Genomic DNA, 72,089 nt, shown 5'->3' on the forward strand with positions numbered 1-72,089 from the left:
ATGGAAGGGACGGGTAGCAGCACGCTTAGAGGTCGTTAATTAAACTCGCTTATAACCACTAAGGGGAGGGTAATGGGTAGTAAAAGGATATGATGACCTGCGCGTTAATGTCACGTGTAGCCCCTTTGAGGAGTGATTACCGGACATTGCATGGGTATGATCCTGTAGGCTAATCAACTTAGGACTTTCCTTTCCCAATTCCCTTATGTGTTTAAATTCTCTAAACTTCCTTTTCTTTACATATACATGTGTAAGCTGTCCAAACCGCTTTACCTTCATTATCTGAACTTCCTCGACCATATATGCATTTAGATGGGGAAAGCTACTTTGTGTGCAAATACTTGCTTACTTGTTAATTGACTAATTCATATAGTTTAAGTTCGGCCGGGACCCACCGTTGTGGACCGCGAGGGGTGCCTAACACCTTCCCCTCAATGTTATTTCGAGCCTTACCCTAATCTCTGGTAATGCAAACTAGTTACACGAGTTAATTAATCTAGGTGCCCTAACACACCATAATCAGTTAGGTGGAGACTCTTCAAATACGCAATTCCCAAAAGGAAACGAGTTGTTCCCCCCATGAATGTCGAAACCCGGACTTCCCCGCGAGGAGGAAAAAGGGGGCGCGACAGCATGGCGACTCCACTGGGGATATTCTAGGCTCTTACCATAACGAACTTATTTTTATGAATTAGTCCAAGCATGCTTTATCCCGTGTACCCTTTCCCCTTATTTGAATTTAACTGCTTTCAAGCATTTATGATTTCTCTATTTTCTGAAACTAACTTGTCTCTTTGTTTTCTTTTCCGTAACTGTCTTTCGATTATTTAAATACTGCATTTATTATTTTCTTACGTGCAAATACTTGACAACATGCTATTTATTGTTGCATAAATCACGCTCAACATCATATTCCACTTGTGCGTAATCAATCCCATAGCAACGCTTGATGAGTGTTTGCGCTCTTCCTATATATCACCCTTTAAATTCGAAAAGGCATATTTGCGGTAAAATTAGTCGATCAGCGGTGCGTTCGACGGTTCTGTGCCTTTCCCCCTCAAGTTGTCTGCTTGAGGGTCCCAGTCTAGACCTCTATAGCAGCCTTACTCTGATTAGTTGTACATGCATCATGGTCAAACCTAGGCAGGTTAATATGTTGTCCGCATAATAACCCTTTAAGACAAGCCTCGTCCAAAAGTCCATCGGGTTGTTCACAAATCCCAACGGACGTAATCACGATTGTGTGCATTAATTTGGAGAATAAGTGCCAATATGCTAATCATTACTGTATAAATAGACGAACCTGGAGGGGGAAAGGGCCTAACTCTCTCTTGTTTTGCAGAAAATGAGGTACGAAGTCCCCAGATTCGGTATGGTCGGTAGTATTCCTCCACTTTTGATAGATTGGTGGAGAGATCTTCCCTCAAGTGACCAAAATCATGTGAAGAGAGTCTTAGGGAATTTGCCATCACTATTGGATCTTCAACCAAACAAGATGCTAATCGAGGCTTTCACTCTGTTTTGGGATAAGGAAAGGGCTGTGTTCCGCTTTGGAGGCATAGAAATGACTCCCCTTCTAGAAGAAATAGGGGGATTTGCTGGATTGCCTTGGGATAGCCCTGGTCTACTGGCGCCTGAAAATCGCACCATCAGAGGGTTCCTTAAGATGATGGGGCTGAAGAAAAAATGATGATTTGGAGTGCCTGAAAAACTCCTACGTACTTTTTGGCTTCCTTTATGAAAGATACGGTCATAGCAGCTCTTACCGTATTTTTGATGATGAGTTCTCAATCACCTCATTGGGCTGGGTTCATCGTAGGGTCTTCGTGTTTATTGTGTGTTTCTTGGGCATGCTGGTATTCCCAATCCAAGGGGATAGAATCCATACTAGGCTGGCCATGGTGGCAAAAACTCTAAGGGACGGGATCGAGGGGCAGACATATACTATTGTCCCTATGATCGTTGCAGACATATACCGGGCCGTAGAACGCTGTCAAAAGGAGTTCAGATTCTTTGAGGGTTGCAACTTGCTGTTACAAGTCTGGCTGTTAGAACATCTCCAAAGGGGCCAATACCGCCAAGAGTTTCCACGAAGGCCGTGGAATGACCACATAGCCTTCCATCACCCTAAGAGAATGACTTACATTCCAGACATGTTCGACCAACCTAATGACATTGTAGGATGGGTGCAATTTTTCAACAAATTGACTGAGGACCAAGTTCAGTGGATGTTCGAGTGGTTCCCCACCGACGAGTTCATCATAAGATCCAGAGATGTCCCACATCTTGTGCTGATCAGGTTAAGAGGGATATACCCTTACGCTCCCCTTAGAGTTATGAGACAGGCATGCAGGAGACAAGTCATACCACGAGTTGCTAAGATGAGTCACTTCAGAGCCGATTTCCAGGGTGACGCCTTCCCATATAAGAATGAAGCACAACATATGTGGACTTTGAAGGTTATTGTGGAGAAGGATACTATCGAGCCGGACAGATACCATGCGGGCCACTCATTCTTTTACCCCTCATGGTTGGATGATAGTCTGTCAGGAGTATTTGAGCCAAGGGTTGGTCCAGGAAATAGGGTCATAGATGAGTTTGCCAAAGCAGAGGTGAAGTACAACAAGCTGCGCAAAAGAGTTCGTGAGTCTGAAGCCGAGCATATGGAGCAGCATAAGGCCGACATGGAAATGATGAATGAGTGGAAAGAGATGGCCGTCAAGTCAAGCGAAAGGCTGGAATATCTGGAGTACAGTTTGATGGAATTGGAGGGGAATATAAGAAAGAGGGTCACCGACTGCCGGAACGCTGAAGGAAATGAAGGAGGGCATCTGGCAAGGGCATTCCTACTGCTGAACCTGCGCGAGTTGGGAGAGTTGATCAACAACAGCATCCGGTCTGGAGAGGGTCCTTCTGGGACCAAGTAGATTAGATTTACTTGCATTCCTTTTTAATGTAATAAGGCCAAGTGCCATTAGCAATATTATCTTATTTAGTTTCGTTTTGGGGCGTTTATTTTTTACATTAGTGAAATGAGGCAATTATTGGCACCAAATTTCTCCAAATTTATTGTCGCTAGGCCTACCTCGGGCACGACGGGGCTCCCAAATTAGGACGCGAATTTACCTTTCCGCAATACGTGTTTAAATACTGCAAACATTTCAGAACCATTACTGACTTGGCTACCTTTTATTTTTCTTTCTTCCTTTTTTGATTATTCCCATTCCCCAAAAAGGTTGGTTCGTGCATACTGGCCTCATCAGCTTATCACACAAGATCCAGGGGGCCTCCACATTCTCCTCCTCCTAGTCCACCGAAAGGCAAGGAAAAAGCAAAAATGGAAGATTTGAACGGCACTAGAAAGGAAAACAACGCACAGGTTGAACACGCAGAAACTTCTGATGGTCGGGGTACTCAGGCCCCAAATTGATGCAGTTTCTCGGCTCGAACAGAAAATACTGGAACTCCAGGGTGAGCTTGAGCATGTCCGGAATGTGGCAAACCTATCCTTCTCACTCAGCATCCCAGACATCAGTCATCCAAACACTCAGAACCCCGCACCACCTCAAAACGCACCCAACAAGCGCCCACAAAATCCACCTGTACCTCACCATTATACAACTCCACCACAAAATCAAACTATCCCACCACAATACCCGCCAAACACCTACCACACTCCACAAAATGCTTCATCGGTCATTCGTGAACCCCAGAATTCTACCAATGATCACCACCTATACTCAGATTCCAGGTCACCAAAACAACCCTATATATATGAAAACCCTACCTCACTCCACTCAACCCATTTCCTATGCACCAGAATCTGTTGAGAAGGACATGCTCATTAAGAACCTGGCCGAGGAGCTCAAGAAGTTGACCAGCCGAGTTCAAGGTGTCGAAGGTGGAAAAGGAATAGAAGGTTTGAACTATGAAGACCTATGCATATAGCCAGATGTAGAACTGCCAGAGGGGTACAAACCTCCCAAGTTCGAGATGTTTGACAGTACAGATGATACCAGGGTTCATCTAAGGACTTATTCTGACAAACTGGTCGAGGTCGGAAAGGATGAAAAAATCCGGATAAATATTTTCATGAGGAGTCTTACAGGAGACGCTTTGTCCTGGTACGTCAGCCAGGATCCTAAGAAATGGTCCAACTGGGTGAGCATGGCATCAGATTTCATGGACCGATTCAGATTCAACACAGAAAATGCACCAGATGTTTTCTATATCCAGAACCTCAAGAAGAAACCCACCGAAACTTTCCACGAGTATGCTACTCGGTGGAGGTCAGAAGCGGCCAAGGTTAGGCCATCTTTGGACGAAGAACAGATGAACAAGTTCTTCGTCAGAGCACAGGATCCACAATATTATGAAAGGTTGATGGTTATTGAAAACCATAAATTCTCTGATATCATCAAGCTTAGGGAAAGAATCGAGGAAGGCATCAAAAGCGGGATGGAAACAAACTTTGAGGCACAGGCCACAAACAAGGCATTACAATCAGGTAGCATATTAAAGAAGAAAGACGTTGGGGCAGTAATGGTGGCTCAGGGCCCGAAATCTCCACTTACATATCAAACACCTCCACTTACATATCAAACACCTCCACCCACATACCAAACACCACCACCTACATATCAACCCTCATCCCCCAGATATTCCCAACCAGCCATTGTCTATCATACCTATAATTCCCAACCATCTCATTTCCAGTCACCTCCAACTCGCCAAAGTTATCGAAGACCACGACCCAATTTTGACCTCAAGACATCCAGACAATACACCGCTATTGCTGAACCCATCGACCAGCTATATGAAAGGTTGAAAGTCGCTGGTTACGTCACCCGTCTTCCCGCTGTGGCATTAGAGAATCCATCCCAATGGGTCAATCCAAACAAAACCTGTGGATACTATTCCGGTATGAAAGGTCACACCATTGACGAGTGCTGAACATTGAAAGACAAGATCCGGATGCTGATTGACAACAAGGTCATACAGGCGAAAGAAGCCACACCTAATGTTCGCAACAACCCTCTCCCATATCATAGGGGTGGTGGGATACATGTGATAGAGATAGACGAAGAATGGGATCCTGAGGGGTCGATTGGGCTTATTCGAGAAGGCGATGACTTTAAACCCTCAGTCACACTTACTCCTATTGTAGTACAGACTCAGTCACCAATCGAGGTTGAGGTAGCTACATCAGTTCCATTTGAGGTAGAGGTAACTCCACCTACAGCCACCCCTGTTCCATTTGAAGTGGAAGTGGCCACACCTTTCACGGTGACAGTGACAACCACACCTCCTTTCAATTCAAAAGCAATACCCTGGGATTACGTTGCCAAAGCTAGGAGAAAAGGAAAGGCAAAGATAGAGGAATCTGATGCTACACAAGGAATGACTAGGACCGAAAGAATCTATACACCCGAACACTTGGGAGGACCAAGTAAGGATGCCACTACCAAGCTGCCTGTCATTGAAACGGGGCCAGATGACCTTTGGAGGAAAGTACAAGCAAGGGAATATTTCGTCATTGATCACTTGAACAAAACCCCAGCTCAGATATCCATCCTATCGCTGTTACAAAATTCAGAGGCGCACAAGAATGCTTTGATGAAGGTGTTGAATGAAGCTTATGTACCCAACAATATCACTGGCGGAGAGATGGCCAACATGGTAGGGCGGGTGCTGGAAAGTCATAAAATAATCTTCCATGGGGATGAGCTACCGCCTGAAGGGTTGAATCACAATCGAGCATTACATATCACGGTGCAATTTGAAGACAAATTCATCGCCAGGGTCTTGATTGATGGGGGTTCAAGCCTCAACATATGTCCGTCGGATACTCTGAAAAGATTGGACAAGGGTTTTCATGAAACACGGGCAGGAAGCATGAACGTAAAAGCTTTCGATGGGTCTCAAAGGGCCATGATGGGGAAATAAATCTTTGCCTGCAGATGGGGTCAACTTGGTTCGACGTCGAGTTTCAGGTGCTCGACATACCAGCTTCGTACAATCTTCTGTTGGGCCGACCATGGATACACCACTGGGGCCATGGCTTCTACACTACATCAAGCCGTGAAATTCGAATGGAACCATCAGGAGGTGACCATTCACGAAGATAGGAGTAACCCCATCTACACTAGTCAAACTATCCCGGTTATCGGAAATAGAAAAAGGCTGGGAGGGGAAACCTATCATCACATCGAAGGTGTCAATGCCGTTGAGAAAGTCAAATGGTGGAGTAGCAAAATAGAAAGCATACTGGAATGGTCTGGGTATGAACCCGGCAAAGGGCTTGGGGAAGAATCTCCAGGGTATCACCAAACCGATACAGCTGAAGGGTCATGGTACTACCTTCGGGCTCGGATATCATTACACCTGGAAAGAGTACAATGATTGGTCGCCTCCATGGCGCGGACTGTATTACCCTCTCGAGCAGCCAGTGCCATATCTGGATCAAGCTTTTCACCAAGTTGATATAATATGGAGAACTGCATAAGAAGAAGCATTAGCTGGGCTGAGGAATCTGTTCTTGGAGGATGAAGACATAGACTGCAGTGCAATAATTGAGGAGGAGGAGGAAGAAGGCCCCACTATTCAAACTATGGAGAAGGGAGCTATTCTCGGGAATTGGACCACCACACCGTCCCGGGCCCGCCGAGTCCCTAGGTAGTTTGGCGGATTTTATTTCTATAGCCATTCTAGGAATTTAAGATTTTTAGTAATTTTGTTTCAAAATAAATGCTCGATTCATCGAGCCGTACTTGTCTGGATGTTTTTAGTTTTAATCAAATGCATTGCTCTTATTATTTCATTATTATTTTCTACACTTTTTCTTCTACAACGTTATTATTACATAACCTGATGAACCGGTGACTGTGACATGTAATGAGGCAACACAATATGAGGGTAGTGATTTGGATGAAGAAGATGAAATACCTGAGGAAGTTGTTAGGGAGGTTGAAAACTTTGAGAATAAGCCTAAGTCCAACCTGGACGAAACCGAAGCAGTAAATTTGGGGGACGTCGAGACCGTCAAAGAGACTCGCATCAGCATTCACTTGTCACCAACAGAGAAGGAAGAGTATATACGTTTCTTAAAGGAGTATGAGGACATTTTCGCATGGTCATATGATGACATGACCATAGTGGCTCACAAGTTACCTACCAATCCAATGTGTCCGCCAGTGAAGCAGAAACTCAGAAAATTCAAACCAGATATGAGCCTGAAAATCAAAGAGGAAATTACTAAGCAGATCAAAGCCAAAGTTCTCAGGGTGGTTGAGTACCCAACCTGGTTAGCCAACATTGTGCCAGTTCCGAAGAAAGATGGGAAAGTCAGAGTATGTGTTGACTATCGAGATTTAAACAGAGCAAGTCCCAAGGACGACTTTCCACTTCCAAACATACATATCCTGATCAACAATTGCGCCAAGCATGAACTCCAATCCTTTGTAGGTTGCTTCGCAGGTTATCACCAGATCTGGATGGATGAAGAAGACGCAGAGAAAATAGCTTTTATTACACCATGGGGGGTATACTGCTATAAGATGATGCCATTTGGTCTAAAGAATGCTGGGGCTACCTACATGAGAGTCATGACAACTATCATCCATAATATGATACACAATGAAATAGAGGTGTATGTGGACGATGTCATTATCAAATCTAAGAGGGTCGCGGATCACATAGCAGACTTGAGAAAGTTCTTTGATAGGTTAAGGAGGTACAATTTAAAATTGAACCCCACAAAGTGTGCATTCGGGGTTCCCGGAGGAAAGTTACTGGGATTCATTGTCAGTCGTCGAGGGATCGAGCTGGACCCGTCTAAAGTTAAGGCTATTCAGGAGTTACCTTGGATGACAATGGAGACAGATTGCGTCCAGTACGTACGCAAATGCTACCAACGTCACGTGCATGCCGATATGATAAAAGTGCCGCCAAATGAGCTCAATGCCACAAGCTCACCTTGGCCATTCGCTGCCTAGGGAATGGATGTCATCGGTCCTATCGAGCCCACCGCTTCAAACGGGCACAGGTTTATTCTGGTAGCCATCGACTACTTCACGAAATGGGTAGAGGCTGCATCCTACAAAGCTGTAACCAAGAAAGTCATCGTAGATTTTTTCAAAGATCGTATTTTTTGCCGATTTGGAGTTCCCGAGTCCATTATCACTAATAATGCCGCCAATCTCGACAGTGATTTGATGAAAGCCATGTGTGAAACTTTCAAAATCAAGCACAAGAACTCCACAGCATACAAACCGCAAATGAATGGAGATGTAGAAGCCGCCAGCAAAAATATCAATAAGATACTAAGGAAGATGGTAGAAAACCACAAACAATGGCACGAGAAGCTACCCTTTGCTTTGTTGGGATACCGCACTACAGTTCGCACATCAACCGGGGCAACCCCCTACAGGCTGGTTTATGGTACCGAAGTTGTCATCCCAGCAGAGGTAGAGATCCCTTCTTTATGGATCATACAGGAAGCCGAACTCAGCGATTCAGAATGGATAAGGAGCCTCTATAAGCAATTAGCCCTTATAGATGGAAAAAGGATGAACGCAGTATGTCACGGTTAACTTTACCAGAACAGAATGTCCAAAGCTTTCAACAAAAGGGTCAAGCCAAGACAGTTTGCACCAGGAGAGTTGGTGCTGAAGAAAATCTTCCCACATCAAGATGAAGCCAAAGGGAAATTCTCTCCCAACTGGTAAGGTCCTTATATGGTTCATAGGGTGCTAACAGGAGGAGCGCTCATACTTGCAGAAATGGACGGAGAAATTTGGCCAAAACCAATCAATTCAGACGCAATGAAAAGATATTATGCTTAGATGTTTCACATTTACATGATGTAATTGAACTATGCTTGACCTGATTCCCGTTTAAGAGGGGATACGTAGGCAGCCCTGTGGGTTCGGTCATATCATAATAAAATTTTCGTTTCCCCCAAGATCAGAAACTAGGGAAGAATTTTGAGGAGGACCCTCAAAATTCCGGAGCAAGTCCAGCCGACACCAACATATGTCACACGCTCAAAAGTCGTTTAAGAAACTGGGGCAGAATTTTGAGAAGGGTTCTCAAAATTCCGAAGAAGGTTCAACAAGGCTCGTTACCCGCAAACGGCCGAAGGATCTACCAAACTGGGGCAGAATATTGAGGAGGACCCTCAACATTCTAACATAAGAAAGTTGCGGTGTCCCTGAAATGTGTTGCAGTCACTAGTTCATCTAAAATTACTTGATATTTCAATATGTTTCTAAATAACTCTATTTTTATCAATAATTGCATATTTTCGAAAACTCTATTTTCCTAACAGTCAGGTGTAACCCAGGGAACTCAAACGAGGCCTCCAAACGGAGCATAGCAAGGCCAGCAAACAAAGGCACGAACCAACCTCCCTTTACGGAACTTACAATTTTTTCTTTGAGCGTAGGCACATCTGACATAGCGATAGCATTCACAAACATATATACACGAAAGTAAACAGGCGGTAGCATATCGACAAATGTCATTATTGTTACGCCGACCACCAGGTCGTAAGGCTTTCCCAGGGGATGTTTTCTATTTGCATTCAAAGTCACTATCGAACGGGCCACCGGACACTGAACGTATCCCCAGCTAAGAAACATTCTACCCTTATTTGCTATTTGTTCTTTGAATGGGACTAAGCCCTATCCCGCATCCTGCATGAGGCTAATCCCCGCCTCCATATTTGCATGAGGCTAAACCCTGCCTCCATATACGCATGAGGCTAATCCCTGCCTCCATATTTGCATGAGGCTAACCCCTGCCTCCATATTTGCATGAGGATAATCCCTGCCTCCACATTTGCATAAGGATAATCCCTGCCTCCATATTTGCATGAGGCTAATCATTGCCTCCACATTTGCATGAGGCTAATCCCTGCCTCCACATTTGCATGAGGCTAATCCCTGCCTCCATATTTGCGTGAGGCTAATCCCTGCCTCCATATTTGCTTGAGGCTAATACCTTCCTCCATATTTGCATGATACTAACCCCTACCTCCATGTTTGCATAAGGCTAATCCGTGCATCCATATTTGCATGGGGCTAATCCCTGCCTCCATATTTGCATGAGGCTAATCTCTGCCTCCGTATTTGCATAAGGATAATCTCTACCTTCATTTGTATGAGACTAAGCTCTGTCTCCATACCTACATGAGGCTAAACTCTGCCTTCAATTTACATTCTTTCACCGAGACTAAGCGATGTCTCTCGGGCACTATCTATTTGCTCCTCTTTCGGGCTAAGCTCTGCCCCCAACCTCGCAAGACTAAACCTTGTCTTGTTAAACATTATTATTGTATCTCATGTCTATCCAAAGGCGTCATAGTCTAAAGGCATCATTCTCACAGCCGGAAGACACCATGTCATGGCCTGAGGATCTCTTAAATTTGCATATCATTATTCAAAGGCGTCATGGTTCGGAGGCACCATCTTTATGGCTCGAGAACATCATTTCCTGGCTTGCGAATCCCTCACTAAACAATTCATGGCCCAGGACATCATGGTCTGAGGACGTCATCCTTAACCGTCAGAAGACAACTTTCATGGTCCAAAAGGAATCCGCGTCATGTTTAAATTTTCGCACAAATACATGTTTGTAGCATCTCTTTATCTGCAGGTGACCAGTAAGCAACCGCTATCCCAGCAGGAGCGACCTCGCTCCAGTTCCTTCAACTATCTCATTCACCATAGCTATTCTTTCACCTATTCCAAAATCTCGTGTCTATTCTTGCAATGACTTCATCGGTATATCCCGTCAATGAATCGGAACTACACACGGTCTGATTCCTGTAAAACCAGGGATATGTAGGCAGCTCAAAGACCAGAGTCCGGCCTCTATCTTTCAGAACATCCCATTCGGTCAAAATTGGCCATCATTTCTTTACCCGAAAACTCTTTCATCCTTCCCGGGTAAAGAGGGGCAGCTGTTGATACCCAATTTTTTCCTATAATATTTTTGAAATGCATATATACCTTTAAAACTACGCATTAGCATCAATTGGTATTTTTCCATAATTTTTACATTTTTTTAAATTAATTTATCTCAGTATTCTATTCATATAAATAACTTCAAAATTGCATCACAAATGTATTAAAACATTTCTTGATTTAATTTATGGTCCTATTAAGTTTAAATTATTTCATAAATGGCAAAATTTACATCTTTTGGTTACACTTGCAATAATCTTGCAATTATAGCCCATGCATACATCACTACATTATTTTACCAGAAATTAGCCCGATATATTTTTAAAATATTTAATAATTATATTAAAGTACCCCCGTGCATGAAAATTATTTTTTCTCATTGCTAATTTTTTTATAAAATAATTTTTATTCAAGTACCTGGGTATTTAACAAATAGCCCATTTTATTTCAAGCTTAACCCTTTTAATACCTAAAATCTACCAACCCAAATACCCTTATCAGGAAACCCAAAGACCCTAGGCCCAAACCCCTTATCTACCCGACCCAACTCTTGTTAAATCCTGGACGTTGATTATTTTTTATCAACGGCCCAGAACCTTCCTACCATAATTAAACCCTAATGACCCCCCTCCCCCCCCCCCCCAAAACCTCTCATTTCATCTCCTCCCACCGCCGTCACCCACCTCTCCTCCTCTCAAATGCTCTCCAATCCTAACCTAGTTCACCCTCATCGTCACTCATCTACTACTGTTCATGGTGGTTTATCACCACCATTAGGCCTCTAATGGCCTCTCCTATGCTGGTACCGCCATCTTTAAGGTCCTCGAGGGACCAGGGTCAGTCCGCTTACACCTGTGGCCCTTTCTTGCCTGTTTCAGGCTGTTCCGGTTTGATTTCGAGTAAGATCTTCCTATTTCACCTTAAACCTATGGATTTCTAAGCTTACTTCTTCATCTCTATGTTGTTTTTTGCTCGAAACCCTAATTTCGTCCTTTGAACTTCTCAGATTTGTACAAGATCTGAGATGGATTGAACTTATTTTACATGAGTTTTACAAAAATCTTCTGATTTTCGAGTCGCTTCCCATTTTCCTAAACTAGTGTTTCCTGAAAATCTCTTTCTTCAAAACGTTTTGCTGATTTTAAGTACTTAATCTTCTATTTTTATATGTTTTGACTGATTTCGAAGAGTTTGCTTTAACCCTAACTAATTTATGCTAAAGCCCTAATTTTCTTATGTTTTTGCTTCGATCCTGAGTCTTTCCGTGCTACTTGTTACATTGTTTGTTCTGTGATTTGACTTTCATGATTTCCCCCTTAGTCTAATTCAATGTCTTGTGATTTTTTACCCTAGTTCACCTCTATTAGGGTTTCTGATTCGATTTTCTCGGCTAATTTCTGTATGTTTATGAAATTCTATTTTAGCCTATTTGTCTATTTGGGGAAAACCTATATTTTTACCCTTAAATCAGTACTGTTTGAATTTTTGATTCACTGATTGGCTCAGTTAAAAACTATGTGTTGATTCTTGATTATTTCCTTCATTTACGACCTTGATTAGTTTTCTTACCTTATTGAATTAACTGCGATATTTACTGATTCACTAATTATTTCCTCACTTAAACCTCTATCTATTTACCCCTAATTGCTCACTTGATTTTTCTTTCCTTGAATGTATTCTGCCTTTACCGTTGGGCAATTACCCTTAATTAAGGGAAAATTACACTAATTTTCGTGTAATTGATTCTGTGGCTTCCTTAATTGCTGAAGGATTGATCTCTTTTACCTTATTCTCCATGCTCTTAACTACTATATATACTCTCATTTATTCTTGCTTCGAGACACGGGCATTAGTTCACCACTACTCTCACACTCTAAAGAGCTCTTTGTTCTTCCTGCTACTGGTGATCTTCATTAGTCTTGTCGGCTGTAGGCCAAGGCCAGAAATTGCACAACACCTGTCTTGCATCTTGTGTTCTCTTTCCCTAACTGTTATGCCTCTGATTAAATTTTAGAATCGAAGCCCTATGTGTTTCATTACTGCCTTAGTTCATCAGTCATGATTTTATTCCTGCTCCTGTTTACTGTCTATCCATCATGCCTAATATTGCCTTGTTTAATATGTGATTAGCATGCCTTAACTTTACTTGCATGTCTACTGTTTATCTAGCATGCCTAATACTGCCTTGTTCAATATGTGATTAGCATGTCTCAACTTTACTCGCCTGTCTATTGTTTGTCTAGCATGTCTAAATCTTGTTTTGCTCAGTGTCTGGTTGGCATGTCTACATTATGAATGCTTGGTGGTGTTTTGCCTAGTCTGTTCATTTAAGTCCTTTCCTACTCTGCTTTGCTAAGTCATCTAGTCTCTCAAGGCAACTCTAGTTGTGTGTTTGAGGTTTATGTGTTATCAACATCTTTGCTCCATGTCTCAATCACCTATCCTTGTGACTAACTTAGTAACTCTGTACATCTGTTTGCTTCTGTGCTCCACTATACACTAAGGTGTATTCTATGTATCCCCAACCCTTCTCTCCTTGTGTGGAACCTGCTTGCCAAGTGTTTCTGAATATGGTTGTTCTGTGATTTGTGTTTTGATTTCAAAGTATTTTCATACTTTTCTCAAGCTGTTTTACCACCAAATTAGTACAGGTTTCAGAAAATCTATTCACCTCCAAGAGTTCTCTCTATACTGTTTACCAAAACCTTTTCAAATTATGCACTCTCACTTGCTCTTAGATTACTAAGTCATGCCCCTCTGGTATGTATACTGCTTAGAGATCCTTGAATTCTCTCTGAACTCTGGCATATCAGGTTTGGCTCTTCTACCCTGCACATAATTAATCTTTGTTTGAGAAAAGGTTGGGTGAGAGCACTGCCCGGGATCCGTGAGGTCCTTAGAGAACTCTGACACACCTGGACATGAATTGGGCTATGAAATCCTTGGCATTTGAGACTACTCAAGTCCTGGTACACTAGGATTTGCTTTGGGCCTACATCAGGCTCCGTATAGATTAATTTATATTCTATTTATGTAATTTATTCAATTCTTGATCTGTAATAATTGATAACAGATATTGGGGTGACTAGTGAAAAGAGAGGGTAGTTGTAGGGTACTGTGGGTAAACTGGGTAGAAAACATGCTTCTAGGTCTTGCATTGTGTAAATCTGCATTAGAAATCATGTTCTAGGATTACTATATCTATTTGCATTCAAACCATGCCAAACTTGAGCACTAGACATCCTGATTTAGGGCGTGCATGTTTATCGCTTCAGCATAATGCATATCATGTACCATTATTCCAACTTTTGATTTGTGCATAAGTACTATCGCATAGAGATCTGCCATTAGGTCAATAATCCAGTTTTAAATAAAAAATAGTCATACCATGTATGCATTAGATACCCTACTTTAAGAACTTTGTTTGCATCTATTTGAACTTTGTTTATTTCGATTGAAATAAATAACTGGCTATCAAAAGGATTAAACAGCCTCACACACAAGCATCATGTCTTAAAACATAAATAAGGCGCCTGTTAAAATATCTGTCATCTAGAATAGCATGTTGTAGGTTGAACAATTTCTTAAAACTGTTAATCATCTCCTGTGATTATGATTGCACACAGTCCCCCGCCTAGGCAAGCCTCAGGTAATTAGTCTCTATATATATCAACTGGATACTGCATTTGATTGTGTTAATCTGCTTAAGCTTAACAGGCTGTAAAACCAGTAGGCAAACTGGTTAGGATTCTGCCAATTTCCTTATGCATATCCTGATCTGTAACATTCATCTAGATATCATGTTCTTAAGATTTCTGAACTTCTTCAAAATCTATGTTTTAGACGTGCTGTTTGTTTGCCTATATACATGCGGAGGTAAATATGAGCCTTCTAACTATTTGTCCCTATTTGCTTGTCCTACATGTTATTTGCTTCACGCCTAGATTTTTACCTTTTTAAAAAAAGCCTTAGGTTGTCTAGAACTGTCCAGATCTAGAGGTCCTAAATTCCTCCAGGACTATAAGGAAGGGACGGGTAGTAGCACGCTTAGAGGTCGTTAATTAAACTCGCTTATAACTGGGTAATGGGTAGTAAAAGGATATGATGACCTGCGCGTTAATGACACGTGTGATTACCGGGCATTGCATGGGTATGATCCTGTAGGCTAATCAATTTAGGACTTCCCTTTCCCAATTCACATATGTGTTTAAATTCTCTAAACTTGCTTTTCTTTACATATACATATGTAAGCTGTCCAAACCGCTTTACCTTCTGTACGCGGTAAAATCAGATGACTTGATTTTTGCTATCAAGACAAACTTGGCAGCCTTCCTCGAGACCCCGAGGATAGGAGGCCACGATCGAGTTCTCGGCCTCGGGGATCGTCGAGGTCCGAATCAAAGGAAGCAGGGCCTGAGGTCAGGGTGAGAGGAGATGTCTCCAAAGCACATGGCTACACCTGACAGGGCCGGTCTATCTGTAACCTACTGAGATGACGTGCGATAGGCCGTTCCATCNCAAATGGCTCGATGCCAGTTCGCCTACAAAGAAAAGCATGCTGTCACATCTCGTTCTTTTATTGTATTTGTTTATTTCAAGCTAAGTTTGGATGCCCCTTTTTTCTATTAAAGAAGGATCACCAATACCTTGTAAGACATCTCCTGTTGGCCTTACAAAGAAAGCAATAATACTCTCTCTCTCTCTGAATTCCTCTCTAAGTTTTAAGTCATATTCATCGATAGCTATTCTCTCAGTTTGCCTATTATATCTCGCCTCAGCATTTTATTATTTCTTTGTTTTGTTCTTCGTCATTTGGCTCAAGATTGACGGTATAAAGCTTTGTATACACATACTTATCTGTTATCCCCTTCCCGACTACCCTCGATAAGATTACCTCTGATAGGCCCGAGGTAGGCTCGAGGCCTGGCCCCGAGGTATCTACTGGCTTGTTCTAAGCCCGGGAACACCCCCCTTACTGGTTCGATTGTTATTTTGGCTAGCTTGATCTCTATTGTCTTACTCCATATTTAACACTAATCACCCTTCCAAACTAGATCGGGAATAGATCACGTATTTTTAGAATCTCATTTATAAATTTAATTGTTGTTACCATTTTCACGGTAAACAGAGGATGAAGGTGAAAAAAAGAGCTGAACGGAGTGTAAAGGAGGTGAACTGGAAGGAACTAGTTTTTGTGGGGAGAAAAGGTTGACATCTTTAGATTTGGAAAATAAATAATCATCTGTAGAAGGAAAGCAAATAGGAAATAGTTTTGACATATGGGAAGAATAGAATCTGATTTGTGTGCTAGGCAAGAACCTTATATCCTTTCTTTCCAAAAGGGTAACCTAAAAAGATCCCAAGTATTGCTCTAGGACTAAGTTTATCTCTGTTTCTATACAAGGTGGATACAAAACAAAGACATTCAAATGGTCTCAAATAATTATAATCTGGAGGACTTCCAAACAGAACATGATAAGGGGTCTTATAATATAAAACTAAGAGGAAAATCTGTTTATAAAATGAGTAGCTATAAGCAAAATATCCCCCCCCCCCCAATACTCCTTTGGTTATTAGACTGAAATAGAACTGCTCTAGATGTTTCCAATAGGTGTCTATGGCCCTCAAACGCCAAAAAACGAGGAACAATCATGGCGAGGCGATGACTATTGTTCTTTATTCTATTTTTCATGGGCCGGAAAATTTTAAACGAACTGGTTCAGGCCGCTTGGGCCCAAATAGAAGACGTGGGCTATAGTACACAAAAATCTAGGAATCGGCCAGAATTCCAGTTTTGTGGCCCTAAAATGCCATAAATTGAGGAACAATCATGGCGAGGCGATGACTATTGATTCTTAGGACATTTTTTATGGGCCTGCAAAATGTTTGGCCATGCGAGTCCCACCGCCCGGGCCCATGCTGATGGCATGGGCTATAGCACACAAAAATCTGGGAATACCGCATAATTCCAGTTTTATGGCCCTAAAACGCAAAAAAAACCATGAACGGTCATGATGAGGCAATTACTATTGTTTCTTAAGCCATTTTTGATGGACCGGCAAAATATTAGGCAATCCAGGTCCGGCTTCCCGAGCCCATGCAAATGGCGTGGGCTATAGCACACGAAAATCTAGGAGTCGGACGGAATTCAACTTATATGGCCCTAAATTTCCAAAAAAACATGGAACGATCATTCCGAGGTGATGACAATTGTTTATTAGGCCATTTTTTATGGACCAAAAAAATTTTAGGCCATCCAGGTCTGTCCGCTCGGGCTTGTGCAGGTGGCGAGGGCTATCCATACGAAAATCTGGGAATCGGGCGAAATTCTAATTTTATGGCCCTAAGACGCCAAAAAATGGGGAACGATCATGTCGAGGCGATGACTAGTATTCCTTAGGGCGTTTTTAATGGGATGGCAAAAATTTAGGCATTTCGGGGTCCTACCGCCCGGGCCCGTGCAGATGGCGTGGGCTATAGCACTTGAAAGTCTGGGAATCGGGCGCAATTACAGTTTTATGGCCCTAAAATGCCAAAAAATGAGAAAACGGTCATGGAGAGGTGATGACTATTATTCCTTAGCCCGTTTTTGATGGGCCGGCAAAATTTTAGGCTTTCCGAGTCTGCCCGTCTGGGCCCATGCAGATGGCGTGGTCTATTGCACACAAAAATCTAGGAAAAGGGCGGAATTCAAATTTTATGGCCCTAAAACACTAAAGATGAGGAACGATCATGGCGAGGTGATAGCTATTGTTCCCTATGCCATTTTTGATGGGCCAAAAATTTAAAGCGATGCAGGTGTGGCCGCCCGGATCCATGCAGATGGTGTGAGCTATAGCACATGAAAATCTGCGAATTGAACAGAATTCTAATTTTATGGCCCTAAAACACTTGAAAACGAGGAACGGTCATAGCGAGGCGATGACTATTGTTTCTTGGCCATTTTTGACTGGCCGGCAAAATTTTAGGCAATCCAGGTCCGGCGCCCGGGCCCATAGAGATGGCGGGGGAAGCAAACGAAAATCTGAAAACAGGGAAGAATTCCAGTTTTATGACCCTAAAACGCCAAAAAATGAGAAACGGTCACAGCGAGGCAATGACTATTGTTCCTTAGGCGTGTTTGATGGAATGGCAAAATTTTATGCGATCCGAGTCGAGCTGGCCAGGCCCATGTAGTTGGTGTGGGCTATTGCACATGAAAATCTGAGAATCGGGCAAAATTCCTGTTTTATGGCCTTTAAACGCCAAAAAAGAGGAACGATCATGGTGAGGCGATGATTATTGTTTCTTAGGAAATTTTTATGGGCTGACCAAATTTTTGGCGATCCCGGTCCAGCTGCCCGAGCCCAGGCAGATGGTGTAGGCTATAGAACACAAAAATCTGGGACCGGGCAGAATTTCTATTTTATAGCCCTAAAACGCCAAAAATGAGGAACAATCATGACGAGGTGATGACTATTGTTCCTTAGGCCATTCTTGACGGGCCGGCAAAATTTTAGGCGATCCGCGTCCGGCCGCCCAGCATGAAAATTTGAGAATCGAGGGGAATTCCAATTTTATTGCCCTAAATGCCAAAAACGAGGAACATTCATGGCGAGGCAATGACTATTGTTCCTTAGGCCATTTTTGATAGGTCGGCAAACTTTTAGGTGATCCGGGTCCGACCGCCCGGGCCCATGCAAATGGTGTGAGTTATAGCATATGAAAATCTGGGAACCGGGTGAAGGTGATGACTATTGCTCCTTAGGCCATTTTTGATGGGCCGGCAAAATTTTAGGTGCTCCTGGTCTGGCCGCCCTGACCCATGTAGATAGTGTGGAATATAGCACACGAAAATCTGGAAATTGGGTAGAATTTCTAATTTATGGCCGTAAAATGCCAAAAACAAGGAACAGTCATGTCGAGGCAATGACTATTGTTCCTTAGGCAATTTTTTATGGGCTGGCAAAATTTTAGGCGATCCGGAGCCAGCCGCCCGGGACCATGCAGATGGCGTGGGCCATGGCGAGGCATTTCGGGTCAAGTCGCACCAATGCATGCAGATGGTGTGGGCTATAGCACACGAAAGTGAATCGGGCGAAATTCCAGTTTTATCGCCGTAAAATACCAAAAAATAAGGAACGTTCATGTTTCTGATGGGCCCATAAAATTTTAGGCGATTCATAGCCCGTCGCCCGAATTTCATGAATTTTTCTTGGACTAATGCACACAAAAAATAGAAAATCGTCATGAATTATTGTTTTATGGCCCTAGAACGCTAAAAAATGAGGAATGGTCGAGGCATAGCGAGGATTGTTGTTCATTAGGTCATTTTGGATGGTCCACAGAATTTTAGGCGATTCGGAACCCGTTGCTCGAATTCATGAAGATTGCGTGGACATTAGCATACGAAAACTTGAAATAATCATAAATTCCTGTTTTATTGCATAAAATGCCAAAATGAAAACAATAATGGCGAAACCATAACTATTGCTCATTAGATCATTTCTTATCGGCTCACAAAATTTAGGGTATTTGGCGCCCGTCACCCAAATTCATGAATATGACATGGACATTAAAACACGAAAAATCAAAAATCGTTTGAATTCCTATTTTATTGCCCTAAAATGCAAAAAAAATAATAAGGAACGGTCATGGTGAAGAGATGACTATTGTGCATTAAGTTATTTCTAGTGGGCCCACAAATTTAAGGCGATTCAGAACCCGGTTTTTGAATTCATGAAGATTGCATGGACAGTAGCACATAAAAAATTATAATCGTCCTAAATTCCTGTTTCATGGCTATAAAACACCAAAAAACGAGGAACAATCATAGTGAAGCTATGGCTATTGTTCATTAGGTCGTTTCTAATTGGCCCACAATATTTTAGGCGATTCGGAGCCCGTCACCCGAATTCATAAAGACGTCGTGGACATTAGCACACGAAAAATTAGAAATCGTCCTGAATTCCTATTTTATGGCTCCATAATGCCGAAAAATGAGGAACAATCATGGCGAAGCAATGAATATTATTTATTAGTTCATTTATGATGGGCCCACAAAATTTCAGGAAATTCGTAGCTCGTCGTCCGAATTCATGAAGATGGCGTGGACATTAGCATAATTAAAATTGAAAATCATCCCGAATTTCTATTTTATGGCCCTAAAATACGGAAAAAATGAGGAACAATAATGGCAAAGCTATGACCATTGTTCATTAGATTATTGTTATGGGTCCACAAAATTTTAGGCGATTTGGAGCTCGTCGCCCGAATTCATGAAGTTGGCGTGGACATTAGCACGCGAAAAATTAAAAATCAACTTGAATTCCTGTTTTACGACCCTAAAATACGGAAAATCGAGGAACGGTCATGACGAAGCAATGAATATTGTTCATTAGGTCATTTGTGATGGGTCAATAAAATTTTAGGCGATTCGAAGCCCGTCGCCCGAATTCATGAAGATGGCGTGGACATTAGCACAAAAAAATTAGAAATCATCCCGAATTCCTGTTTAATAGCCCTAAAAGGCCAAAAAATAAGGAAAAGCAATGCAAAGCTGTGGTTATTGTTCATTAGATTGTTTCTTATGGGCCCACAAAATTTAGGTTATTGGCAACCCAGTGCCTGAATTCATGAAGATGACGTGGACATTAGCACACGAAAAATCGAAAATCTTTCTGAATTAATATTTATGGCCAGACATGCCAAGAAATGAGGAAAAATCATTACAAAGCAATGACTATTGTTCATTAAATTATTTTTGATGGTCCACAACATTTTAGGCGATTCGGAGTCTGCCGCCCGAATTTCTGAAGATGTTATGGACATTAACATTCAAAATATCAGAAATCGTCATGATTTCCTATTTTATGGCTTTAAAATGCCAAAAAATGAGGAACAATCATGAAAAAGTAATGACTATTGTTCAATAGGTCATTCCTGATGGGCCCACAAAATTTTAGGTGATTCGGCACCCGGCACCCGGCACCCGAATTCATGAAGATGGCATGGACATTAGTACATGAAAATTGACAATCATCCTGAATTCCTATTTTATGGCCCTAAAATGCAAAAAAATGAGGAACTGTCATGGCAAAGCTATGAATATTGTTCATTCGGTCATTTTCGAAGGACCCACAAAATTAGAGGCGATCCGGAGCGTGTCGGCGAATTCATGAAGATGGTGTGGACATTAGTACACGAAAAATTGGAAATCGTCCTGAATTCCTGTTTTGTAACCCTAAAATGTCAAAAAATAAGGAACGGTCATGGTGAAGTAATGATTATTGTTCACTAAGTTATTTTTTAAGGGAGCGTAAAATTTTAGGCGATTCAAAACCCGTCGCCCGAATTCATGAAGAAGCACACAAAAAATTGGAAATCGACCTGAATTCCTATTTTATGGCCCTAAAATGCCAAAAAATGAGGAGCAGTAATGGAAAAGCAACAACTATTATTCATTAGGTCGTTTCTAATGGGCTCGTAAAATTATAGGCGATTCGGAGTTCGTCGTCCTAATTCATGAAGATCGAGTGGACATTAGCACACGAAAAATCGGAAATCGTCTTGAATTCCTGTTTTATGGACCTAAATGCAGAAAAAACGAGGAACGATCATGGCGAAGCAAAGATTATTATTCATTAGGTCGTTTCTGATAGGCCCACAAATTTTTTGATGATTCAGCCAGGCGCCCGACTTTATGAAAATAGTGTGGACATTAGCACACGAAAAATTAAAAATCGTCATGAATTCCTCTAAGGTTAGTTAGTCAATTTTAGGCAGCTTTGATGAGGTCATGAGGTGAATCACTACATGGTCTCTTGTTTTTTCCTTTTTTTTTTTATTTTTGACAAAAAAATATTGAGGAATATATGATCTAAGAGAATAGTACTATTTTTAAATTTTTCTTTTCTATATTGGTAAAGATGCATATTATCCTTTTTGGCCTAACCTTTGGGGTGTTGGTGTTTTGTCTCCTTGGGTTTTAACCCCTAAAGGCAACTGAATAATTGAATCCTGAACTCACTCTTATATGGTCCCTAACTTTCTCCTTCTATTTTGATGCGGGATCTGTGGGATGTTAGATGCACCCCTTAAATATTCACTACCATATTAAATGTTTTCTTTTAAAACTTTTAGTGTATATATGTTAAACTCGTCTTGAAATTATTTCGTATGGAGTAACAATTATATTTGTCGAAGCTTATACCAATATGAAAAAGTTACTATATTTTGTCGAAATGTACTTCCCATTCAGCAACTATCCTGAGACGTTAGGCAAACTATGTTTGGCTATGATGTCATAGCTTTTCTTTCCATGTCAATTCATGACTTGTTTAATGCATAGAAGTAGACAAATTCTTAGTTTTCAACTCCGTCTAACAACATACAACACATAAGATATTGAATAAAACCAGTGGCTATTAACTATGGAAAGAATTTATCGTCACGTTGTAAGCCCCACGCTAGTATCAAATTATCAATTGAATCACGACATTATCGTCATGTTATAAGCCCCTCACTATTATTATCAATGATAATAGGAAAGTTCTAAAGAAAGGAACAAGTTGTACAACTCACTACAATATATATCGCAATTTTCAACTAAGAAGATCCGAATGAACCCCTTCCACCCCTGACTACAATACTTCTCATTGTTAGGTCTATTGTATTTGTAGTATTATAACTTACATGCTTTTTCTTGTGACAAAGTCATATGTGTGACTGAGGTGGACTCTACTATTGTAGCATAGTATCAATTTCATCAGTTTTTCTAGAAGAAAATATATATAATAGTTTATTATTACTATTATTATTATTATTATTATTATTATTATTATTATTATTTTAGTTTTTAAGAACAACGGTATCGTGATCAGCTTGTACCCACCTTGATTAACACACTAGGTACCTGTTACACCCTCCGTCTCAAATTATCCGTCTCAAAAGATTTTGACTATTTTACTGTAACGACCCGGCCAGTCGTTTCATGAGTTACCGCCCCGTTTCCCCCATTTCTGCTTCTTATTGTCTTGTTCAGCTGTGTTATGTGTTATCGGGTTGGTTGGCTCGGGTTCGGAAAGATTTTGGTAAGGTTTGAGACACTTAGTCTCTTTTAAGAAAGCTTAAGTTGGAAAAGTCAACCGGATGTTGACTTATGTGAAATAGGACTCGGATGTGAATTTCGATGATTCGGATAGCTTCGGGAGGTGATTTGGGACTTAGGAGTGTGATCGGAATGTGTTTCGGAGGTTCGGGGTAGATTTAGGCTTGAATTGGCGAAATTGGAATTTGGCGTTTTCCGGTTGATAGGTGAGATTTTGATATAGGGATCGGAATGGAATTCCGGAAGTTGCAGTAGGTCCGTTGTATCATTTGGGATGTGTGTGCAAAATTTCAGGTTATTCGAACGTGGTTTGATAGACTTTTTGATCAAAAGCGTTTTTCGGAAGATTTTGGAACTTTAGGCTTGAATTCGATGTGATTTGGTTGATTCGATATTGTTTGAGGTGTTTTGAAGATTGGTACAAGTTTGGAGAGTGGTATGTGACTTGTTGGTGCATTTGGTTGAGGTCCCGGGGGCCTCGGGGTGATTCCGGGTGGTTAACGGGTGATTTTGAGAGTTGGTTGGACAGCTGAAGTTTTATGGCTGCTGTCATAACCGCATCCGCGGTTGGGAGGCCGCAGGTGCGACTCCCGCAGATGCGGAACCAAGCCGCAGAAGCGGCCAGGCAGGGTGTCAGGCGGAACCGCAGAAGTGGGCGCCAAGGCGCAGGTGCAGAAGGCTGACCGCAGGTGCGATCCCGGCCGTTTAAGTGAAAAACGCAGATACGGTTGAGTTGACCGCAGAAGTGGTGACGCAAAAATGGAAAAGGACAGCAGGTGCGGAATCCCTGGGTCAGAATGTATATAATTTTTCCTTCGCGATTTTCAGTGGTTTCACCATTTTTAAACACGTTTTCTGGAGCTTTTGGGCGATGTTGATGAGGGAATTCAAGGAGAATTCATTGAGGTAAGGTTTTGGATCATAAAAACTCGTCCTTATGGTATTATTTCACGGATTAGACTTGAAATTTGTGGAAAATTGGGTAAATATGGAGGAAACTAGGGCTTGGGAATTTAGGTCTTTGATTAAGGATTTGAAGGGCCATTTGTGGTTGGATTTTGAAGTATTTGATATGCATGAACTCGTGGGAAGATAAGGGTTCAATGATGTTAATTTTTTCGGATTCCGAGACGTGGGCCCGGGTGCCGGGTTTGGTTAATTTCGGGATTCGTATCGTAATTTCATTATTTTTGCATGGGCTTCGTTCCCTTAGCGTATTTTGACGTCGTGATTCTGATTTTTGATAGATTCTACGCGAGTTGAGGCCGAGACGAGGGGCAAAGGCATCGCGAGCTAGAGATTTAACCGGATAGAGGTAAGTAATGATTGTAAATGTTGTTCTGAGGGTATGAAACCCCGGAATTCACATCGTTGTGCTATTTTGAAGTGACGCACACGCTAGATGACGAGCGTATGGTCGTGCACTGTTGGGGACTGTGACTTAGTCCGCCCCATATGACTGTTTAGTTATTTGATTGAAAATTGCTTGCTATTATCATGTTTTGGGCTGAATGTCATATTTGGGCTTCGTGCCAGGATTTTTACTGCTATTCCTCACTATTTTGACTTAGTATTTGTAATCAGTCTTGCTATACTCTACTGTTTTTCACAACTCAGCCATCTTTACTCGTTTTTGGTATTTTAAATATTATTTTGGGCTGAGCATCATGTTTTACTGTTGCCCGAGTGGCTTGTGAGATTCTGACTGATTAAGGCCGAGGGCCTGTGTTGTGAGGATACTATGGGATCGGGCTGCACGCCGCAGCATGTGGTACCGATTGTGATATATGAGAGGCCGAGGGCCAGATTTATTATGCCACGAGGTGGGTTGTGATTTATATGAGGCCGAGAGCCTGTTGATTTTGCCACGAGATGGCTTATTATTGCGCTTGGGCCGTAAGGGGCCCCTCCCGGAGTCTGTACACCCCCAGTGAGCGCGGGTACCCAGTTTGTGATGTGAAATAGCCCGAGGGGCTGATGTTGTTCCATGTTGTTGCCCGAGGGGCTGATACGACTGATTGTGAGATAGCCCGAGGGGCTGGTTCTATTGGTATTGTTGCCCGAGGGGCTGTTTGTTGTTTTTATATTTTATACTAGTTTTCCATTCACTTGTTTGAACTGCTAAAATATGTTTTAAAAATGGTTTTACTGAATTAAGAAGTTTTTATGAGTTTTTACTGTTTACTGTATTGTGCTGGTTTTACACTGCCTCGCTATAGCATTTTGCTGTATATTTACGTGTTTTCTTATCGCTCACCTGCCTTTACTTTTATTACTTACTGAGTTGGCGTACTCACATTACTCCATGCACCTCTGTGTGCAGATTCAGGAGTCTCAAGTCACGCTAGCGAGGGTTGAATTGCTTCCAGCAGGCTTATTTGGAGTTGACTAGGTAGCTGCTCGGCGTTTGCAGCCCAGTGCTTCTCCTTCCTACTTTTATTTCGTTGTCCTAGTTTCGTAATAGACTATGTTGTCTTTTTCATACTCTTAGACGGATTGTAGATGCTCGTGACTGGTGACACCCCGATGTCGGGCTGTGTTTTATTTTCGCAGTTGATATATTTCACTTTGTTTTGGGATTATCATTATTTATGACTTGATTATGAATCATTATATCTGTTAATTAAACTTGGGGTTTGTGTCGGCTGGCCTTGTCTTCACAAGAGGCGTCATCACGACCGGGTCTGGGTTTAGGGTCGTGACATTTACCTTATATATGTCTTAAGATATTATCTCTCTTCATTTAATGCTTACTCAAAATTAAGGTATTTGTAGTCTCCAAGAACAATTTTAATTAAGGGTAGAATTAGAAAAACATAATTAATTTACTCTTGAACTTCTAAAATGATAAATAATTTGAGATAACTATTTTTAGAAACCACGATATATAATTTGAGACAGAGGGAGTATGTAACACTCCTCAAATTTATAAAAGTTTCGAGACACGCTAATTATAGAATTAAATTATTATTTTTTCGAGACACGCTATATATATATATATATATATATATATATATATATATATATATATATACACACACACACTTAAATAATTGGACATACAATTAGAAAAATATTAATAATTTTAATTATTAATTAATAAAAGTGGGTATCATTAATTATTAGTTAAGTTAAAAAAAACAAAAAATAAAAAGGGAAAAAGGGCCTAAAGCCCATAAAAGGGCTGATGGAACAAAAGGCTTCAAGCCTTAAGAAAACAGAACAAGGTTCTGTTATTCACGAAAAGGATTAGAAGGATAAAGCCTTAGACAAAAACAGAACAAACTCATGAAACAGAGAGTCACGAAACTCACGCAGGCAACGAAAAATGGTTCTTTACAAATCACTAATCCTTGAACTCAGGTATATAAAATTCCCTATTGTCAATTACCCTGCAGTAGTAATAGGTACGAATTGAATAGTTAATTCCCTTCTTTTGCTATATCAACAGTAAAGTTACGTGTTTAGGTGCGAAACTTTGAAATTAATTAAAATGCATTGACTGTTGTAGAATCACTTGTTTGACTGGTGTCAATTGGAATGGGGTCTACGTATTGGCTCGAGAAGTTTTGAGGTGAGTTGATATAATCCTTTACCAAAATGGTTTAACTTACAAAAGTATGCATACAAGGTGTTTGATGAATTGGCTAAAAGAGTGAATATGTACTTAATTGAAGTGAGTGAGTAGCTCATCTTACTTTTCCCAACTCAAAAGTTTTCTGCCTCACATTTAATTTCAAATTGTTTCCCCTTATGTAGCGGAAATAAAGTTCCTACTATTAGGTTTGTTCAGAATCTGTATTTTCAGTTTGATACAGTCGTATTAGAAACACAGTAAGAGTAAATATTGTGAGGAATCCAATTCATATGTTCAGATCTTTTTTTTGTTTCTCTATTTGGAATTTGGCCAAGAAGCCGCAGTAACATTCTATTAGCTTAGAATTATTTTAGTTAAAGTTAGATGATTTATTCTGACATATGTGCTTAAATTTTCAGATTTTTGTGTAATACTTATAGGCCATTTTCATGTTGAAAAAGAAAATTTCATGAAAAAGCAAGAATCTTTAGAAATACTTTTGAATGTTTATTTCATTTTTACGCCATACCTTACATTCAAGGATTCCAGTATGAGCATGTTTAAAAGATTTAGACTTGAAAAGTCACAAGAAAAGTTTTAGAAGGAAAAGATCTTTGGGAGTATCCTTTATTCTGAGAAGGGGTCATCGTCCAGGCCGAGGGTCCTGACCAAGGCGTTGACTTCCTGAAACTACTTGTGCCAAAGTAGGGAGCACACGAGCCGAGGGTCTCGTTGCTGAGAATTTACTTATCCAGGCTAAGGTATGATACATGAGCACTGAGAACCATGAAGCGAGTGGCACCTCGCGGATTGGGCCTATTCGATCAGGTTGGGATCGAACCCATGCTGATCACACGATGACTAAGACAAAAATAGGTCAGGATAGTTGGAACTCCCAAAGTATAAAGAGAAGTATTTCTTTTTTTAGAAAAAGAAAAGAATTTCTTTTAGAATATTCATAAACTGCTATTATGCCATTAATTTAGAATTGTTCTTATAAGCTTTATGTTTTACATGCATTTAGAACCTTTGCTCGTAATGTATATGTTATTAAAGTTTCGCCCCCTGTCGTTGAGACTCACTGAGTACAATGGATGGTACTGACGTTCTCTTTTGGGAACCTACATTGGTCTGCGGTACGACGTAGGAACTGATTTTGCAGGCGAGCAGGCTATGGGTTAGGACTTCCCTCACTTCTAGTACTATTGGTGAGCTCCGTTTTTGTTCGTGGTGTATTCCTTAGAGTCATCTTTATTTAGCTATTTCTACTTTCACTTAGAGAACTAGCCAGCAAATCTCATGTCCTGCGCAGTGCGTCAGTTTATCAGTAGAGGCTTCATAGACACAATCGGTGGGTTAAGATTCAGATGTTTTTGATAATAACTTAGCAGTATTTCAGTAGTTATGATTTACTTAATGGGGTTTTGACACGGCTACCCACAAAAATAAAACTATTACCCTGTTTTTCTACCCATAAACTAATTACATTTCCTACCCATAATAGTTTTTGTGGAGAATTTTTTCTTTATTCTCCAATTCTTTTTTATTTCTATGCTACATTTCTTTTTCTTTTTTTTCTTTTCTCCTTTTTTTTCCTCGGTTTCTTCTTATTTTTTTCTTTTTGCCTTTTCTAATTTCATTTAACTTTTTTTTATATTCTTTTTCTCTTTATAGTCTAATTTTATTTATTGTTTTTACTATTTTTATTATGATTTTTTACACCATTACTAAAGAAAAATCAATTTGTGTACCAATTAAATGTAGCTAATACAACCAAAAAATATTAACTAACATATAATACCAGTATAGTATATAGTTATACCAACAGGGTATACAATTGTAGGCAAAGAGTTAAGAAAAAATTTTCTTGTTTTGAGTTTCAAAATAACCACAAACTCAACAAACCCAATTTATGAGTTTCAAAGCTTCAAGGTCCTCCAATGGTATATTAATATTTTGCAGAAGTCAGAAGTCTTGGAATTCAAGTCATAGAATAAATCAAAGCGGAAAAAAAAAATTTGAATTTTCACTTTGCCCCTCACGCTGAGTAAAAGCTTAAAGCAAATTAAAGGGAAAAGGCAAGTGAATTTACGGGTAATAGGTATACTATTATGGTATATTATATACTATTACAGCATACTGTTACGGTATATTGCATATTACTACAGTATACTATAACAATATATTGTATACTATAATAGTATACTGTTGCAGTATAACTATATACTCCTATAGTATATTGTATACTGTAGCGGTATACTATTAGGTAACTGTGTTCTTCTTCGATTATTACAATATACTGTTGCGTATATTGTAAATTATAACAATATACTGTTGTAGTATAGCTATATACTCCTACAGCATATTGTATACCGTAGCAGTATACTATTGGGTAGTTGTGTTCTTTTTCGATTTTCAGCTGAAAATTTCAATATCAATCACCTCAAATCAGCTCCAAATGCTATCAAATTCCAATATGAACTTCCAGAAGGTATTATAAGCAATATTTAACAGCTACCCCACTTTAAAAACTCAAACGTAAGAAAANCATATATATATATATATATATATATATATATATATATATATATATATATATATATAAAATCAATCCCGATAACCAACTTTTTAAGATATTTGACCAAAAACAAATTTAGAATTTATGTCGGCAAACGATTGGATCATGCAAAGTTGCAAAAGTGACGATTTTTCTTGGTTTGTTTGCAAAAGTTATGTAAACATAGAAAAGATACTCCCTGCCTAAATGATGACATTGAGAAAAGGATAAGAACAAAACAAAGATTATCGTTACAAAAGTACCCTACTATTTGTTTAGATAATAGTTCCAACTTCTAAGTCCTATGTTCCAAAGTCATAACCAATTTGCATAATTAAATAATTAGCTATATATTTAAAAGGACCTATTTAATCAATAATAGAAATGAGAAAACAATCTCCTTAAATAGAAATTGTCTAGAAAGAGGCCGAGGATGTTCACTAATTTCTGTGTAGGTTATTAGCCACAGGAGAAGTGGAGAACATAAATATTATACCTTGTGATTTTAAGAGATAATGCTCGGTATTCAGAAGTTAAATGAAAATTCTTTGACCGTAATCTTTCTGTTCATTCAATGATATTTAATTCTTTATATGCTCGTTAGATACGTTTCATAAAATATGTAATATATAGCAGTACTCTTTTCTTTTTACGTGAAAAGATTAGATATAAAATGACAGGTTCTCATAGCTAAAAAATTTTGTTTCAAGATTATCAATACAAATTAGAAACCCTAGCAGGGTTGTGGAATTATTTTTCATAAAAGTGTCTTTGGTACTACTGGAATTATTTTTCATTATTTGGTTATTAGGTTAAAGCAATTACACTTGTAAAATTAGGCCACAAGAAGTCAGTTCACTTGAAATAAACAGCTCTTTGTTAGTTGGAAATGAATAAATTAAGCAAATAATTGAAAATGAGAATAATATGAAAGCAATAAAAGAGTAAGAGCTTCTTATTAATATCTTTCGCAAGATAGGAAAAATTGAGCATAGAATTTTGAGATAGAATGTACTTATTTTTCCAGAAATAATATTAGCATGAGTAGGAAGATTTCAGTTTGGTACAAATGTGGGGGAGAAGGAATATTTATAGTACTTCAAAGATCACGCCTTAGTAGGAAGTTTTACCTCTTATAACAAAGGTTGATACCTTATTTATTATAAATAAATTTCCTTTTAAAAATTATCTCATATAGCTACCTTTTAATTTTATAGCAAAATATCTATTTATGTCACTTCCTACCATTAAACCATTAAATACGATGTGTGTTATTTTTCTCTCTCCCTCTCTCTTCCCTCTCTCCTCTTTTCTCTTTCCCCTTTCTTCTCTTTTTCCCCCGGTTTTTTCCTCCTCTGCTTTTAGAAACTCTAGCAGGGTTGTGTTCCGCCAACGACAGATCCGGCCGGCGACCACTTTCTTAGATTTTGCATTGATTGTTCATGTTTGCCTTGTGAGATCTAAAGAAGTTCTGTCTCTAGTTTGCGTTTGATCCTTTAAATTGGTGCTTCTTCAACAACTGTCTTTATTTAACCGGCAGCGACGCCCCACATGGCGGCGGCCTGGATATTGGTGGATTGGAGACGGCGTTTGGGGCTGAGGAACTTGAAGAGTCTGTTACCTTATTTTCATTGTATTTCAATGTATCTCGCTGTATTCCATGTATTTCATTGTATTCACTGTCTTTAGTTTTTTCTACTTTTTTAATATATTCACTGTATTTAACTGTATTCAATGTAATTATATAATTTAAAAGCTTCACTTTGTTTCATTATTTTGTCCAGCAGTATATATTCAGCAGTAAGTATTCAATGTATTGTAGAATGTATTCATACATTTTTTTAATTAATATAATTTATGTATTCAGATTCATATATGTATTCAAATGTATCTGCAGTATTCATATGTATTTGCACTATAGATGACATGTTGTACGTCATGTATTCAATATATTTTTATGTATTTAACTGTATTCAATGTAATTATATAATTTCAATATATAAATCTATTTGTAAAGATACCACTAAAAAATATTTTAGTAAAGATACCACTAAAAAAAGAAATGAGGGATTGAATCTCTGAAGATTGCTCTGTTTTTGGGGTGTTTTAATTGATTCACTTACAGTTTTTAAACAGCTGAAGACCTTTTTTTTTGCGAATTCCGTTATTGTATTCACGAATACAGCTCGCAAATACAGTCGAATACATTCTCTACTTAGCTGGACTCCCCTGTTTTACGCCGAGCTTTGCTACTGTATTCATGAATACATTAGTAAAAATACATTGCAGTCTATAACAACTGAAAACATAGTTATAGGAAGTAATTTAGTAAATGATAGCTATAGCAAGCTAATAATTACTAAAACATAGTAGTTTCTGAAAAGTTCTTTTATAAATATGGCCGGCCCATTTCATTCGTTACGCTTGGTCAATTTGTAATTGTTCAAGAGTTGATGCCGGATATTTTGAAACTCATTTATTTGCCTTAATAAGTACTTTGAATTGTTTCTAAAGGAACTTTTCCAAGGTTTTTATCCAATAATTTTGTAACTTTTAGGTGGAAGTCATTTACCTTTACAAATATCGTAATTTTTAATCTGTATCACTTGCTTAAACCAACAAAATTAGACATTGTTTTAAGCCTTTAATACTAAACCATATCATGACTAAAATGCTATCCTTATACGCTACTAAGAAAAGCTTAATTTGGTCTTGTTCTGCCAGACTTCAACGACTTGATGAATTAACTAAAACACAGCATGCTAAGCCAAATGTTACATGTTACGCTACGCCTAATCTTCTAGAAATTATAATGGTTCTACCAATAAAAGTGTTGTACGAAAATTTCCAAATTTAGGGTTCTCGTGAAAAAACATATAGAGTTGCACTTTCTTTTAATCGATTTCAATTAACCTCAAATAAAGTCGAACTAGACAATTGGTTTTAAGACCTTTTTGGAAAATCGAATTTTAATTGACCTTTTCACTTGTGTAGAAGTAGTGGTGGCAAAATGGTTAAAAGAAAATAGTTAACCACTCATATTATCCACTAAAAATGAGTTGGATAATGAACTTTTTAAAAACGGGACAAATATGGATAAGAATCATGTTATCCATTTAGAAAATGATTAACCAATGGATAACCAATGGATCTAACTTTTACATTTGTAAAGCCTCAAATTGGGGGTATCTCAAGTTAGGGAGACTAAGAATGCTCCCAAAGTGATCATAGGCAAAAAGTCATGGATAATATGGTTACCCATATTATCCGCCGGTTAACCCATTTTTTATCCGTATTAAATGTGATTCAGGTCGGATAATTGATCCATTTTTTCATTACCCGTTTTCGACCCGAACTATATCTGACCCGACCCGCCCGTTTGGTACTCCTGTGCAGAAGTAATTAATTGGAAGGAGTTAAAGTCATCAACAGCAAGATATGGTTGAAGTGAGAACAAGTAGGTCTGCCGGATTTGAAAAGGCTTGCAACCTATCCAAAATCTTTTTAGGAGTGAACACAAAACATAGGTTAAAATTTTTTGAAATTACTAATAATATATATTCTGCTAATAGCCACGAGTCAGTGAAAGTCAAACAGCAGTCTTCCATATGTTGACTATTATGGTGTGTTTTCTGTTTTTGTTTTGAACCATTTTAGTCTTCTTTATTCTATCCACTACCCCTTTTAAATGGGGTTTTGACACAGCTAACCACAAAAATAAACTATTTACCCATGTTTATCCATTTGCTTTTCTACCCATAAACAAATTACATTTCCTATCCATAGTAGTTTTTGTGGGGAATTTTTTCTTTATTCTCCAATTTTTTATTATTTCTATGCTTCTTTTCTTTCTTTCTTTTTTTTCTTTTTTTTTCTTTTCTCCTTTTCTTTTTTCTCGGTTTCTTCTTATTTTTTTCATTTTTCCTTTTCTAATTTCATTTAACTTTTTTTTTATTCGTTTTCTCTTTATAGTCTAATTTCATTTACTGTTTTCACTATTTTTATTATTCTTTTTTTCTACTATTACTAAAGAAAAATCAAATTGTGTACCAATTAAGCTAATACAACCAAAAAATATTAACTAACATATGATACCAGTATAGTATATAGCTATACCAACAGGGTATACAATTGTACGCAAAGAGTTAAAAAAATTTAATTCAATTATTAAACTGAAATAATATCACTTGCCAATAAAAATTTCAAAAAAATTCTAAAAGGATCTAATTGTAAGAGTATAACGTTACATTATATAGTATACTATAATATTTTTATTTTCTTTGCATTTTCAATTTGCCCCTCACGCTGGGTAAAAGCTTAAAGCAAATTAAAAGGTAAAAGGCAAGTGAATTTACGGGTAATAAGTATACTATTATGGTATATTGTATGCTATTACAGCATACTGTTACGGTATATTTCATATTATTACGGTATTCTATAACAATATATGTATACTATAATAGTATACTGTTGCAATATAACTATATACTCCTATAGTATATTGTATATTGTAGGGGTATACTATTAGGTAACTGTGTTCTTCTTCGATTATTACAATATACCGTTGCAGCATGTTGTAAACTATAACAGTATACTGTTGCAGTATAGCTATATACTCCTACGACATATTGTATATTGTAGCAGTATACTATTGGGTAGTTGTGTTCTTCTTCGATTTTCAGCTGAAAATTTCGATCTCAAATCAGCTCCAAATGCTATCAAATTTCAGTATGAACTTCCAGAAGGTATTATAAGCAATATTTAACAGCACCCATTTTGAATCAAACAAGAAATCTTCAAACTAAAAATTTTAAATTCAAGAGCTTCAAAACAAATCTCAATACATGTTCTCCTTCCATTTAGTATAAGAATTTTTTTTTTGAATTTAAATTGATTTTGCATTAGCAGACATGTAGCTCATTGAGGAGAAGAGGTGGTCTGGAGGTTGTGTTTGCCTCTGATGTACTTGTAGAAGATTTCAACATACAAGAAAAGATAATTTTGACATAAGCAGTTGCAAATTGTTGGACATAGGCAATGTAAACGGGAACAAATGTTAGATGATTACATAGTTTTCCATGTTAGTTGGGATCCTCTTTCACTATAGGAAGCTACTGGATGTATACCCTTTCTTGACGAGAAATTCAGTAGTTAATAAGTACTTAACCAAATATATCCGCCTTTTCCAAAAGAAAATTCCCGCGATCTTTACTAGTACTCAATTCTGGATCTGACAAATATGGTCAAATTCACTCATTTGTAACAGTTTTCCTTCAAAAGATTTTTTACTCTTCAACACACAGACAAAACCTACAGATCACTACCATGGCTTCCGAGAAAGAAACCCTAGAAGAGAAGAAACAAGAAAAAGAAACAAACGAGCAAGAAGAAAAGGTTAAACAGAACAGTGAAGAAATAAAACTGATGATGATAAGGATGAAATAGGAGAAGACAGAGAGGGTGCAGGGGAAATGGAAGTAGACAAACAAGAGGAAGAGGAAGAATCTAGGGAAGAAGAGGAAAAGGAAAAAGTTGTGAACAAGGGAAAAGATAGAGGTGCAGTGAAAGAGGAGGAAGGGAAAAGTGATAATATGGATTCACCCACAACACCAGGTTCAAGGTCATCGGTGGAGACATACACAAAATAGTTACCGTGTAAATAACCGGGTTAATAGTTTGGGCCCCATGGGTAGAAGTAATAAATAGTTTGGGCCTGAAAATTAAAGGGTAAATAGTTTAGAATTAATGGGTATAAAGTGAGATTTTTCCCTTTTTTAAAGGGAAAATCTCACTTTATACCCATTAAATTTAAACTATTTACCCTTAAATACTCATACCTAAACTATTTACTTTTCCTACCTATGCAATCAATACTATTTACCCACCTACAATAGATTCTTTGGAGTGGTTAGCTATTCGTTTTTATTTTTTTCTTCCTTTTTAATACAAATTTTTAGTGTCGTCTTTACCTTTTAATATAGAGTGGTGGACATGGAATATTCTTTTGTAATAAGTGCAGTTCTTTTATACTTGCTTGGTGCTTATATTTTGTACTGTTGAAGGACAAATTAGTGAAATTGCAGTTTCATTAGGAGATAATTCCATCTTGTATTACTTTTGCGTGTTAGCATACATGGGAAAAAAATAGTAAGCATGTGTGTTATTATAAGCAGGTGTGCTGAATCAAATCGATCCAGCACTGCATTGGTCTCCAATTAAACGTAGCTAATATTGTTCTTTGATGTGTAGATTGTACCTTTGATGCTGGTTTTTGAAGATTTATTGTACAAAAATTTAAATCCACCATTGACGGACCTTGAAACTTGAAACTCATAACTTAGTTTGTTTGAGTGTTTAGTTGTTTTGATCCGATCCTGTATGGGTTAGTTTGGAAAGTTGATTGGAGGTTGTAGCTAAAGTTTTAGTCAATTTGGTGGAGATTTTGTAGTAAATTTTAGAAATTTGGGTTGAAATATAGTTGAACCAGAGAAGAAGACGAATTTGTATTGTATACCCAAATAGTATACAAATATACCATTTTAGTATACAATTCATTCCAACTATATACCCTATTAGTATAGCTATATACTATATTGGTATCATATGCTAGTTGAATTATTTTTTGGTTGTATTAGCTGCATTTAATTGGTACAATATTTGATTTTCTTTTAATAATAGTAATATAGTACAATATCTTGAAATACCTTATTATATTAATATGTGGTACACTATTTTTCTCTTTATGCATGTGTGTTATGTAATAGTAGTATAGTCATATAGTTGCCGGAAATTAACTAGTAAAACGGTATACCATGTTGGTATAGTTATATGCCATATTGGTATCATATGGTAGTTTGAACATTGTTTTGGTTATTTTAGCTGCATTTTAAGTGAATTTTATGAAATTATTTATATCGACATGAGTTGCAATAATGCTGGAATTTTTGTGTGTCGATGGACATTAATTATGTGTATTAATAGTTTTTACAGTTATAGGCAATTGTTGGAACGATCCCATATAATTATATACCCTCTTAGTATACGAAATGAGCAAGTTGTTTTGCGAATATTTAGCTTGCAATACGAGCATGTAATTTTCTCATACTTTTATTGCGTCATTTAATGTTTTGGTAGAGTAGTATAGTCGCAGATAGTTGTAGCAATATTCTAGACAAATCATATGCTCTGTTGGTATACATATATACCATATTGGTATCACATGGTACTAGAAGTCTTTTTCGCTACTTATACTTTTGTTATATTTTTTAATATTTTATTATCATTTTTATTCTAACTAGTATATATGGAGATTTTGTTGCCGTAGACTATGTTTTCTTGCTCTATAACTGGTTGTATTACTGCTAATAGTAGAGTGTATATTGATATTTATAGGGAAGGAGATCAAGGTTTGCATGGCAATCACGTGTTGATTCTTAGTATCTGATTATGTAATTTATGGTGCTCAACAGCAGTCAATGTGATATTCAGTGTATTAGATCAAGCGACAACTGATATTATTTCAGTTTAATAATTGAATTTAAAAAATGAGAAAGAAAAATAAAATAAAAGGTATATTGTACTAGTTATATTAAAAAAAGGTGAACAAATATTCACTATATCAATTATTTTTCTTATTGTATAAAAAAAGAATAATAAGAAAATAGTGAAAACGGTAAATGAAATTAGATTATGAAGAGAAAAAGAATATAGAAAAAAAGAAGTTAAATGAAATTAGAAAAGGAAAAAAAGAAAAAAAAAGAAGAAAACGAGAAAAAAGAAAAAGACAAGAAAAGAAAAAAGAAAAAAAAAGAAAAACGAAAAAGAAAAGACGAATAAGAAATAAAAAAGAAAAGTAAGTANAAGAAGCATAGAAATAAAAAAGAATTGGAGAATAAAGAAAAAATTCCCTACAAAAACTACTATGGGTAGGAAATGTAATTAGTTTATGGGTAGAAAAACAAATGGGTAGACAAGAGTAAATGATTTTATTTTTTATGAATAACTGTGTCAAAACCCCTTTTTTAAATTCTTTTTCTTCTAAGCCCCAATGCATTCAAACGGAAAACCATTATAAGATGGTTAGTACTTAGTTCCTTCCCCGCACAACAGCAAAATAAGTAATAATATGTACGTTCTCATGTGCAAATATAATTTTATTTTTCAAATCTTATTTATTACTTTTTGTCTATGTAGCACTCTTTAATTTTAATTCGTCCCAAAAAAATATATTATATTAATATATTTAGAAATAATTAAATTTTAAATTTTTTATTTTACCTTTAATGAAATAATTTATATAACTACATGTCTAAGACTTGTTTTCTTAAATATGAGGTCAAGTCAAATAACGCCACATAGGTATGGAACAAAGGTATGGAACTTGTCATTGCTCATAGAAATCAGTATTATAAGTTGATTGAATATCTATATTCATATATAAAACTCCAACTTAAAATAAGGTAAGTTGATTGATTAATCAAGCATCTGTTTTTTTCTCTCTTATACATGAGAAGGTAGAAGTCAAACCCAACTCAGCAAATAACTATTACTATTAAAGTTTTTGTAGGTAAAGATCATACTTATTACTTTACTGTTATATTCAGAACTTCTTTAGAATATCTTGCAAAAATAGGCTCCTTTTGTTGTATACACAGAGACATTCAGATAATTGTGAAAGTCTGAAAACTCTGGTTATCTCTATATATGCCTCTTGTTAGAGGAAATTAATGGATCTTTCCTGAAAAATATTTTTTATTAATTCACCGTATATTTTAGCAAGAATTAAATTACATATTTTCAAGTGGTATTCCTCTATTTAGTGGAAAATAATTCCCTAAAAATAGTCCGACAATCAAACATCATAAGTGACTCATTTTCTGTAAAAACATTTCCCCGACATACCAAATAAAGATCTTCTTTCTAATACAATTTAAAGTTCAAAGTTAACAATAATGTAACCTTAACAGGACTTCCTGGCAGTTGATTCACACAATAATGCATTCAAAAAAATTCCTTTTGGCTAATCTTAAGGAAAAGATTCACAAGAAATATAGGAAGAAATAAGAAGACTTGGGCTATTCTGCTCAACAGTTGTTTAACATGTGAAGTTTCAAAAAAGGTTTTCAGTTCATTTTGTACTAGATCTAGAGCTTGATGTATCGAGGTTAGTAACTGCACAAGATGATGTACAAAATGATATTACAAAGCAAAAGATGCTGCTAATGACAATTTACAACTGTTCCAGAGGCCAAATCTAAAAGGTTGTCGCCTCTAACGAGAAAATGCAGGGATTTCGACAAATTAAATGCGATGCAATTAGTCACTGCTGTGACTTGGAAAAGGTTCAAAATTTCCCAGCAGCTTTTACATGTTACCATCTCTACACAAAATCCGAGCCGATGTTCTGCTAGCCACTTTTCTGAGCAAGTTGCTCCTTGTCCATGGCTTTCCTTGCTAGCTCATAGCCAGCAAAATTCATCGCACCCAGAGGAGCAATCCAGAAAAATCTAGGAATAGCTCCTTTAAACAATCCGAGGGGTCCTTCATGACGGAGAATTGATAATGCGACCATCGATGACGTCACAGTCCTCCCCTGCGGAGCAGTCATCATTCTGGTCTTTATCACATCAAATGGAGTCGTTAAGACGGCTGTAAACCCACCAGATAAAGCTCCAACTGCAACTGTTTCCCAAGGCTCCAACTCTCGCCCCAGAAGCTGTTGCACTGCCTGAAATCAACACAAATAATTTTATATAGTGGTTGATTATAACCTTAGTGTCAAGGGGTCTTTCTTTAGCTGAAATTGAAAATATATGCATTTTATACAGTGGTTGATTATAACTCAGATTTGTTCAATCTTTTGCTTCAGGCAACTAGACCTGATTACCAGTTAATAGTCATCCATTAAATTCATCATTCGTAAAATATTCTACAAATTTGTTTTACTATCCCATTGCCTACCAACCCAATTAATCTCTATATAATAGATGTTTAAAAGGAGCTGCTGATCCAGCTAACTGAATTTCAGAAAATTACACAAGAGTTTATATAGCAGAGACAGCATAATGCTTTTCCTTAATTATAGTACGCAATACTATGTTAAAAAGCTGAATAAATCCAGAGGACTGTGAAATACTTTGTATTCCATCCATCCAATTTTTATATGGTGTAATTTTGGACACCAAATATTAAAATGTTAATGACTAATGTATAAGGTAAAGAAACAAAATAAAGAAGAGATTTATCGAAGACATGATTGTGAACATTCCTCAACAGGGGCAGGGGCGGATTTAGGGGGGCGGAAGGGGGTTCACCCGAACCCCTTCGCCATAAAATTACGCTGGACATATAAGGTAAAATCCTGTTTGTACCTCTATATTTTATATTTTAAATTCCCTTGACACAGCCCAAATGCATAGTTCGATGGTCAAGGAGGTTCAAAACCTTTGTAAGGTTGCTGGTTCAACTACCATTGGCCAGTCACTTCTAATTTCTTAAATTTTTCTTTTTTCGAACCCCCTTAGTGGGGAATCCTGCCTCCGCCACTGAACGAGGTCTCCTTAGATGTCTTAAAAAAGTGTAAATAATTATTCACTACTTGTGATAAGGCAAGTAATTAATCTCCCATATAAGAGAGAATATGAAATAGATTATTTTACAACATTCAGCAATGCAAATGAAATGACACCAGAGATATTGTGAATCTACAAATATTCACCATATAACTACATTAGTTTTTCTTGATTATCAACTTTTTCGACTATGCAACAATAACAACATACCCAGTATTATCCCACATCGTGGGGTCCGACTTTTTCGACTATATGTTATATTAATGACGGTGAACAAAATACTAAAAAAATAGTCGAAATGTTGGTTTGATAGACAAACATGACATCAAAATTCAAAATTTGAATAGTTAGATGCACTTGAATAAGTGAAAGTTATAGTTAAATGAACTTGAATAAGTGAAAGTTGGGATATGGATAAAGAAAGCATCATATTAAAGTTTAAAACTTGAGTAATAAAAGCTGAAAAAATCGAACAGAATAATATTATAAGAACGCCCCAAAGTGGAAAAAGTAACATAAAAACTGGGATAACAGGAGTGCTAAAAGGGAAGATTCACTGTCAGTTAGAAATGACTCCTGTCACGTTTTTTACTACTTATGAAGTACTACAACTATTCTGTTTCCCCTTTTTCTTCTTTTTATTTTTATTTTTATTTTTATTTTTTTTTTTGCTGTTTTAAAATGCAGAATGTTTTTTTCTTTTCTTTTTTGCTGTTTTAAAATGCAGAATGTACATCAGTTACTTTGTAACAAATAACAGGTAAGAAAACCACAAAATTAGTCCACAATTACATGCTCCATTGTGCTATTGCTAACTAGGTAACCTGTTTTTCCTCTGTTGGTGTCGGTTAGGGTCCTATATTGGTTGAGGGAATGGGTTGTCGTCTCTTTATAAGGTATTGGGCAATCCTCATCTCATGAGCTACCTTTTGGAGTTGAGTTAGACCTAATGTCCATTTTTCTTAACAGTGTTCACTAGGTAATGCTACAAGAACTAATATCCCATAAGAGACGTGAGATGCTTTCTCACCGCATTTTGCACTTAATCTGAAAAGAACGGAATAGCAGACGATTTAAAGATTATAAGGCTGATTTAAACACAGCGATAGATGCTTGGGCCTCCTCGAGTTATGTTGCAAAGGAGAATGCAAGCAAGGATCCGAATATTTCGGAATTTATAATTCTATATCCTTAGCTTAGGTCTTTCTCTTTTTTTTTTTTTTTTTTTTTGATAAGGAACTTAGGTCTTTCTCTTTTCTTTTTATATCTTGATTTTCTGATTTTTCAGTCATATCTTTGTCATTAATATATCAGCTTTAAACAGTTATAAAAAAATAAACTGACAGTAAAATTCATAAAGATTAAGTATAGTGCAAGCTTAACTAAGTGCAAAATTACCTTTTTGGACTCGGCATATAGGCCCATGCCTACAACATAAAATGGAATCTCACGGCAGAGAGTGGCACCAGTTCCACGGAAAAAACCCTTAAGACCATCTTGCTGCCAAGTGCCAACGATTGCTGCCCCAACATTGTCGAAAAGACCAGCTTGCAATCTTTGCTTGAGCACCTCACAAGGTATTCTCACAGCAGTACCTAAGAAAGTGCTGCAGAATGATGCCACAGATTGAACCTAGATAACATTCCAAAAACAAGAAAATGGATAAGTAACTAGCTTTGTGAATCCGAACAAATGAAGATCAGTCAGGAAATAATCCTATGTAGCATGTCAGTGCTCAACTAATTGATCCTGCTTTCCTTATTACTTTGATATTTTCAAGCCTTCATGTGTACCTATGGGGCACAAAAAACAGCGGCAGCAGGCGGCATCCAAGAACATCAATTGTAGAGCAACAAAATTGGGAAGGAGGGAGAGAGAGAACAAAACAAGCACACTAAAAAATGTGAAAGAAAGTTATAATATCATATTTGTTTTTGGTCTTTCCTACATGTCATCGCAGCTCATCTAGGTTCTAGGAGTTCTTTAATCTCATTGAATGATGAGCAGATCCTCCAATGGACACTTGGATAATTCAAAAGCTTAAAAAATCCCCCTTTAAATTCAACTTAAGAATGAGTAGTCATTTTAGTCAACAGTGCTGTGTTCTTGCCTAGGACGCTTAAAATGAAGTACATAAGCTGACAGAAACCAGTCAACTAATTGGGCCCTCCAATGTAAATGGAACCATCAGAAGGCAGAATCAGCTGGGTGGCCACCGGATAAACCACAGTGAAAGAGTCTTATAAGCTGAGAATCAATAATAGAAGGAACAAAAAGATGGTAATAAGAAAAAGGCCTCAACTGACCATCATGTAAATGGATAACCAAAGACATTGTTTGAAGAGGTGATATACCAAATTTATCAAAGACAGGACTTTTGAAATGTTATCCGTGCAAAGCTGAAATGTTTTACCATTCTGCAAAAGTTAAGGTCCAATCTTTTTTAAAATCAAGGCGAAAGATTGACCTAATTAAGCTGATTGCCAACTTTCTCAAAACCTACAAAATTTTAATTCATAATCTTTCTACCAGATTACTTTCTGACCAGTAAATGGTTGCAAACTACAACTACCATCAGCTCTCATTGAGCATGCAAGAGAATTCCGAAAGTGGGGATGTTTAAATACATTTTGTTGTGAAAGTGGCTATAGAACTATGCCAATGAAGATGGGGCCATGTAGAAGATGGTGATTAATGTGAAGTACTGCTTGGCTGTTGCTAAAAGATGTGACCTCCTCCTATGGACGATTCTGTGGAAAGTATGCCAAAGGAAGACTGGACAGTTCAAAGCTCAGTCTGGTTCTCGGTAAAAATGCAAAAAGAGTCCGGTTAATGTTAAATATTTGGTGTGGTGAAAATACTCTGGAAGATGATTTCCTGAGATTATTTGCACTAGCAACAGACAAGATGGTTACAGTAGCTGCGATTTGAGACGATTCTCAACTGTCATGAGAGATATCTTTCAAAAGTCCAAACCCCTTCAGGGTTGGGCGTATGACGAGGTGACGTCATGCTTGCTGAGATTATATAGCTACACCGTTTGGAGAATTGGATAGAATGATACAAAGAAGCATCCACGAAGCACTTCTCAGTTAAGTCTTACTATGGCCATCTCATCAAAGCTTTTTTTTTTTTCCTTAATTGGTTTTTTTTTTGGGTTTGGGGGGGGGGGGGGGGGGGCATTAAGACCATCAATAACCCAAGGAGGATATGCATTGTGGTTTATTTGACTTGCATTGGGCGATGTCAACCACCTGTTACTTCATTGTGACTTTGCCACTGTGGGCTTTTACATATGCAGTTTTCATGTTTCAGCATTCATCAGGTGCTCCTAGCATAAAGGTGGATATAATTCCAAATTACAGGCTTTTGTATTTTGGTTATTTTAGAGAGACGGAAATAGGAGAACCTTTTGAAGAAGTTGAGAACCTGATGTAGAGAGTCAAAAGTTTTATTTGGTTTCTTTTGTATTTTTGGCAGTGGGAACACCTGCTTGTATGAATAGCCACAGCACATGTTTCAAAGATAGCACCACCTTGGTGTGGTATTAATGAATTACAAAAAATTTAAACTGAACAATATTAGCAGAAAGAGAGGGAAAACCCCTCAGAAGGATTCCACTGCTAAACCCTTACCTGTAGCTCTGGAAGTGTAGGAGCAATATTAATCAGCACAACTTTGCTTGCTTCAAATATTCCAGTACGCAAGCCATGGCTGCAATGACAAATCAAAATTTACAATCCAGACACAAAAAAAAAAAGGACATTTTTACCAAGATACATGAACTACACCGGGTTTGTTGTTATTCTTGTTACACAAAAGGACTAACCTTGAAAACTGCCCTAGAATAGCAGGAATAGAACCTCTGTATAATCCCCTTGCTCCAAGTTCGGGAAGCTTCGATATGATTTGTGGAAAGGTAAGCGTTGATGCTTGTACTTGTGTCTGATGAACCAGCCAAAATTTTCAGAATACACATTTTCACTCTAACGAATTGCTATTCAATTTCAAAATTAATTTCACCATATCCAAGACATCAGATGGACGGAACACACTAGACCACCAAAATTATGCCACGACAATTGACAGATTTATTTCCTTGAATCAGAGTTTCTTATGCTTCATTGAAAATAACAAACAGGAAAAAATTATCTGAAAAGTATAATCTCACACAAACTTACTTACCCAATTGAGAAACTGGTTAAAAAGGGAAGTGTACACCTAGTTTGACTACTTATTAAAAGGGAAATGTTTTACTACATTGAGTGTGTGTTAAGTAATAGTTTAGAAATGTGATAAAGTGGAACCATTAGTTGGTAAGACGATATATCAAGTTTGAAAAATTACGAAGTAGCGTCAGTTTATATTAGTTTGAATTGTTGGAGGAAGATTTTTCTTTTCCAGGAAAGAGTCACATCTTTGGGACAGAAAAAAAGGATGTAAGTTTTTTCTTTTCTTTTGGATGAAGTAAGGTGTTACAAAAAGGGTGTATGTTTTCTTAGGGACAAAGGAGTATCTTGCTATTAATGTTTATCCAATATCTTGTCGTATTTTGGCCTTTTTGGGTAATTTTCTTTATTGGAAAATTAAAACAATCAATGAGTGACACCATTTATCATTTCCACCAGCAACTTAAGGAAATAAATAACTGGTCTACGTTATGACAGAAGTTTCAACAACAAGTAATGCTTCTGGAAAGAAAAGAAAAAAAAAAAAGAGAGAAAAATCTTTACCTTAATCGTATCCACAGGGTGCATTATGGATGTCGACAATGCACAAGAAAGGCCTCCCGCCAATGCTGACTTTAGGACACTTCCAGCAGGAATTTCTACGGGTGGAGGAACAGCAACCACCGTAGCAGCCTCAAACCAGATATTTCTGCATGCACAAAAAATTTTAAAAACCAACTCATGTTTTGAAATAAGACTCCATATTATCAATTAAAGAAAAAGTAACACAGAAAAGAGTCAGGCTTTGCAATAGCGGCAATTGCATGTAACATCAACAAAATAATGGCTTTGAGACAGAAAAAAATCATAACTGCAGGTTCCACATGCATCTACATCCAAAAATGAAAATTGATATTGAGTGTGTCAAGTCAACTTTTGATCTGAATTTATTAACTAACAGACACATTGTGTCTTCCACCGTTTTCTATTAGAACACTAAAATATTCACACTTATAAAATCTATTTCATTATACTATCTGCTCTCTAACATTTCATCCCTTTTTCTTTTGCTAATATTTGTGCTTCAACATTCATTGACCATATAATATCTCACAAAGTATCAAGGTCCCTTATACCTGTAGACAGCTGCAGAGTGCTATATTAATAGCAAAAGGGAATCCACATGCATCAATTTGTTTCCTATTTTCTTTTGGGTAATAATAAGAGGTGGATCTAGATCATCTTTTCATAAACTGCAATTATTATAAAATGGGGAAAATCGACGCTTAATTTATTTGCTATGTATGGATACTGCTATTATTTGCAATGTACAGATACTGTCGAATGCAATAAAATAATCTATAGGATTGGAAGGAAACCACGGTATGAACATGGATGAACAGTGCATGCGATCCCTTAAGCAGTTATAGAAAACATGCATGAACTGCACAGCTTTCAAAAGGAAAGAAAATTTTGCAGATGATCTAATTACTCTTGGCATATTTGTCATGCACACACAATACCAGATATTGCTTGGATGATTAGGTGGTTTGGAAAGCTCTTTTTTACTTTGATAACTGGAAAATCCCCGAGAGCCAGCTAGTGCACAGTCCGAAACTCGGTGGATTAATGGCCCGCTCATCTACCCTTCCCCACCTAAATACCATGTTTCTACTTGCAGCAGGGTTCGAACTCATGACGTGCGTCTAACTCACATTTCACGTGCTGCTCTCTCACCACTGAACCAAAGGCTCCACGCCTAGAGACACTCTTTTATGTAGGTATCCGTAGTTATAAAAACTACTTAGAGAATCTTCCCATCAATTGTCAACTAAATTGACTCACCAAAAAAACGGAAGTCTCGCAAGTACCATAATTATAACAAACCCACTCTATCGTTTTCCCAAAGGTAAGACTTTCTAATACCAAACATTTTCCCTCTACAAAATGTTAAAAAGCGCTCGAATTTAAACCTGAACTCCCCTACACAGAATTGCTGGATGTTTCTCAAAATTGTTCTGTATCTTGCTATTTCTTCTGTGCTAAGGCCAAAACATAATTAAGATCACAATGTCTCAAAATTAACAAAAGTTAGAAGAACCAAAATCATCAATTTCCAAAACCCAAGACCTTTTTCAAGTTATGCCCCTATAACATCTTGTCTAGTTGCATCTCCACCAGCATAAACATGAAAAGTGATTAACATGCAGTAGTACCACTAATAATAGCAATTGATTATATTTAGTTTTCTGTATATTTGATCTTCAGATGATCAAGCTAGGAGACATGATCAATAATTGAAGATTGTCTTCAAAAAGAATCTCAAAGAAAGGCCTCTAATCAACTCATTTCTCCAGGATTAACTCAAATGAAAGACCCAAAACATGGAAAAGTTGGATAATGGAAGTGAAAAGCTGGAGGTTCACCAAAGTGAACCTTAACAAGGAGCTCATTACTGTAACTTCTTTTATATTCTGACATCTTACTGTAGGTATTATCATATCATTCAAAAAGGGAAAAGTTATTCTACCGAGGATCTTCTTGAAGCCGATCTGATGGAAGTAACAGCATAAAGTTCCGGAAATGTCCATAGGAAATAGATTCTTCTGCATCCGCACTTAGAAAGCGCATCATGGCAATAGCATTGTCTTCATTTGCTGGAAGTCCTGCATTGTTTAGCGATGCAAGTATCTCACTCTTCTGCAATGTGCCTGACTTGCTCAAAGCAAGACTAGTGTAAGCCCGCAGGATGGTGGGTTCCTTCTGTTCCATCAAGGACAGAAATTGTTTCCACCCAAAAGATTTTGAGAACAAGTGACTTCTAGCACGACGCATGAATTCATGGGCATATCTCTTTGGCAATTTTCTTTTTCTCATAGCAATTTCAAGATCTTCCAAGGTGACTTGACCATCACCATCTCTATCCAACTCCTCAAAGAATCTCTTACCTGCAACAGTACAACACAGGACTAAGGGCATGCTTGACAATATCGAAATTTCCTTATAATGGAGATCTTGTACGTCACAGGCAGCCCTTGGTTCAAATATTGAAATTTACTTATCCCAACCCAAAGAAGGAAAAAATGTTGTAATAATAATAATAACAACAACAACAACAACAACAACAATGATTATGATGACGACGATAATAATAATAACAGCAACAACTAACAACAGCAGCAATAATAACAATAATAATAGGTGCAAATGACAGAGGAATCGTTTACTTCAATCACGTTGAGAATTGTTCAGCTACTGGAACAATGCTCCAGCTACTCATTTGTTTCCTTGAACTTGCCATTTCATCCAACTCCATGTCAACAAAATTTCTTCCACTTATTATTACAAGTCAAAAGTTGATAAGAGATATTTTATGTGTTTACATTTTTGTTTATCTTGGTTGTGCAGTTTTGTTGTCCATGCACAAGCCACATATTCTGCACTAACTTTCTATCTCATCGCAAGAGACAGCCAGATAGACGATCATACATATTTTATGTGGTTATCTAGCACAGACATGTTCCACATCTCACATTTTTACTAAAATGTACTATCACCATGCCCCCATAGACAATAAGGTTTACGAACGATGTGCTAATTTTTATCAGGTTTCTATTTTAGCCACTCCGAGTATATGATTTGAAGCCCCAAGGACTTGGTGAAGTTGTTGCTTATAGCAGGTCAAGCATTACCAACTATATTTCCAAGGTGCTCGTTATGTAATATTAAGGCTTTAAGTAAACAAGTGGCAACAAGTTTAAGCAGAGCTTCATGGAACAACATAGTATGTGCATAAATTAATATACGTCCAATCTCATGTTACAAGAGAACAGTTCTCCTTTCCACCATTTAACTTGTCAATCTTATATGCTGGAAACTAATACAGCTGACAGGGTTACCATTTATTAAAGATATGCTTTTGCTTGATAAATAACACGAGGGAAAGAAATTGGGGGAAAAACACCTCAGAGGAGCCACATAAAGGTTTTGTTTGGAAGGGATCATTGAAGCAAGAAAGGTAAAGAAAATCCTATATCAATCAATCAACTTTGCGTCAATCCTAAACTAGTTGTGCTCAGCTATATGAATCCTCTGAATCCATTATAGCTCTACTTTTCTGCTGGCCGACAATCTATACAACCCCCCCCCCCCCTTATCTGGCTTTAGGATCGGCTTTGCCTTGCGGATCACACACAGAAGAGCAAGGAAATTCTATGCTCAAGGAAATCGAGATAAGTTGTTAAGGAGTATAGATTGCTAAAATATTCATCATTTTCAATCACAACAAATTAGAAACTTTTTGTGGGTTTGAGAAATGCGTGAAAGATGAGTGGACTAACTAGCCAAAACACAAGTCTCTTGTTGACACATACTTGACAATCTCAAAGTCTCAAACAAACTTGATTTAGGTTTGACATAATTACTAACTATTCGATGAAGGTCGAATTAAAAGATAACATAAATATAGATTTCTTATTGAAGTAGTGAAGAAAATGTACAAGAAACAGAGCTGCTGTAAAATAGAAAGCTGCAGGCAAAAGGAAACTAAAACAAAGACATCAACATCATTAGATCAACAAATGAGCACAAAGTTCTCAGAGTATGATGCTAATGCCATTAATTTCTGTCTTGGTCTTTCTTCTTTATACCTAAAGACCCAAGAAAACATGTACAGTAATATGAAAGAGAAGATCAGAAAACGTAATCAGTCTACTGTAAGGCACGCAGATATGACGAAATCTCAGTATTTGTTGATTTTTGACCAATAGAAACAATTCATGTAAAGATCAAAAGCCATGTTAACAGAGTCACTTGGAAAGGACAAACTTTAGATCAACTTTATAACTAGGATCAAGGCATACCTTCAGCCTCAGTGTATCTGAAGAAGTCCTGGACAGAGAACAGCTTTTTCTTGTCAGGATGATCTTTACTAGGTCGTCCTAACTGAGGCAAGAGCTCAATTAGTTCTGTTATTGAAACTGTGGACAATGTTGATCTCAAACGCTCGACATTGGATAATGGAATACTGAGCAAACCATTTGCTAAACTTCTTGCGGAATTTCCAGTGCTCTCTTCTTGACCACCAATATCGTTAACACCACCTTCTCTCTCTTCTCCCACGGAAGAATCTACATCAACAATACTTGAAGGAACACCTCCTACTCTAGCAAAATTCAGATTCCCAAGAAATCCATTGACATCAGCTCTTTTCCCCTCTAAAATACTGACAAAAATCTTGAAATGATGAAATTTATTGGCAGGCGGAGGAATTTGATTAGACTCGGCAATCTGACATTCCTTCTGTTGGACTCCTATGTCAAATTTTTGAAGATTCAAAGCTACTTGATCAAAAAGAAAACCAAGAAAGCACTCAACTGATAAATTCTTTCCCTCTTTGTGCTTCTTTTCCTTCACATAATTTACCCTCAGATTATCTTTAACATCATCACGAGCACTATCCTCATTGCTCGCCTTCTGAACACGCTTTTTCACAGTCTTAAAGGGGCTCGGAACAGCCTGAACAAAACCATTCATCAACAATGACCAAGCCACAGCAAATTGCAGACAGTTCGCACAACTCCCATCCCCTTTGCTGCCACCATACTTCTCCTTCAACCCTTTCCTAGCCACATTATTGCCCCCTTTATTGGTCTGCCCATTATTCCCAAATATTCCAACGAACATCTTAATCGGTAACTTTATCAACAAGCCCTTCTTTTTCTCATCACCTTGCTTAACTACACTCATTTTCTTGACATCTAATCCAGAACCACAACTACTAGTACAACTCTCAACTTTCCCAGTCTTTGGACCAGGCCAACAATGCTCAAAATCCTTTGCCACTTTCTTAATACCTAACTCTATCGGCGAAAACGCATTCTTAACAAATTGTACTGAATTCAGAAATGACTCAACAGGGTCTCCAGTCCCAGATACCACCACCATCACTTAAACACTACACCTTCTTACTCTACCACAAATATCAATCCAACCCAATAAAGAACAAGCCCTAATATTCACAAAACCACAATATTGAACAAGAAACAGATTCACATAAACCCTAAACTGTACAAGAACATAGCAAAACAATTACGAAAGTACAATTCAATAGGAAAAGAAGGCACAAAAATTAATTCATACCCAATGGCGGATAAGGGAATGGGGTCAAAATGAGAACTTTACAGTGTGGTCAACTGTAATATACACAAATTGTAGGATAAAGGATGAATCTTGAAAATGGAAGATAAATGATTTGTGTATTATGAGAATTGGGTTTTGTTTAATTTCTTGTTATTGATTTACCGGAAACTGAAAAATTTATCCAGCAAAATTTTAGAAGCCACTAATATTCTTCAGATCAAATCCCAAAGATATGATGACTGTGAAGTGTAAGAGAATAACCAGAAAAACAAAAAAGTATAACAAGAAAAAGAGCTCATCTACCCTTTTTTCTTTTTTAAATACATAAATTATTGGTAATAAAATAATCTTGGGAATCAAAAAAACTAAAAAAAGACTTCCACTTATCATTTCTCATAATATGATTAGAATGACATAAATACCCCTAAATAAGGAAGTTTTTAGCTCATAAAAACAACAGGCGAGGGTAAAATTGAGTTTTGCTATAGGAGTAATGGAGTGGCTGGAGTTTATTGGATTAATTGCATTATATATTGGAAAAAATGTTACACCATTATTTTCCTCTTATATATTGACTTTTTTTTTTTTTTTTTGAAGATGGGATTTTGGATAATGACTGCTGAGTGTGGATAATATTGGTTGACGTAGCGTCTAATTGGAAATCGGCAAATTTTTGGCAGTTTGCATCTGGTTGTTTACTTGCTCTCAAGATGGTTCATAGACTTAAATCTCATTTAATTCCCATGCAATCCTTTTATCCACATTAGTTCAACTGTCTTAACTTAGTGATAATTTTTATTGAGAAGTATATACTTTTACCTGCTTTTAAAAATAATATTAATAATATATATTTTATATATGTGTATTATATAAAAAGATATAATTTTTTGCCAAGTATTATATTTAGTGTCGGTCTACCGGCTAATGTTTTATTTCCCCATATTTGGCCCTTTACATTACTGTAGCAAGATTTTGTCAGTTTACCCGATTAAACAAACTTCGTAGCTTATCATAAAGGCAGAATGGCTTCCTGGCCACTTAACTTGTCGGGTTTTTAAAAGCCGATACATAAACTTTCTATTTTTTCATTTGAACACTCGAACTCATTTTTTCCGTAACTAATATACACATCTGACAAGAGACCATGCGCGCGTGTATTACACATACACATACGTGTCCATCCAGTCAGCAAATGACCAATGGATGTCTTACACATCAAGGGCGCGAAAACCCTAATCCAACAGATCGGGGTCCCCTAATTTATTCCATAGACCGACCCCCTTCCCCTCATTTTAACCTCTCTCTTTGACAAAACTCTCCTCTGTTCATTCCCGGTTCTTCATGTTCCTCTGTTCACGCAAACTCTGCAAAATTATCCGACCTAAACTATAGCTCCAAATGCCATAGCCTAGTGCAATCCACACAAAAAAGAAAAAGAAAAAAAAAAGATCCTATAAATCTGTTCAAATTATAGCTTTTGTTAACATTTTTGATGACATTTTCAATCAATTGGCTTCGAAGTATCCGTTTCAGAATCAATTTCTAGGGTTTTGAAATTGTTCATTTCATATTACGAGAAGTATCAAATTAAAAATATGATATTTTCACTTTTAATTATCAACTTATGGCTTTTGACTTTTAACTTATAAGCTACTTTTTAAAAGCCAATCTAAACATTCACTAAAGTATATGATGTGACTTATTACGTAGTAATACTAAGAATAATGACTTTTGAAGCATTGAAGCCTAGTCTAAAATCATCTTGAAGTTTAGAGTAGTACTCAAAATTGTAACATAGGAGCATATCTAAATCAGTCTAATGAAACAAATCACGTACAAATAGACATTCTTTTTGTTTTTTGGTTAATTAGATACTTCTATATATATATATATATATATATACTATATTAAAAGCACGAAGGGCCTTAGTGAAATATCGTTTGCCTTTCTTACCCTTTAAAAATAGGTTTTATAGTAGACAAAATAGTCATTTTAATTATTTCCCTCGTAGTTAGGAATAAGCATATTTAATTATTTTCCTAATATTTAGGCCGCATCTTCCCCTGGAGGAGTAGTAGCATTGTTTTCTCTATGGGCAGATGACATAGGGATTATAAAAGACGGCTGATCACTTGACTCAGGTTCTTCTTGTTGATGACTCAAGGCTTTCTTGGTTGGGTCATGAAAATCGGGTTGATTTGAAAATCAAGTAACATCAGGACACTTAAATCAACTAAATTATGTGTATTAAGAAATGTCGTTCGCCTTTTTTTACCCTTTAAAAATAGATTTCATAGTAGATAAAATAATTATTTTAATTATTTCCCTCGTAGTTAGAAATAAGCATATTTAATTATTTTCCTAATATTTAGGACACTTAATTCAACTAAATTATGTGTATTACTGTTTCCGTATTTAAATTGTAGAAAGTATTTATAATTCAATCAATCCTTATTATCTTGGATTACCTTTTAACAATAACGTGCATACAACTAGAACAGATACTATTATAAGGCTTAATCTAAACAAACATAGGAAATCTATTAAAAATACTTTATCTTTTCCATCACAAAAATTAAAGGAACAATCTTTAACTTCTACCTCACGAAGAATTAGATTGCGTGGGTAATCTTTAACTCCAAGTGATTTCTTTTTTTGAAAACAATATAGAGTTCTTGTACTTTATTGATAAGGTAAAAAACTTCTACGAAAATCAAAGTGAAAAATATATATACCATGGTATAATTTAAAGTCTTAAATAATTTTTTCATCTAGGGTTTAAAATATATACTTATATCATTATGTATATTGAACTATAATTAAGTTTCATATTAACTTAACCTCCTTTCCTCCATCAATATTTTTTTCCTTATCGATTTTTGAATAATATATAAAAGCTACGCTCAACCAAAAAAAAATAACTAAGAAAATAGCTAAGAATACAAGAGAGAGAGAGTGGTTGATAAAATTCAAGAACGCTAATGGTTTTTCAAACATAAACATCCAAAAATAAAATGTTGATCAGGTATATATCGAGTTAAGAATAGAAAGTGCAAGTGACTATACAACATCCTTATCACAAAACATTTAAAAGTTAGAATGTGCTAACATTAAGAATTCGAAGTGTTTCAATTAATTGATTAGCAAAAGAATTCAATCCAGTTCCGTTACAAATTCATCTACAATTAAATCGTCTTTCAAATTGACACAATAGTTTACATAAATTTGCACCTTTAAGAAGGAATCAGCGTTGAAAGAAAAAAAATAAAGGAAAATCGATTATGATATAAGTAGTATTAAGAGTTAAATCGCTATTCGTTTGACTAAATAGGATCAATATTCGTCATTTAACTTACATTTTTTTTCTTAATTTTTTATTTTATAACTCAAACACCACTATCAATACAATATTTATATAATATTAAAAAAAATTATATTCATTGAGATGAGGTACACGCGCAACGTGCGTATATATATATTTTCAGCACCACCTCAGAGTTAGTCTCAATTATAATGGGCGACAAGCCTTGATCTAGAGCTATTTTTAGCCCTAACCATAAGGCTTGGAGCTCTACCCTAAGACTATCAGTGTTTGGGAGCCCCCTCATGAAGCCTAGAACCCAGTCACCCCTCATGTTTCTGAATACCTCCACAATACCCTCTTTCCCTGTGTTAAGGCATGAAGCCCCAATCAGTGTTCAATTTATAAAAGTCGTTATCTGGTGGTTGCCACTTTAGGTATAAGGTGGTTGTTGTCATAACTGGCCTGGATGTGGCTGCCACATGGTGGTATTCTACAGCTTTTGCAATTGTTTGGTGTACATTAATGTGATTTCTTTTCTTAATAAAGACACTAGAGTTCCTAGTGAGCCAAATGGCCCAGAGGTAGAAGGGCAATAGCTGTTTCCATTTGATGCAAGCATTGTATTCCACATTTTGAAGCATATGCCATGCGTCTTCCCAGTTTGGCATAGAAATGGGATTGACACTAAGGTTAGGCTTATGGTTGCACGGGTATAGCAATTGCCCAGAACCCTTTGACATTAGCACATTCAAAGAAGATGTGATTTATGTCTTCTATGGCATGATCACAGAAATAGCAGTTAGGATTAATTCTCAAACCAATGTGGTACAGGTAATTCCCTGTAGGCAGCCTATTTTGCTGCATGAGCCATATGAAGAACTTAATCTTATTGGGGGATTTTTAGCTTCCAAATCCAGCTAAAGTGGTCTTCATTAGAAGTGTCATTGTGTATTAGTGCATCAAGGTAGTAGTATAGTGATTTGGTACTAAACAGGCCAGTGGGGTTGAGGTTCCAGATTAGCTTATCCTCACCAGAGGTGGATGTGGGAATGAAAGTATTTTGGATTATCATGTTGATGTCATGGGTGATTGGATAGGGAATGTAGTTGAAATCCCAAACCCCATTGGAGTACACTTCATTTATCCTGGTGTTCATGTCACTGTGGTGCCATGGACCATTAAGGATTTTATCCATTGGCTGCATCGTGGGAAATCATGTGTCAGTGAGGAATCTAACCCTATCCCCTTTGTGAATCACCCATCTAGTACAATTGGTGTATATCTTCCAGCCCTCTTGAACATTTTTCAGGTCCTAGTCTTAGCTTTAACACTATTCCCTCCTCCTTGTAGTGCTTTCCCATGAGCACCCTAGCCCAGATGGAGGTAGTATTATTGTAGAGTCTCTAAGCAAGAATTGTGTGGCATGTTTTGTTGTTTAGACGGGCCTGCTGTAGGCCCAACCCTCCCCTATTTTTTGGTTTGGTGACAGTGGTCCACTTGACCATGTGAAGCTTCCTTTTTGTAGGAGTTGTACCCCAAATAAAATTCTTTTGAATTTTTTCAATTTGGTTGGTAATTTGGGAGGATAACAGGATGTACTGCATTACATGGTTTGGAATGCTACTAAGGTAAGATTTTGCCAGGATGGTTCGACCAATCATATTCAGGAACTTGGTTTTCCACCCTGCCATTCTACTGTTGAGGTTATCTACGATGAATTGAAAGTCACTATTCCTAGGCCTTTTGTTGAAGATGGGGAAACCAAGGTATTTCCCAATGTCTCTAGCACCTTTGATACCTAAAATGGCACTGCATGTTGTGGCACTCTCTTCTTGGCAATTTGAAGAAAACCCCACTTTAGATTTTTGGAAGTTGACTTTCTGCCCAGATGTGGTATTGAAATTACCCAAGATGGATAAGATTGTCTTACAATTTCTTCTATTGGCTTTGGCAAACATACTGAGGTCAATAACAAAGAACAGGTGGGAGATTCTAGGCCCTCCCCTGCTGATGCGTATAGGGAACCAGTCCTTGTCAGTTACAGCATTATTAATAATTCCGGAAAGCCTTTCCATGCATATGATAAACAAATAGGATGTTATGGGATCCCCCTGCCTAATGCCTCTACTGGGCTTGAAGTAAGCAGTCTAGGTACATTGACAAGGATAGAGATGGAGCTTGTAGTAAGACAGGACATGATTAGGGTTGTTAGTTTAGAGGGGAAGTTGAAGAAGAGAAGGGATTCTCCGATAAAAGACCATTCTAACCTATCAAAAGCCTTCTCTAAGTATACTTTTAGGATCATATTGGCATTCTAACCTTTCATGTTTTGGAAGTGGGTAATGTACTCTTGGACTACAATGGCATTATCAGCAGCTCTTCTATTGGCTAAAAAACTAGCTTGAGTAGGGCCAATGATGTTCTAAAGCAAAGGTTTGATTTATTGACAATGATCTTAGTGATCAGCTTATACATTGTGTTCCACAAACCTATTGTCCTGAAGTTTTTCAACATTGTGGCATTAGGGCACTTTGGGATAAGACAGAGGTTGGTTTTGCTTATTTCAGGAGGGATTATACAAGTGGAAAAGATAGTGTTGCAGAATTGGATTACCTTGCCAGAAACTATGTGCTAGTACTTCTGATAGAAGAAAGGGTAGAGGCCATCAGGCCCAAGTGCCTTCATGGCCTTGAAGGAGAACAAGGCACACTTGATCTCAGAGAGCCTAAGGGTGGAGTCAATGGTGCTCTGTTCCCTGATAGTCAGGACATTAGCACTATCAGTAATGTGGCTCTTGTTCGGCATTGAGCTATGGTATTCAGTGGTATAGATGCTAGTGAAGTAGTTAAGGATTGTGTCTTTAATGTCATTTGGATCCTGAATGTTGTTCCCCACCTCATCTTTTAAAAACATGATCCTATTCCTCCTTCTTCTGTTAAGTCTGGATATATGGAAGAATTTAGTGTTAGCATCTCCCTCACTTAATCAATTAATTCTGGATTTAAGCTTCCAGAAATCTTCTTCACTCCTAAGAATGATAGAGAAATCTTGCTGGAGCTTGGCTTCAAGCTCATGAAGGAATGTACGCAATGGACTTCTGAATGCCAGAAAGTCTAGCAAGGATGTGTCTTTTCCTATGGAAAATATTGCTAAAGACATGCTTATTCCAATCACCCACCCTATTGGTAAAAACAGAGGTAGCTTTCAGGATATTAGTATTGGCTGCAAAACTATCTTCCACAAGAGGGAGGAAGTCAGGGTAGTTGCTCCACATAGATTCAAACTTAAAAGGCATATTGTCCCTGGTCAGACTTTGCTGGATTAGACTTAAAAGATGAGTACAGTGATTTGAGTGGGTCCTAGGAAGATGGGTAACAGTTGATTTTGGAAACTCCTCTATCCAATCATCAGTAGCAAAACACCTATCAAGTCTTTCTATGATTAGGTCTTTCTTATTGGAGTATCTTTTATTAGACCAAGTATATTTTGAACCCTTAAAACCTAGATCAACTAATTTGCAACTGATCAAGCAATTCCAGAATTTGTTTTGTGTTCAAGATATTACCCCCAAACTTATCCCTGGTTTTAGTAGTTTTGAACCCCTCCCTCCCAACGAGCCAACTACCCCCGTAGACAGAAGCCAGATCCTCTAGTGTGTTCCAGAGTTTATTTCTATTATTAACATAATTACTAGCATATATAGCAGAAAAAAGCAATTTAGTTGAGGAAGGGAGCACCTTGACCATGACATGCACCCCCTGTGGAGTAGTGGCTACTTCCTCTAACTTAAGGAAATCATCTTTTCACATAAACAAAATCACACCAGACTATCCAACAGCAGGGGATTGAAATTGGGCATAAAACTTGAGCTCAGTAGTGAGGTGTTTGTGGTCTGCCATTCTAGTCTCTAGCAAGACTAGCATAGCAGTAATAAGGAGCTTCACTGTGGATGAATAGTGCCTACGGAACTCAGCACTATTGCCCCCCCCCCCAGCATTCCATATTACGAAATTCATTAATAAAGGGTTTTGGGTTGGAGCCTTCCTTTTTATTCCCTTTCCCTTGCTCACTAGGGTTGGCTTCAGCATACCCACTAGAGGGGCCACAGTCACTGCTGAGTTTTTTTGAGTTTAGAAATGAGTGCACTCGGAGATCGAGTTTGCAACTTATGAGTTTTTTGGGGGCATAGAGCAATAAGCATTTCCCCTGACTGCTCTTGAACTCTATCTCCAGGGGTTCCTGCATGAGGAAGTCCTTTGTCTTTGGCATCCCTAGTTTTTCTAACATGTTTTCCAGGTCCACATTGGACTCCCTGAGGTAGTCCAATGCAATGGTGGTTCCCGTGCTCAGCAGTTCGATGGGTGAGAGTGGTTGGGATGGTGGTTGAGGAACTTGAACTATTGGTGGGCAGAGTTGGAAGATTGGAGATGGGACTAGAGTCTCTAGGTTCATGAGGGGGAAGAAGGGCATGGTCTGGCAAAGCTGTCCCATGAGCATGTTGAGTTCCTCCATAGATAGGGGTTGTTGGTTCCCCATGTACTGGTCTTGGAGTCAGGTGGACATCTATAACTGGTGTCCAAAGTTTGCCAGACCCTGGTGAAGGAGCTGTGTGGCCAGTCGAGCTAGGTACCTTGGATTTTGGATAGTTATTTCCATCGGGACAGACCCTACCATCATTTGTATATTCTGGGTGTGTCCTTGGACTGCCATTTCCAGCCATGACTCCGGCATGAGCTCTGGAGGCATTGGGGTGGTAGAGATGGTTAACGGTGTTGTAGATTGTGTTTTGGAAGGGGGTTGTTGTTTTCCATCAGAATGATCAGGGTGAATGGGACTGTTGGTGTGGCTTAAGGTAATGGAAGGGGAGGGAGAAGCATTATAACCCATCTCTTCTTTGGGTTTCGTGTGGGACAATTCGCCTTCTACAATTAATCTTGAGGGATTAACAAGGGGTGTCATCTCATTGATAATAGGCGCTTGATTACTTCCACTAGAAGAGGAAATATCGGGGAAGAGATGGGGGCGGGTTGTGTGTTGCGCAGGCACAGGCTTGCTAAATTGGCCTTTCGTAAAAGTGTGGGCCAATTTAGGATGGGATTGCGTTGACAAGGGATCTCTTTCAAAAAAGGATATACTTTCCTTTTGTGTAAGAATACCCGATTTGGGGGGAGCAGAGTCAAAAGGGGGGGATATACAATCCCATTTTTGTAGATTGTATTTGGATTTTTGGGAATGGAGATATTTCTTAAAGTGGCATATTTTGGGATTGTGCCTGACTTGGGCAGATGCCGTTTCAGCCTTATAATGACCCGTCCGGTCCTTTTGAGTATTTTAGCCCCGATCACCTAATTTATAATTCCTCTATGATATATTATGGTTACTGACTTGCCGGGGTATTTGGTTTTGGTTTTGGGTGAGTTTCGGAGTGAAATGGGACACATAGTCCCTAAGTTGGAAGGTTAAGTCGTAGGAGTTGACCGTAGTTCGACTTATGAGAAGATGATTCTGAAATAGATTTTTGATGGTTCCGATAGCTTCGTATGGTTATTTTGGTCTTAGGAGCGTGTCCAGATGTTGATTTGGAGTCCGTAGGTCATTTTGGTGTGATTTAGCAAAAGTTGGAAATTAGAGGAATTTAGGAAGTTTGACCGGGAGTGAACTTTATTGATATCGTGGCTGGATTCTGATTCCAGAAGTTGGAATACGTCCGTATTGTCATTTATGACTTGTGTGTAAAATTTGAGGTCAATCGGAGTTGTTTTGGTATGAATCGGGTTGGTTTCGAAATTCAGAAGTTCATAGTTTCTTAGGCTTGAATCGATGCATAATTCGTGATTCTAGGGTTGTTTGATGTGATTTTAGGCCTCGAGTAGGTCCGTTATGTGTTTTGGAACTTATTGGTATATTCAGATGGGGCCCCGGGTGTGAATCGTATTGAAATGATCAATTTGGACTTGCTGAGTTTTTGTTGAAGGTTGGCAGTTGTGGTGTCTTCGCACCTGTGGAGGGGTTGGCCGCAGGTGCGGTCTCGCAAAAGCGAGAACTTGGTCGCAGATGCTGTTTTGGGCATGCCCAGCTGGGGGCGCAGAAGCGGAAAATGTTCCGCAGAAGCGACTTCGCTTCTGCGATGGCGAGAATCGCAGGGGCGACAGTGGTCGTAGGTGCGGCACTTTTAGTTGCAGGCGCGCACGCACAGGTGCGGCCCTTTGCTCGCAGAAGTGGAGCATGAGAATTTAGTCATGACCGCACCTGCGATGGAATTTCCGCAGATGCGGCTAAGGCCTCGCAGAAGCAATTTAACTGGCAGAAAAAGGGGATTTTCGGGGGTTAGTCTTCGTATTTCATATTGGGATTTTGGGAGCTCGGTTTAAGGCAAAATTTCGAGGCATTTTTAAAGGAATTGTTGGGGTAAGAATTCTTGACTCGATTTTGGTTAAATTACACTAATCTATCATCATTTTTATCATGTAATTTAAGGATTTGAGTTGGAAAAAAATGGGAAAAAGTGGTAGAACTTCTTTGACTAGGTTTTTGGGTTTTGAAAGGCAAAATAAGGTCGGATTTGGATAATTCTTGTATGGTTGGACTCGATATGGATTTTATAATTTTGGTCGGGTTCCGAGATGTGGGGTCCAGGTTGACTTTTTGGGGCGATTTTTTAATTCTTTGCTAAGATCATAATTTCATTATTTAGTTTCCTATAGTTATATTTATAGTATGAAATTGTTTTGGCTAGATTCTAGCCGTTTGGAATTGGAAAATAGAGGGAATGCCTTCTATTTGATTTATTTAGCGTGATTTGAGGTAAGTGACATGTCTAATCTTGTGTGGGAAATTCCTCTTAGGATTTGGTATTGTTGTGATATGTGAAGGCCGTGTACGCAAGGTGACGAGTGCATACACGGGCTAAATTTCGGGTTTTAGCTATGTAGTTTTCTTTCATACTTTAATTAAGTTACTTTAACATGTTATAGTCACCTTATTTAGTCTAATTTCACATGTCTACTTGTCTTATCTCTTATTTGCAACTTGCCCTACATGTTTAGTTGAATTACTTGCTTTCTTTATTCCGTATTAATTATTTAACTGTTGGATTCTTTACTTGAAATTGCTATTCTTGGAATATCTTGTTGTTGAGTTTGGTATTGAGTTGCAAAGGCCGTGGTTCTATTGAGGAAAAGTGTAAGTAATAAATTATCATTTTATTGAGTTACTTTCTAGTTGTTATTATTGAGACTTTTTTTGCATTGTGGTTGAGCCGTGGGCTCTTGTTGTGAAATTCTGTTATTTTGGTTTTCTAGCAAGTTGTGATATTGGGCACTTGAGGTGCAAATTGTGATACATTGTGATATTGATACGAATGCGGTGGTATAAGGTCTGGGTGTTGAAACAAATGCGGTGAGATAAGGTGGGCTTGATACGCGTGGCTAGTAGGAGAACTACTAGAAGCCATGCAATGTGATAAGGCGGGCTGAAATACGGGGTGCTATTTCGGAAATAATTTTTAAAACTAAATGTAAAGGCTCCCGTGGTGATATAAGGAAATACTCTGAGTTACTTTTATGATTTGGGACTACGAGGCGGTACCTCGGTAGTGGCCCTTGTTGATCTTTCCTTATTTGATGTATTCATTTTGGTTGTTTGTTTCCTTAACATGTAAATCCTTGTTTCATTTCGTGTTGTATTAACTGTCTTGATTATGTGTTGTTAACTTTCCGTAAGTTCCTTATTATTTCATTTCCTTTGTCATTATCAATGCATTGTTCTATCTTCTGTCTTGTTTCTTATTATCTCTAGTAGGGCCTTGATCTAACCTCGTCACTATTCTACCGAGGTTAGGCTTGGCACTTACTGGGTGCAGTTGTGGTATACTCATACTACACTTCTGCACATGTTTTTGTGCAGATCCAGTTACATCTTATCAGTCTCGACACTAGTGCGCTGTTTGCATTGGAGACTTCAAGGTACACCTGCCCGCATCCGCAGGCCTCGGAGTCCCCTTCTATCATGTTCTTTCTTATTTCATTACACTTTTATAAACAATGATGTATAAGATTGTTCCGCACTGTAACTTAGAGCTTGTGACTTATATCACACAGGTTTTGGGAGTTGTACGTATTGAGTTTTACAGATTTTGAAATTGTTCGAGTTTTGAAATTCTAAGCTTTTATTTAATGTTTCTGCATGTTTTTAGGCTTACCTATTCTTAGAGACTAGGTGCCGTCACGACATCCTATGGAGGGAATTTGGGGTCGTGGCAAGTCGGTATCAGAGCTCTAGGTTCATAGGTATTATGAGTCACAAGCAGGTTTAGTAGAGTCTCGCCAATCGGTACGGAAACATCTGTACTTATCTTTGGGAGGCTATGGAACTGTTAGAAAAAGCTTCACCTCTTTGATTCCTTATCGTACGAAATTATTGACTTCGAGATTCTAAATTTTTGTCTTTCTATTCTCTCATAGGTGGTAAGGAAACGCACAGCTGGATCGGATGATCCGGCAGCACATGTCCTCGCCATCTGAGAGAATAGAATAACAGAAGTTTAGTTTCCGAAATCAACAAATTCGCACGATAAGAATACAAGAAAGTGAAGTTTTCCTAATGGTTCGGCAGCCACTCGAAGATAAGTACAGAAGTCTCCGTACCGAACTGCAAGACTCTACTAAACCTTCTCATGACTCGTGTGACCTATGTAACCTAGTCTCTGATACCAACTTGTCATGACCCAACAATCTCACATGTCATGATGGAGCCTATCGGAGTACTAGCAAGCCCACAATTCACAAATAACCACGCAACTTTCAATTTAAAACACACTGAAATAAGCTTAAATAGTGAAAATCTCATAATAACCAATAAGAAAATACCACAACTGAATACAAACTCTCCAAAAAATCCGGGTGCCATTGAGTACATGAGCATCTAAATGACAACATAGTCAAAATGCTAAAACATTGTCTAGAAAGATATAGCAATACTAATTAAATGAAAAGAAGGAGAATCAAGGTCTGCGAATGCCAAGGCAGCTACCTCGATAGTCTTCGAACAGATAAGGCTCCAAAGCTAGAAACCATAGTCCCCCGAAGTACCTGGATCTACACATAAAGTGCAGAGTGCAGTATGAGTACAACCGACCCAATGTACTTAATAAGTAACAACACTAACCTTGAGCTGAAAGCAGTGACGAGCTTAGAAAGGTACAGTCTAAATCCAGACAATAACATTAATAACTCAGAAAGAAATCCAATGATCAATTTGTAGATAGTTCAGAAATGTAGACATGCTTTCAAGTAATTAACAGCCTAAGCTCAACACAGATAAAATATGCCAAGCATGATTGATATGAGGAATGCTACATCTCTATATCCACATGTCAATGTGCATGTCACATGTAATGCATCACAATGATGGCCTCACGTACTCCCACTATCAGAGTACTCAATCTGTCTGTCTCAACTCTTACTCATCACACTCAGTCACTCGGTACTGTACGGTACCTGCGCTCACTGCTGGTATGTCAGACTATGGAGGGGTGGATCCTGCCCTAGCACTAGTAAAACCTTATGCGGTGCGTAGCCCGATCCCATAATGAATCAATGATATCTGTTGCGGCGTGCAACCCGATCCTATCATGAATCAGTAATACCTGTTATGGCGTGCAACCCGATCCCATCATGAATCATTAAAACTCGCTGCAGCGTGCAGCCTGATCCCGTAATGAATCACTCACAATCAGGCCCTCGGCCTCACTCAGTCATCAATCTCTCCAGTCCCTCGGGCTCACAACACTCATGCCAATCAGCCCAAAACAATGATACATGATGTAACAATAAATGATAACAGAGACTGAGCTATGATATGCAAATAATGAATGCGACTGAGTACATAACTGCAACTTAAGCAAATAACTTAACAACAAAAGAATGACCTTTGCGGGTCCCAACAGTACCAGCATATAGCCTAGACATGATCTCTAACATAAATCACAGCTCAATTTCTCTAACACATGGAGTAAACATGAATAATAGCAAGATCAGATGACTACACAGTTCCACAGAAACTATCGAGTCACATTTACTGCGGTGCATTCCCACTTGCCCGTCGCCTAGCATGTGCATCACCTCAACACCAACCACATAACATGTATTTCAGGGATTCATACCCTCAGGACCAAGTTTAGAAGTGTTACTTACCATAAACCGTGCAAATCTCTACTCCAACAAGCCCTTGCCTCGCGATCGGTCTCAGAACGACTTGAATATAGACACAAACAACTCAATACAATCAACACGAGCTATAGGAATCAATTCCATATGAATAAGCTAAGTTCTTTAACAAAAGTGAACTCAAAAAGTCAACCCCGGGCCCACGTCTCGAAATTTGACAAAATTAACAAATTTGAACACCCACTCAACCACGAGTCCAACTATACCAAAATAACCAAATTCCGACACCAAATCGTCACTCAAATCTCCAATTATTACACTCCAATACATGGGTCAAAATTTCCCAAATTTTCACCTCAAAAACACCAAATCTATGAGGGAAATTCAATGGTTATTCAATATAATTAGATAAAAATGACCAAAAGTTGCTTACCTCTAAAAATCTAGCGAAAAACCCTTCAAAAATTGCCTTAATCCGAGCTCCCAAGGTCCAAAAATGAATAAATCACGAAACCCTTCGAATTTAAGTCACTGCTAGTGGTTTCTCTTCTGCGGACCATTTAACCGCTTCTGCGATACCACTTTTGCAGTAAGAAATCCGAACCTGCGGAATTACACTCAACCCCTGACCTATCGCATCTGCGGCTAAAGAATCGCACCTGTGAGACCGCACATGTGACCCCACGTCTGCACCTACGCGCCTAGAGCAAATTTCGAAAATTTCGCATCTGCGACCAACATTCCGCTTCTGCGGACTTGCAGATGCGCTTCTCCCTCCACGCCTTTGATACTTCCTTAGCCAGACCAACCTGCTTCCGCGCCACTCCAGACGCACCTGCGGCGCACTAGGAGGTCCAAAATCTCAACAATGCTTCAAGTCCCATTTTTGATCTGTTAACCACCTGAAATCCACCCGAGGCCCCTGGGACCTCAACCAAACATACCAACAAGTCCTAAAACACAATACAAACTTAGTCGAGGCCTCAAATCACATCAAACAACACTAAAACTACAAAATTGCACATCCATTCAAGCCTAATAAACTTATGAACTTCTAACTTCCAAAACTAATGCAGAAACCTATCAAATCAACTCCGATTGACCTCATATTTTGCACACAAGTCATAAATGACAAGACGAACCTATTCCAACTTTTGAAACCAAAATCTGAGCCCGATAACCATAAAGTCAACCCTCGGTCAAACTTCTCAACTCTCCAAACTTGAACTTTTCCAACTTTCGCCAATTCAAGCCAAAATCATCTACGAACCTCCTATCAATATCCGGACGCACTTATTTTCTCCAAAATTACCATACGGATATATCGGAACCATCAAAACTCCATTCTGGAGTCAATTACACATAATCAACATCCGGTCAACTCTTTCAACTTAGGCTTCCGACCTTGGGACTAAGTGCCCTAATTTATTCCGAAACATCCCTAGAACCAAACCAACCACCCCGACAAGTCACATAATAACAAATGAGCATGGAATAAGCAATAAATGGGGGAATGAGGCTATAACACCCAAAATGACCGGCCGGGTCATTACAGTTTCGAACCGTTTGAAGGATGATTCACGCGGGATAGCGTTTCTAGAGTATGGTTTGGCTTGCTCGGTATTTGATTTGGCTAGTTCAAGGTAATTAAAATTTCTAAACTTGAAATTTAAGGTAATTATCCCTGGAAACCATGTTATTTGTGATGTGTTGGGGCAACACACATGCTAGGTGACGGGCGTGTGCAATCATGATCCGGGTTGACTTTTGGACTATGTTTTATCATGTCTTGTTTTATCCGTGTTTTCCTACTTGTTAGAGTAATTGAGCTATGATTCATGCTAGAGATCATATTTAGATTATGTGGCTATTTATTTATGATGTTTTGGGTTATCTGTCTTAATTTTAATTACACATTCAATCATGATACTTCATTTGCATATTATATCTTAGTCTCTATTCATAATTCATTATCACATTGCATGTTGTCATTATTTTTCTATATGTGGGTACTATTGGGCTAAGTGATATGAGATTCTAAGCCCTTGAGACTTGAGAGGTTGATGACTGAGGTGGGCCTTAGAGTCGTGTTGAGAGTGTTATTGTGGATCGGGTTGCGCTCCACAACAGGCCGTATTGTCTCATTTATTATGTGGATCGGGTTGCACTCCACGACAAGCCTTATTGGCTTATTATTATTTGGATCGAGATGCACGTCGCAGTAGGCCATATTGGTTTTTGATTAGCAATTGGGCAGGATATACTCCTCCCGTGTCGGACATACCAGCAGTGAGCGCATGCACAATGATATATATACACGTGGTTTAGTGAAGGGCATTAATGTCAGGCACCCGTAAAATGCTGAGTGATTGTGTGTGTGTGATGAAGTGGGCATTTGAGATAGATAACTTGAGTAAGTTGAGAGTGAGGTAACCTGGGGATACCACCGTGATATTATTCATATGACATGCATACTTGACATATAGGCATAGAGATGCATTTTCCTCATGCTGGACAGTAATATGACATTTGATGACACGAAATGTGTTGACGCTCAATTATGACCCTCTTTGTTAGAATTAATTTATTTATACTTAATAATTTGCCATGAATGTTTTGAAAATATTTTCAATCGATAATACCTATTTTACAAAATTAATTAAGTAGTTTTGAAGTTAAAAATTTAGTATTATAATTATAATTACAAAATATATCATACTTGCTATTTTAAGATTATTAAAATAACTTTTACATACGTCACACAGACTTTATAATTAATATAATGAATTAATCCTTACTTTTAATTAATTATATTACTATGTTAATAATTCAAAAATCAGTGTCATAATCTAGAAGACAAGGTATTTTAAAAATAATTAATTGCAATAATTAGTAGTATATTTGATAACTCTGATTTCTAGTGAATTTTATTGGAAATAATTAAGTTTATTTAAATTAATTTCAAAAGGGTTAAAAGGCTAAAAGGCTACAATTGTAATTTCTTAATTAAATACAAAGTGGCTACCATTTAAATTAATGTTGGCCCAAACAACCAAGCCCAATTCGAAATTGACCCAGTCCAAACAACCCTTCCAATCCACCTTGGCAATCTATGTCGCTCCCTTTAAGCCAATTAGATCACGCCACGTCACTCATCTCCAACACACACAAAACAAACACAACTGATCTAGGCCCACGATTTTGACTCCACTTTCTCTTTAATTTGAAGCACCCTGCAGATTTAATCATAACTGTTGGATCACAAGAATTTAACGGCCACCGAAATTTCTCATAAAAACGTTTTAACCCAGAATTATCAAGATCGTCAATCTGAGAGATCAACGATCCATATCTTTCCCCCTAACCTTACCCCTAGAGACGGCTACCCAAACCTCTAAGCCTAAAATCATTTCTCTCTTGAGCCCGCCGCCCCTCTTTCCCCTTTTGTTCTCTCTTCTCTCATCCGCCTAAGCACATCAATCACCAGACCTTGCACAAATTCCTGCAAGGTCATAAGATTTCACTGTAAATCATCTCTTCTACCTCCATATCCGTGAATCTTGCTGCTATTTTCCTCTTTTAATCACTAGATTAGAAACGTTCGAATTTCAAACCCTAAGCTCGAAAAATCACCGACCTTATGTCTTCTTTGTTCTTTCAAATCAAACTTATAGAATCACTCATTTTTCCATGAGCTATGAATCTTGTTGTTTTCTTTCCATTTCACCAATGATATTTTCAAAAGCCAAATTATGAAATCACAGACGGAAATGTAAACGTGAATTCCTTGGATTCTCACTATGACCTTTCAAATCGGGGCATGCATGGAGCTTTGCAGAGGTTTCATCATGAGAACTCATCACCCAGAGGTCAAACACAGTGACCTCTGGGTTATAATGTTGGCCTAATGGGTCTTCATCCTCAGCAGCCAACCCTTCATGACTCAGGTAAAATCCATCTCTGTTTTTACCTTTGTTCCTTTGACTTTCCACTCACCAATTTGAATCTGCCAAAACCCTAGGCTTTGAGGCGCTATAAATACGTGCCTTAATGGCTCTCACCTAACAACACCTAATAATATGAACAAATTAATACACTACACGATGGAGTTTAGAATCCTTTCAATTGAGGCTAAGTTCTCACATGATTTTTGCTTCCTCTCTTTTCTCGTTCTGAGTTACTCACTGATTGGAGTCTGTGTCATGGACTTCTAAACAACTATACTAAGTCTTTTGTTTGCTTTGCTGCTCTAAAGGAGGTTAGTAAAACCTCAACCCTACTCTTCTTTTGTTTGTTTGAATTTCTAAGCACGAGTTGTTCTGTTATCCTCTACTAAATAATTTTATTGATAGTGTGCTATGGCTGACTGTTTTCCTGTGGTTGTAAATGACATATGGATGATAGACGGATTTTTGAATAATGAGTTTCCTCAAGTTGTTGAAATTAGAACTGTGTATTGATCCTAATGAACATCTGATAACTCATATCTACTGTTAAGCTTTGAAAATAACTAAAGAACTCTCAAACAATCCTAATAGCTAGCTTCAGATCTCCCCAATGTTCTATTAGAACTACCATGACTGCTATACTAACCCGCATTAGGTATTATTTGCATTTTGTAGTGATTCACCCGATGAACATGACTTGAGTGAATATGAACTTGTTTAGCAGTAAAGACAACATTGTCACCTTACTTTAGGAATACCACTTCATGAAATTTAAACCAACCTCTTCTTTTTGACACACCTCTGTGATTATGTTAATTCTTAGAAGGTCATTGATCATTTGATTAAACTCATGACTTTCTGATCACACTATATAAACATGTCCTAATCTAATTGTATTCTTGTATCACCTTTGTGTGTATTCTGATAATTGCCATACACTTAACTAAAGCTATGAGGTTTGAATAAGATGTGTTTATGATCTAATGTTTCATCTGTTGTGCTAAAGTGCTGAAATTAAGTTTGACTATACCTGAAATCTCACACTATATTTGTATAACAGATCCTTAATGTAATGATACCCTGCCCCTTTTCTGGAACTCATGTAGTGACACTGTTAGCTTGATTCCATGATGATAACACTCTATTCATGTTTGTTATTATATGACCCTGCTAATGTCCCCTGTGGGTGTTCTCTTGGATACCCTGTACTCATCTTGTTCTTCAATACTTCTGCTTGTCTTTCACAATCATGTACATGTCTATATTGTCCTTAAAAACTTCACTAAGCTAACATAAATAAACTAGGCTTAGCTAGTGAACCTAAGGTGAATCTTCCGCCCTGTTCAAGTATAGTAGTATGGTTTATTCTCTAAAGAGATTAGAATGAAGCTGAGAGATTTTTTTAGAATTAAGTAATCATGTCATTTGCTTTAGAATGAAACATGACTATTAACTTGTATCTCTACTAATACTCTTTAGAAAGTTTCAATTAAGGTTGTTAACTTGTATCTCTGTTAGTACTCTTTAGAAGTTTTAATTGAAGTTGTTAACTTGTATCTCTGTTAATAGTCTTTGGAAGACCCAAATAAAGCTGTTAACCTATATGTATGCTAGAAGTTAAGACTTAGTTATAACAAATCCTTGACTAATCTAATTGAAGGCTATTAAGAGAATGTAGTCATGAACATGGACTGTTATGAGTTTAAACTATGTACCTCCTCTATTCATAAGGCCTATGGTTCAGGTGTTTGGTTTACTGAAGTAATCTGCTAGTGCTCTTTTCCTTGTGTGTGCTTGAAGCTAATTCCTTTTGAGTATGCCTAACATGTTACAATATTCACAGTGAATCGTATACTTATATTTTGGATTGCAGTTATACCAATGTGATTGGTTTTCTTGCAATACTGATGATAACTTGTATAACTGTTATGAGAAATGTATACATTCTTGTGCTATGGGACCACCGTGGTTTGGGGATCTACCTTGAGTGGCTCATTGGCACCTAAACCTGTAGGGAAGAGTAAGTGTGATTAGTTAGGGGTATTTGGGAGTAAAGTTTAGTTCTTGGTTGAGCTATTCTCCCTGACACAAGCACTGCCTTGGGCCACGAGACCCTTGAGAACTCTGAAGTGCAAGAGATCCAAAGAGTACCTTGGCCATGAACGGAATTATATCCTTAGCCTCTAATCTATTGACATTTATTAATCCTTTTAGGTTTAGTGTTTAATGAAAACAAAGGCTTTCATTGTGAATCACCTTACCATCTGTGACTCCACGCTAATTTTCATATTCTGGATTGCTATAGATTGCTATAAAATGTTACCACGACCCAAACTGATGGGCCATGACGTGTGCCCAAGTCCTACCTGTCGAACACCCCTAAGCATACGTTAAGATATAAACATGAAATAGGGGTAGGTCATGCATAACATTTGTCAATAAAATGCTGAATCATGTGAATAACATACGTGAGGAAGCATGCCTAAAAGACATATATACATATATACATATATATACGCGGAATACGGTAGGGCGAGCCGACAAGGCTGCTATGGACAACTATATATTAAAATAGAAACCAATAAGGCCACATACTATCCAACTTTACATGACTATCTACAGACCTCTAATAGAGTGTACAACTATATAAAGGATGGGATTGGGCCCCATCATACCCATATATGTATACAAAGAGATCGTACCAAAACCCAATAACAGCTCCGAATCAATTGGAGTACACCAACTCTCGCTGAGCAAGGATCTTAAGAAGGGGGACCGTCAGTATGTCTACCTGCACCCGCGGGCGTGAAATGCAGGCCCCAAGCAATATGGGCGTCAGTACGAATAATGTACCGAGTATGTAAGACATAAAATCAGTATATAAAAGACATGAAAGAAACATGGAGTAAAGGACTCAGCCTGTAAGTCTAAATAGCTTTGTGAATCATGAAGCATTTATAATGTCATACATATGCATGTAAATGTCATATAATTCATAGGTATATGCGTACATAACATCGTCAAGCCTCTGAGGGCATCCCATCATATCATCTCGGCCTCAGTGGGTAAATTCATCAACGTATACTAACTGATCAGGTGGTGGTGTATATATAATGCCGTAACCTTTTCCCATACCCCACATACATATAATATACGTGTATATAACTCCATCTGGTCATGGATCAATGTACATATATAAATAAATGCAATGCATAATGAAGTAAGTCAATAAGATCTCTCGGATTGTTATAAGATCAACAAACCTTCTGTTAATATCACAAAATAAACTTTATCAACTTACGTACTTTCTGAGACCCATGAACAGACGATATAATAATAGGACAGATGGGGAATCAAGAACATAGGCAACTCTAGTACTTATAAGAATAGAGTCATTTATGAAAGTTGCGCGTTTTCTCATTTCGTTGTATCATATGGATCATGCCAAAAGGAAAGAAGGGATAGCCTTAACATACCATATAGAAATTTGTCCAATAACAATGCTAAACTCAGCTCACTGCACCTTAATCTACAACAACGACAGTGAAGTTATTGTCAAGCTACGAATGACTCTCTTATTTATATAACGAAAGTAACTTAATCTGTAACAAAACAGGCAGCATTTCCCTTGAATTTACTGCTCCCTCAAGCCTAATATAGGCGAGACAACAACACAATACAATCAACAACTCAAAAAAAAATCTAACTACAATTCGGGACCTTTAATACAACAAAAAACCCAAATATACCATAACACACCCAATCAACAAGTTATCAATTAGCCTGAACTTGCAACGACGAGCGACCGACCCACTACCCTACCATATGTGGGCATTTTTCCATGCCCTTTATCCTTACAAACTCCATAAATCAGCAGCACAAGAGGCCAATATGAGTGGACTACAAAATAGTCCACTAAAAGTAAAATAAATCAAACTCACGGCTTCCGATCACCGTCCCATGAGTTCTAACTATTAGGAAACGAATTTATCAACTTTCTTTGATATTTAAAAGCTTAAATACAGCAAGTGGGCATTTTCTTAACTATGGATTGTCGCGCCCTGTTTTCTCGCGAAAGTGGGCTTCAACACGTGACAACTGTTTTAAATGGGTATTAAAAGAGAAGAGTTGCCACCTAACAATTTTTAAGGTGCGTTAGGGCACCTATTTACGAATAACTCTATTTGACTAGTCAACGCCACCAAAGATCGGATAAGGGATCAAATACCTCAGAGAGAAGGTGTTAGGAACTCTTTGAGGTCCACAACTATGGGTCCCAACCGAACTTTAAACTATGTGGATTATGTAATTAGGCTAGGTGATCAAATAAATAAAGAGATATTAGAAGTTGAAAAGTCTTATTATAACATATGAGAATTGGTACAAATCTTAGTATGACTACAAGCATACAACTACATTAGTCTATATTATACGACTAAGTGTGGATATCAAGTATATAAAGGAAGGGGGGGGGGGGTCTCCTAAGTTTTTTAGCCTAAAGGATCACCCCGTGCAACATAAATAATACTTCGCAACTTCCTTTAGGCAGGAGTTGCTCATATTATTTAGCGGGCACATACTATCATCTCCTGCTACCCGATT

The 72,089-nt window shown here is 37.9% G+C and overlaps 1 protein-coding gene and 1 long non-coding RNA gene across 2 annotated transcripts; one reads left to right on the forward strand and one right to left on the reverse strand.

Moving 5' to 3' along the window:
- The first annotated feature begins 26,267 nt into the window (after nucleotides 1–26,267).
- On the forward strand, nucleotides 26,268–26,923 carry LOC109243088. Its single transcript, XR_002070489.1, has 2 exons — nucleotides 26,268–26,418; nucleotides 26,567–26,923. It is a non-coding gene; the product is annotated as an uncharacterized LOC109243088 (long non-coding RNA).
- Nucleotides 26,924–38,264: 11,341 nt separating this feature from the next.
- Nucleotides 38,265–50,391, reverse strand: LOC109243093 (mitochondrial substrate carrier family protein C). Its single transcript, XM_019409984.1, has 7 exons — nucleotides 48,792–50,391; nucleotides 46,460–46,877; nucleotides 44,494–44,638; nucleotides 43,590–43,705; nucleotides 43,396–43,474; nucleotides 41,159–41,392; nucleotides 38,265–38,916 (listed from the first exon to the last, which is right to left on the reverse strand). The coding sequence occupies exons 1-7, from the start codon at nucleotides 49,873–49,875 to the stop codon at nucleotides 38,596–38,598; spliced, it is 2,397 nt and encodes a 798-aa protein (XP_019265529.1). The 5' UTR covers nucleotides 49,876–50,391; the 3' UTR covers nucleotides 38,265–38,595.
- Between the last annotated feature and the right edge of the window lie 21,698 nt (nucleotides 50,392–72,089).

Source organism: Nicotiana attenuata, unplaced genomic scaffold (genome assembly GCF_001879085.1).
Source record: "Nicotiana attenuata strain UT unplaced genomic scaffold, NIATTr2, whole genome shotgun sequence".
NCBI classification, from domain to species: Eukaryota; Viridiplantae; Streptophyta; class Magnoliopsida; order Solanales; family Solanaceae; genus Nicotiana; species Nicotiana attenuata.

Excerpts from the sequence above, each read along its gene's own strand:
- LOC109243093 (XM_019409984.1), bottom strand. The coding sequence starts at position 49,875 with ATGGTGGTGGTATCTGGGACTGGAGACCCTGTTGAGTCATTTCTGAAT. Across the intron at positions 46,878-48,791 it reads CAGATACACTGAGGCTGAAG|GTAAGAGATTCTTTGAGGAG; the intron begins GTATGCCTTGAT and ends GTACTGTTGCAG. Across the intron at positions 41,393-43,395 it reads CTACACTTCCAGAGCTACAG|GTTCAATCTGTGGCATCATT; the intron begins GTAAGGGTTTAG and ends AATGTTATCTAG.